General features: G+C 37.1%; 1 protein-coding gene across 4 annotated transcripts; it reads right to left on the bottom strand.

Moving 5' to 3' along the window:
- Nucleotides 1-2,048: 2,048 nt before the first annotated feature.
- UBE2D3 (ubiquitin conjugating enzyme E2 D3) lies at nt 2,049-31,876 on the bottom strand. 4 transcript variants are annotated; one of them, XM_037031880.1, is made up of 8 exons: nt 31,518-31,536; nt 30,338-30,492; nt 17,515-17,578; nt 17,396-17,427; nt 10,370-10,447; nt 8,680-8,785; nt 6,736-6,829; nt 2,049-4,902 (listed from the first exon to the last, which is right to left on the bottom strand). In XM_037031880.1, exons 2-8 carry the CDS (start codon nt 30,359-30,361, stop codon nt 4,857-4,859), a joined length of 444 nt encoding a protein of 147 aa, XP_036887775.1. In that variant the 5' UTR covers nt 30,362-30,492; nt 31,518-31,536; the 3' UTR covers nt 2,049-4,856. The 4 variants fall into 4 exon arrangements, with proteins under 4 accessions (XP_036887775.1, XP_036887774.1, XP_036887773.1 ...); XM_037031879.1 differs by lacking the exon at nt 31,518-31,536 and adding an exon at nt 31,789-31,876 and having other exon boundaries at nt 3,146-4,902; XM_037031878.1 differs by lacking the exon at nt 31,518-31,536 and adding an exon at nt 31,271-31,376 and having other exon boundaries at nt 3,146-4,902.
- Between the last annotated feature and the right edge of the window lie 30,720 nt (nt 31,877-62,596).

The raw sequence follows: 62,596 nt of genomic DNA, 5'->3' as shown, positions 1-62,596 counted from the left end.
ACTCCTGACATTTGAATAGAAATCTAACAATTAGGAAAGAGGTACCTACACAGTATCTGAGGTAAGATCATTTTAGTCAAGGCAAGAGCAACGGCAAACACCTTAAGTTTCACACCTTAAGTTTCAGCAGAGGCCTGTGTGAACCTAGCTTAGTTGGGGCAAGGATGTAAAATAAGAGTGATCAGATCAGAGTGATCGGATCAGAGGTGGAGACAAGTTAATACAGCCTGTGAATTGTTTAGCATTTTGGCTATTACTCTGAATGAGATGGGAAACCATTAGGTTTGGAGCCAAGGGATGACATGGTATGACATAGTTTAAAATAATTAGGCTGGGTGTTGTGTGGGACAAACTGCTGCCAAGTAAAAAGCTGAGAAATCACTCAGGAAGCTATTACCATAATCCAAGAGATGATGGAGACTTAGACCATTGTGGCAACAGTGTATATGGTAACCAGTAGCCTCTGAATCAAGTTTCAAAGAACCCATATTACTATTTAACTTGAAGGTGGAGTGAGAAATCAAGATTGATGCCTAGGTTTTGCAACAGTGCAACTGAATGCCTACATTTACTGAGGCCAAGGACGTGTGTGCATCATGTCTGTGTGTAGAAATCAAGACAATTTTAAGACATCTTAAAAGCTACCTTTAGGTAGCCTGGTGGATAATGAATAGGAAACTACACAGTTCAGGAGAGCTGGGAGGTCAGTAAATGACTGTTCAGCTGTGTTCATAAGTAACTAGGGAGCATAAAAGCTCTCAAATTGTTTGGCCTTATTTAAACTTAATATGTGAAATTGAAAATGTTAATTCATAAAACTATTTTCTACATTATGGAAAAAAATTAAAGAGGGCTCAAACAAAAAAATCCATCCAGAAAATGTACAAGTTGGAGATAGCATTATACTTAACTATAAAAAACTTCTTCAAAATGAGGGAAGAACAAAGCTGGTAGTATAGGGTAGCAGAAAAGAACGCAAATGGTAATTACTAGGGCCCTAAAGAAAATATTCAGCTAACTTCTATCTTCCCAGACTTCTAGAAAATTTTAGTTTTAATCTGTTTCTCCCTAAATTTTGGGGGGGAGGAATGTGTCATTGTTTTAAATCCTGTTTCCAAACATCTTTACCATTTACTTTCCCCATTATTCAGGTTGAAAAGGCTTTATTAGCTGCCTTTGGCTGTATTTAATATTAATTTCAGTAACACGGCAAACACTCCAACCATATGTAACATTTGTACAAAAAAATACAAGAATTGAAAAAGACCACAGAATGAGACCAGTGTTCAAATCCGTATTCAGCTAAACTACATTTAGCAGACTTTTGTACCTACTCTTTAAATAGTACCTGGACATTGGTTGAATTACACATAGGTGAAAATAAAATCAGACACAAATTTGAATGTCATGGTGCCTAGCTATTACTCAGTTAATTGTAGGATATTAATGTTATCTTAAATGTGTAAATCAACCTACACTATTCATCAAAGAACTACATACTTGTCAATTATACACAAATGTAGTACTTGAGCATACAATATAACTGAAGTTCTTATAGCCATGAAAGAGGAAGACTTGTAAAAATAACTCTAGGGTTCAAGGGTTACTGTGTTACCAAGGGGAGCTAGAATTTAGTTGACTTAAGACATGCTACTGGGTGCCACACTGTTTCTGAATCAGTAGTGGTCCTGCCGTGAAGCCTGATACTTTCCATTGAAACAAACTTCCCAAATGATACTGATATTGCCAGTCTTGAGACCACTTCTGAGAACCACTGTCCTGAATTCTTTATAGTTTTAACTCCTAAATTCAAAATAGCATTTACAAACATTAAAGTGTGGATTTCACATTAGCTGGAATTACTGAGTAAGACCAGTGTGTCTTTAAACAGGCTTTAATGGTAACAATTCCTTTAAGCTCAACCTTAGCTATTACAAGTGTTATGCAGATGTTACTAGACATTTAGTGACTTGCACTGGGTTCCTCATAAAATAGAAGACATTCACTTAAAAGTATAATCAACAATCATTAACAGTTTTGTTATGCCAATACAAAACATGGCTAATTTGAGTCACCCCCCAAATCACTAACACAGCATAATCAGTATCTGAAGCGTATTTCAACTAAGCCATTAAAAAAAAAGTGAGTGTTCACTACCCCTGAGACCACTAGTTAACTGTGGTTCATACTTTAAAAAAAAAAAAAAAGTGAGTACACCCACACAAGAAAGCTAGTTTGTGTGTTTTGTTTTTTTTTAAATCTGATTATCACATTGCAAACTTGCCCAGGAACAAAAATGAGTCACTTACATAATTTGCCATTAGTAAGTCAACTGGACTGTAACTCTCATAGGTTAATAGAAACTAAGTATTTGAGTTTGTGCATTAAGATACAGAAAATATTTACGAAGAACCAAAATCAATTTTTAATCTGCTAATATTCACTAAAGTCCTACACATGGCACTAGTAATGTAATGGGAAAAAGAGGGCAAATTCTTGGATTCTTTCGAAGGATTCATTGGAGATGAAGTCCAGTGTCCATACACTCTAAACTGTTGGTTTTCCAGGTACTTTTTACTATTCCCTTAAACCTGGAGAAGCCTTTATGGCTTATTCCCTTAGAACTGAAACGAAAATGTTGTAGAAAGCATTGTCAGATACAGAGAACTGGACACATCTTTAAACCACCAATATTTTAAATAAGTAATCTCTATAAATACTTAAGACCTATGGCTAAAGAGGTCAATTTGAAAGCTAATTAGCAACCCAGAAGCTATTTTATTGATACTTGATATGCCCACTAAAAAGCTGTTATTTTTATGATTCTCAGAATTATTTTGATTAGAGCCAAAGAACAGTATTTCTTAGTAGCTTGGAGAGCAGCATGTTACTAATTTATCACTTGTAATCTGAATCTGAAAGTTTCAATAGTTATGACATCTACTCAAGTATTTAAAAGCAAAAAAGTGGAAAAAAAACAAAACCCCTCACTCATTGAAAAATTGTATAGTTGAATTATTTCTCAATGCTTATTACAGAATTAACAAAGCCAGAACATTTTTGGAAGGCATGCATTTCACTTCCAGTTTAGAGAACCTTAGTCAATAAATCATGTCCAAACTACATATTAAAATGTTTATAAAAATCAAGCTTTAACATTTATTTTATATCTAGCTTTCCACATCTGTGCAGACAAGGAGTAAGATTGCACATAAGGTAAGCAGTGCAAAAATGTGGAAGTGGAGAAAAGTCACAGACGTGCTACAAATTGAATACAGGATTTTAAAGAAAGCAATGGACAAATCAAAATAACTAGGAAAAAAGTAAAACTATATGGTGAGAATTAGGAAGGGTGAAGAAATGATAATGCCCTTGTTACTACAGAAATTAGTGGCACACATAGCACTTGTCAAACAAAAAATTATCCAATAGCATTGACTTTTATTCATTCATGTTAAGTCACCTGAAATGATATCTGTTGCATTTAAATGCTCATTAATGTAAATGGCTGAACAAATCCATTTCAATGGATACTCAATATCCCACATAGTTAAAAGTTACTTAACACAGCCTCATGACAACTCCCACACCAAAACAGTACTTTATTTTGTAAATTTAAACCCATTATTACTCCCATGTTATGGTTTTTTAGCTGTCAAGTGTACAAGATAAAGAAAAAATTTAGTTCGATGGGGGTTGCACCTGGAAAATAAATTTCCTAAACTCCATATACATGTCCAAAACTGCTGGGTCCCAAGTCCATCTATGAACTCCAGGGTTGCCGGTATCATGTGCAGCATACTAAAGCTACACTATCCGAATAGCTTATTAATTCTGCAGAAATCAGGTCAATCAATGTGTCAACCTGTAACAGACTGTGCACTTTTAACTGAACATGGTAAAATATTCACTCTTTTGAACTTTACATCATCATTTGATGTCAAACAAGGAAGGAAATCCCAACAGTATATACAAAAACAGTTTTGCATTTACAAAAGATTGTTTCCCATACTGATTAATCCAGGCGGCTAACTCATTGGTTTATGCAACTTTATTGAAGAAAAATAAATCAATTACTAGCAGAGCTATTAGTTGATCACTCATCCATTGACAACTTGCATCATTTATTCAGTGCTATATTAAACAGTGTATTGGAAGATAGATTAACTAATAGCTCCAAGCCTCCTAACAATTTAAATGAAAATTACAAAATGTTTGAGACCCTATTTTGGAATACAAAGGGTGTTTGACTTCCAATTTCCATTCTCTGTAGAACAAGAACAGGTCATTCCTTTATTGACATGCATAAAATACATCACATTTTCTGTTCTGCTGATGCTATAAATTCAATACCAATTCTCCAGCCACATCAGTTATGAGCATAAAGTATATCATGTAACCTCAGATCTCTAACAGTGGAAGGCTTATACAAGAATGGATGCTGCTACAACAATGCTGCTTCCTTTGAGGCGACAACTGAGCATCCATCTCCCTCCCCCTCAGATGATTTCTTCAGCATGTTAGAGCAGTGAGGAATGGTTTAGTCTCATAACCAAGTTAGAGTGAAGACATTGGCCACATAATACACATGCTCCATTTTTTAAAAAATTCTGAATCTTGGGCAACTGTTCTCTTGTAACTACTTTACAGTTTCTAAAAGCAGTTATTGTCCAAAGCTGGAAGAACTTAAGTCTTCTCAGATGAGCATGTGAATGAATGGAGGGAGGTAAACAAAAAATAAAATTAAAAAAGATGAGGTCTGATAGGGGAGCAGCCGGATAAGAAAATCAAAAAAGGAACAGTAATTTAAAGTTTATTCCAGCTATAATGCAGGTTATTCTGACTTTAAGGTAGCATCACATGGCATACTTCTGAGTCCATTCCCGAGATATTCTGTTGTACCTGTAAATAAAGAATGTTATTTTAAAAGTTAAAATAAAAAATACTTAAAGGAGAAAAACTTCTATTTTACCTCCAGACTTGTCGTGGAGCCAATCTAATGGTTATAGTTGAAATAAAGCTAACTGGGAGAATTAATATTGGCACTCAAAGCATTGTGGGAAATGAGAACCTTATGCTCCCCGCCCCCGAAAATGCCCCCCCACTACAAGTATTTTACCAAACAAAATAAAGTGGCACTGACATTGGGAAGGCTAATAAAAATGAAAGACCTTTTATCTGAGCTAATGTTCTTAGAAAATCTATAATTAGTATCTATTCCAATAAATTTTAACATTTAAAAAATTATTTTCCAGTTCATCATGGAGTTATGCCAGAACAGTATACATTCTATACATGTATAGAAATTTCCATCAAAGCCAAGAACTGTTAACTAAACCATTTTACCTGAATCCTAGACTTTACTTGACCTTGGGTAATACCAGAAGAGAAAACGCCTTGGAGATTGGCACTGGCAGAAGATTAAGAAGACATTGGGGAGTACGGTAAAAAAACAGTTTTGAAGAGGAGGTGGGTATGTGAGGTATGATTCATTAGAAATGTGTCATTTTTAAATAGTCTGTTGATTGTGGAGATAACAAGCCCCACTCTTGAGATCTGATGAATGGGAATGTGTAGGAGTACTACTAGAAGCATCTTCGCTTAAAAAGATCAACAGGTAATTCACACACAAGCAAGGTTATTTATTCTTGAGGAGGATCACTAATATTGATCGATAAATATCATCATCTCTCCCCTTTTCACTCTCTCATGCCATAGTCTTACTTACCAATGAAAAAATGTAATGATAACTAAGAAATGAATATACATACAGGGGCACAAAATAACTTTTAGATATTTATGGTTTGAACTTTATAAAGTATTAACTTCATTTCAAACCAAGAACTAAACAGGGTTGAACCACTTTTCTCAACTTAAAATATAGTTCTCTCCACAATTCATGGTTACCTTTAAGGATACCCTCTCAAAATGCCAGCACTTTAAAATGATGGTTTCATTTAGCATACAGGGAGCCACAACGTAGAGCTGACACTAATGCATGCATGTCAGTAATGAAGATTTAGTTTAAATGCTTAGGCTTAATTAAAAGTTTTCCCCTCACATTATTATCTTGGCAAATTTGAGCTACATCACCACATTCCATACAGTATTGGTATAAAGTTTAAAATATAACAATTTGAAAATTAAAATTTAAACACCTTGGAGTTTTGAAAGATACTAAATTTCCACTTCTTACTAGTGCTATATAACTGCTGTGTCATGCAAAAATACTCTCAAGCAATAATAGCTACTGGGTATGCTTTCACGCTAAACAGATCAAGCAGTTAAAGGAACAGTTTTCAGAAAACTGCCACATTGGTTACCTTTTGTTAGTTAATACAATACAGTGCCTTAGAGCATGCAGCACTCAAGTGCTGGCAGTACCATAATAAGCGCACCATAGAGTGCAGATCCTCTTACCCTACAACATAGCGTATTTCTCTGTCCACTCTCTTGCTAACCTATTGTACCTAATTGAACAAGTATACTTTGCATTAATGATAAGACAAAAATTATAATGGCGAGGCTGTACACAAAAATAATTCAAATATTTGAGAAATTTAGATGAAATTTTTACAGTAGTACCAATATTTTTTTCAAAAACTTAATTGGGGTGAAGAATTGCTTTCTTCCCAAAGCTTAATAATTCAGGTGACAAAGTATAGAACAGGTTAGAAAAACAAAACATAAGAAAAAAAAGCTTTATATTATTTTCTTAAATTACTACATACTTACTTATCTCTGTCTGTTTTATAGATCCGTGCAATCTCTGGCACTAGGGGGTCATCTGGGTTTGGATCACATAGCAGTGAACAAATGGATAAAAGAACTGCAAGAAAACAAATGTCACTCATCATCAGGACAGTGGATAAAGAAGAGTGTATTTAAAAACACTATTAAAAAAAATAAATAAAAATAAAAACACTATTATACCCATTTAAATCAATGGACAGATCATCCAGATGAAAAAATCATTAAGAAAACAATGGCCTGAAATGTCAACAATTAGATAATTTAAGAACATTTTATCCAAAACAATAGAACATACATTTTAAGTGCACATAGAACATTCCTGATATATTTTAGGCCATAAAACAAGTCTCAATAAATTAAAGACTGAAATTTTATGAAGCATCTTTTCTGACCACAACAGTACGAAATTAAAAACTTATAATCCTCAAAATATTTTTATTAACTTGTATCTTAATCTCAATGAGATAAAGACTTACAGATATTTTACTTCACAGGAGATAAGCTCCTGCTAAATAAATGCTAAAAACATAGCTTTGTTGGGATCAAGTTTAGTACTAGCTATAAAAACTGCCAAACTCAATATAGTCAAATAACGGCATATTAGTTTGTTATCTTTAAAAATAATTAAGCAGAATTAGAATATAAGTCACCGGGGTTTCTTGGTACTCTGAGGGTGAAAAATAACTGGAGTAAGAATATTCGGAAAACATCCTTACCATTTTATTCTTAGCTAATCAGCATAAGAAGGTATCCAGTCTCTATCCTATCCTACTCCCAGGGAGGTTCCACAAAACTGTGTTTTGTTCCCTTGAATTTGTAAGGCGGAAGCCATATACCCAAGAGTATTGGCTAAGTCGAACAACGCCAAGATCTATTACTAACTGAGCTTTCAATATCCTATCTAATTCATTTTAAATGCCTGTTGGGTGAAAAATCATTAATGTAATATACTACAGAAAATGTAACTTCACATCCAAGTGCTGGAGCAAGGGACACATAAAAACTGGAAAACTAGTATTTAAGGTATTCACAATACCAGATATTGGTGGTAAGAGAACCTAATTTGAAAGAAAACGGCAATGTATCCAAGACAGTGAAAATAAGTCTAAAACTATGTCATACTTGAAAAAAATTATGGCAGCATTAACCGAAATTGTTTTTCTCTCCACTAAAAATGATTCTAGTTTTAAGTTTGAGAAATGCTATACCTACCACCCCTTAAAGAGAGTCAAACGCACTGTACAAACAAATGAACCTAAGTAATGCTAAGCCAATACCATAAACTGAAAATTACTGAAAGCAGACTTCCTTCCCATTAGTTTTGTGATATGTGTTTTTATCTGTGGGGTAAAAGTGACATAAAAGGCACCAGATTCATTCAAAAAGGTGAGAGAGATACTCTATTTCCATCTGGGATATTCACATGGAGACTGGGCAACTTGTTAAGATGACACACAATACAATAAATCCCTATTAAAAGTAAAAGAACAGAATTAATCTAGATAGACTTCCAAGAGGATTCTCTCATTTTCAGACTATTATTAAGTAGGAACAACCTACTATGTCCACATAATACTTTCCTAAAATTTTTTTTAAAGGCTTCAAAATGCCTTCTATTGGAAAAACAAGTAGACAAAACCAAAAATGTCCTGCAATGGAAATCTCAAGATATAAAGTGTCCTTTAAATTTAGGTACACCATTTTAGTTAAGACAATAAGTAATCAAGTGAGATGTGCAAGTAGCTTCAGATGGAAAAATACTACAGGAATCAATGAAAAATAAACTTTGCTTTTAATATTTGCTATTATTTGCAAATATTGCCCCAACACCCTAATTTGAATTTTAACTTAGCCCACAAAATCTCTTCAATCAATACCGCTAAAAGAGCAGAGCAATTCAAGACTATTCCTCTAAAAGTATTTTACCTTTAGAAATAGTTAAAGCAGGAGACCACTGTGATCTTAGAATATCGAGACAAATGCTGCCATTACTGTTAATATTTGGATGATAAATTCTTGTTGTAAATGCAACCTAAAATTAAACAAAAACATAAAACTTTAGGTTTTTCTTCCAAATAAAAATAAGCATCTTAAATTTAAGTAGAATATTTTTAGCAAGACTAAAAATATTGTCACAGAGAAAAATCAAATGTCTAAAACCTAACTTATATACATAAAAAGACCAGAAATTATAGAGACTGGTTTTTATATTCTGACCAAGATCCCTCAAGGGCTCCCTCTTATTAAAATTAAAATGAAAAATACAACTTTGGGGCAAAATTGTTATTCTCAATGACATGGTGGTATGCTTTGAAGGTTAACTTTGACCCTCTTTTTATTTTAACATTTATTAAAAAAGGAATTGCTGATTGTAACACAAAATTTACAGACCAGCTCATTTAAGATACCAAGTTGCAAAAGTATATTTGCTTGCGTTTCCACTGTACATAAAATATCATATTCTAAAGTAATGTCATACTGCACCCATAAGATGAAGATGATCATAATTAAGAGCCAATGTTCTACATCTACATTATCTCCTATAGTTTATTCATATAGGTTGAATTTGTGCCAAATGCTTTGAAAAGCCAAGGACCATGTTTTGATACCTGTAAACCAGTCCACTTCAGTCCATTTAGCAAATCAATGTTTTGATAGATTTATTCAGCATGTACACAAACTCAAATCCCAAAATGATTATAGTCTGTATCAACTCTAACACAACCACAGTTTAAATTGTAGCCAATATATTTAAATGTATAGCCCTGGCTGGTGTAGCTCAGTGGATTGAGCACAGGCCTGCTAACCTAAAGATCGTGATTCGATTCCCAGTCAGGGCACATGCCTGGGTTGCAGGCCAGTTCCCAGCTGGGAACGCATGAGGCAACCATACATTGATATTTCTCTCCCTCTCTCCTTCCCTTTTCCTCTAAAGACAAATCAATAGATAGATAGATAGAAAGAATGAATAAAATAAAATGTATAGTGAAGTTGAACACTAGAAATCTTTAACAAAATACCAGGGTTAGTAATACAAATTTTGTGTAAAAAAAAGGGAGGAGGGGATTCCACACAGCATATTAGAAACTTACAACATTGAAAATAAAGCAATTCTTATCTCCCTTTACAAAGTTCACATCCAGGTTTAGTTGTTTTAACTGAAGATTAACAATCAGAATTCTATTTCAGTGATTCAATTCAATATACACTCAACCTCATTTACTCTTATCCATTATATACACATATACCAATTTAGCCTTAATCATGCAGAAATTTAATTTCTCTTTTCCTTTTTATTGAAATATAGAATGACAGTAGTTAATAAAATTATATAGCTTTCAGGTGTACAATTCTATAACATATCATCTGTATATGGCATTGTGTGTTCACCCCAAGTCAAGTCTCCTTCTATCACCATTTACCCTCTTCTACCTCCCCCACTCCTCTTTCCCTCTGGTAATGTTCCCTTCCCCCAATCCTTTCATCACCTTTTCCACTCAGCCCCTCAACCCTTCTCTCTGACAGCTGTCTGTCGGTTCCCTATTTCTAAGAATGTTGTATTACTCTGAAATAAAGCATAAATCTATACTAACAGATTTGGGGGGGGGAAATTTACCTTAGGTGGTTTGAAGGGGTAGTCTGTAGGAAAATGAATTGTCAAAAAGAATACACCGCCTTGATATGGGCTGTCGTTCTGTGAAAAGAAAAATATGCTTAACTGATATTTAAAATATTGCTAAATAATCCATATATAAAAATTCCATTTTCTAAGCATCTCTCATACAAAAGAAATCACCTATTTACACAGCAATAAAAGGCTAAATTGTCTAAAATTCAGTTTACATTAATGGAAAAACAATCACAATTTACTACAGAACAATGAACCCTAATTTACTTAGATCCCATTTTACATAAATCACCAAAAGTATTTTAGAAATTATGCAGAATGCAAGTGTTCTAGGTCTTTATTCTCACAAAGGAAAAGTACACCAAGCAATAAAGTCTACATAATAATATATTTTAACAAACTATAATTTGAGAATAAATTCTTAGATCTGTAGAATGATAGTCAAATATTCACAGATGGCTTTGTACTATTCTGGCCACTGGCAAACCAAAATATTAGCTATCGTAGGTAACTATGACAGAACTACTACTACTTCATACAACTACTTCAATAGAAGCAGAAGAGAAACAAACTGCTTTTTAAATAGTTTAATTCTCAATTGGCCCTCAAACTCCTCATTTGAAACCATGGAAATTTTTTCTTCAAAAGTATACTGAATTCTCCACAGTAAATCAATACACAGGATTACTAGATTTGGAAAACAATGTGAAATGTTCATGTTTCCATTTTAACAGAAAACAAATTTCACGCTATAGCAGTATTCTTTCTCCTCTGCTGTTTTGATTATAACTTGATTATGAAAAACTCCCTTGGCAAATAAATATCACATACAATTTCAGTATGAAGCAACATTTGAGTGAAACTACTTGCTAGAACTTTGTATTAATTCAACCAATACCAAGAAAAAGATAACACTGTCCTTATTTTATGGATGAATAAAATGGGGCTTAAACAAGTAATTTAGTCATGTGTACGTGTATCACAGAACCAAGATTCATACCCAGGTCTTACAAAAACTGCTAATCAACACCAAGTAAATAGTGATGACAGAAGTTAGTGACCTAATCAATGATTTTAAGGTAAAAGAAAATACGAAATTGTTTTATTACCCCTGGACAGGCAAAGATGTATGTTAAAATGTAGAGTGACTGAATTATTACCAACATCCACCCCACTCCACTAGAGTATGCATAGCGCGCTAAGAGCACCTTTTCAGTATGCCACTTTCTGGGTGTTAGGTTAAGTAAAAACTTTTACAGTTCTGACACTTTAATGTACCTCAACCCCAAGAACGCTGTAAAATAGTTAAAATACTACTTGAATTAATCTCTCTTCTATATACAAGGGACACAAAGAGAAATTCCTTAATACTGATAGGCTTAGAGTCTGGTAAAGAGACATGAAATGAAATGTTAGATACAAAAAATGAACAGGATATACACCTACTTAAAGTAAGGTCAAGCTACTGATGAAGAATCATTCAAAGAAACATACAATTAGGAAATAAAAAACCTACAATTTAAAGTTAGTCCTTCCTACACCAAACTCCCTCCTTTTTGTATTGTTTATAAAAACAAACAAAAAAAGCCCTAAGACTGCAAAGCTGTATCTGAGAAGTATAGAAAAAAAAAATCAATGTAAAACATTAGAAACTAAAATGAATTTATTAGATTAACATCTTTGTTAATATGGCTATATTAACTAGGAGTAAATGCTTCAAGTAACATACTTTTGTAACATAAGGTAATACTGAAAAATGTGTCTCTACTGCATACAGTGAACAATTTTTTTAAATCCTTTTTTAAAAATAAATAAATAAAACCCAAGTCCAAAAGTTGTTTAAGCTTTCATTCCAAGTTTCATACAGTCAAGTGCTACATCTGCTTCTGAATAAAGGTTATCTAATGAGATTTAGGCAAAGCCAAAATTCACTTCATTTCAATTCAAAAAAAGAATTTATAAAATGAAAGTATTTCAAGGTTACAATTTAACACTAAAATTCCACAAAAGCAAAGAGGAATAACTGGTAAAACCACAAGATGCAGAAGTAATCAAACTATGCCACCTAAAAATCTGAAGCTATACATCAAATTTACCATAAACTGTCAGCAAACAGAAAATACAACAAAGAAAAACAAAGAGGAATAATTTTATTGGTAAATTGACTGAAATCTTAGAAATCCAAAGCTTATTATTGGATCTCTTCTTTCAAGACCTTCTACCCTAGTTTTGCTCCATCCATGCTGCTCCTTCTCAGTGTCAGTCATCTTGCACTATGGCAACCCTTACAATGTTAATATCCACACAGACTCATCATCTTTTCATCTCCTGACCCATACTTATTTTTGGTAACTCTTGAGTCTTTTTCTAATGTAGCTATTCATCGCAGGACATATATTCAAATGCCTACAAGTATTTCTACTTGGATATCTCATGTGTCCAAAACTCCAATCACAATCCTAAGGCCAGAAATCAGGATCTCATTACTGAGTGTCTTATCTCTTCAAAGTAGTTACTGAATTGTAATGAGCCTTAAAATCTCTTGAATTTATCTATCCTACTCTCCCCTTTATACCCCCTGCTACCGTTACTTAGCTCAAGATATTAACTACCATAGCTCCTCGCTTGTGATTTCAGTTCTGCAGTGTTACCCAGTCAGAAAATATTAAATAGAAAATTCAAGAAATAACCAATTTCATGAGTTTTAAATTACATGCTATTCTTAGTGTGCTGCCCCACTTGATCCCACCCCAAACATGACTCATCCCTCTGTCTAGCATACCTAGACTGTATATGTTCCAAGTCCACTAGTCCGTTGGTACAAGATCATAGTATCACAGCACTTATAATCAAATAAGCCTTACTTTACTTAGTAATGACTCCAAGAGTACGGATACTGAAATTTGGGTAGGCCAAAGAAAAGCCAAAAAAGCACTCACTTTTACATGAAAAGGTACACAGTACAGTAAAATATTTTAAGAAAGTCCACAATTCAAATAGCTTTTTAATGATATACTGTATAATTGCTCTATTTTGTTATTGTCCTAATCTTACCGTACCTAAATTATAAATTAAACTTTAGCATAGATATGTATGTATAGGAAAAAACCCATAGTGCATGCACGTGTGTGTGTGTACACACACACACACACACACACAGTCTGGCACTATCCATGACTCCAGGCATCCACTGGGGGTTTTGTCTTAGAAGATATCCCCCCACGAAAAAGGAAGGACTACTCTACTGTTTGTCTACCATTATGGCAATGACTTGCTACTGGTATTCCTGCCTTCACTCTGGCTTTTTCCTCTAATTTGTCCCACACCCTATTGTTTAAGTAAGTGGTCATCTTTAAGACACAAGTTATTCCCCTGGCTTGAAATCTAGCATAGTTTCTAAGATAAAGTTCAAACTCCTAAATGAATGTTTATGATCTGGTTCCCAGCAATCCAAGTCAGTTTTATTTTCCACCAAAATATTCTCTCATTGCTTCACATAAAATAATTGTTTCATATTTTCTTTTTTCCACTGGTTGAAATATTCCTTATCTGCAAGACCTACATAAATATAGCCTTTCCTTCAGTCCAATCTGCTGGCTACCCTTCTCATACCTCTGGTACGTACATTTTAACACACGTATCTTTTCTTACTTTTTAAACTTTTCCTTCCCTCTTCCACTCGACTACAAAGTTTCTTAAATAGTAAAGTACTGAAGGAGAAGAGTTTTTATGTATCATTACACTTTACAGGAAATAACATAATACACTTGACATAAATGGAAGAAATAATGCTTTGGGACCAATAAAATACCAACAAACCAATTTTTAAAATTTCAGGTGGGTTTTTTTTAAGCTGATTCTGCTCAGGCTGTCAAAGGTTACAATATTCAGTTATGGTACAGGCACACCTCATTTTAACAAAAACAAAACAAAAACAAGTTGAAGCCAAGCAGAAATGGTATTTCTTACCAGCAGAAAAAATACAACTCACTTTGTGATACCAGCATTATTGACGTGATGTGGAACTGAACCCACAGTATCTCTTTAGTATGCCTGTACTTTCTTCTGTGGCTATATCATAGATTAGAAGTCACAGTGTGGTTCTCCAAATAATTTTAAAATATTTCTTTCTGCCAGCTTCATTTCCAGTTATTAAAGGAAAATCAAGCATGTAACTATTAAGAATAGGTAAGGAATTTAATTTCTCTTCAATGCATCAATTCTTAGAAGAAATTGCCCGTAATATAGTACTGAAAAGCCGACCAAAGTTTAAAACCCACGTTAACCAGCAATATTCTCAATTATTTCAAAAGTTTAGCTTTTATGAATATTTGTGTTTCCACCTTTAAAAAGAATAAGTCAGCCTATAGTTGTTAGAACCAAGCATTTTTGCCTTTTAATAACCAAGAGCATTCCCTGACTATAATTCACTAAAATTCCATAGTTTTTATTAGAACTTAAATTAGATGCTCTATTCCTTAGAAAGTCAGGAATCTAGTTTTGTGGCAGTCATCACTCTCACTGGCCTGAAGACATACTATTCCAAAGCAAAAACAATGTATTCTTCCAGCAAATCCGCAATTACCAGTTATTACCCCACTGGCTGTTGTTTTGGGCCACATCTACATCCCACAAGGGATAGCATACTAACAAAATAAAGTAATATTTACCTAATCAAACTGTGATGTTTTGACATACAGGTGCAATTAAAAGCCAAAATAATAACACAAGATTTTTCACTGACTACATAGTAAGGGTCCTAATCTTACTGTAACTATTTACAAGTTACTATTTACAAGTCAGCATCTGATCTTAGATGCTCACTTATGAAGAGCACAAGACTGGTATTTTGTATGAGTTTTTATAACCTTTGAATCCTCCTTAAAATTACACAGTGAGAATTAACCTCTCTAGAAAATAAGTACATTTCAGGGAATAATGCAGCAACTGCAGTTGTGGTATAAATGTATTTCTTGTTTTTGTTAATCAGGAAATATTTAAATAGTTCTAAAAATCAAATTTTTTCTTTTTAAGAGAAAACCGTTAGTCATTAAAAAATATCAAAAGACATAATCGGAAAAGTATTTAAATAAACCTTTTGAAAAATAAAAGCTAATTAAGTAAACAACTAAAAAATTGTCCGGATAAGCAATTTTTATATTCTATTCTCTGAAAAATTACTAGTATAAACTACTCATTTATGCTTCACTTTCATTTCACTGTAGGTATACACTTTAACAACAGTTCAGTAAAGTGAAGCCTCAAAAGTCAAGCAGAAAAACTTCACACTGGTTTTAAGAGTTGGTTTGTTATGCACACCATCCAGCTGGAATTGATTACCAACTCTCTTTTGTATTAGTACTGACAACTAATTTTTATAATGAGACTATGTTAAAGCACCCACAAGATTAAAAAAAAGAGCTTTATTTGTACAAATATAATAAGGCATTTTATTGAATTCTTTGCTTTCAAAATTAGTGATAATGGAAAAATTCTAAAAGATGCAACTTTAAGTGCCTTGGGTAGGCAACATGGAGATCTGGTAGAAACCATGACAGACAAACTCCATCTAAAAGTGGGAAGCAGCTACTGCTCTACCCCAAGTTACTACTGCTTTTGAGAATGAGAGGGCCTAGTCGGAGGCTAGCTGGCTGGCTGGCTGGCTGATTTGTTTGTTTGAAATAAAAACATTGCCAAATTTTAAAACACTTCATGGACCAAAATGGGTAAAGCCACTTGTTAAGTAATGTGTTACTAAAAATAATCTGTTAGCAATTAGAAAAAGCAGCACTTTAAAAGCAAAATAAAGTAAGTGCTTGAGATGGAAAATGAATAATCCTGACTTTGTAGTTTTTATTGGAATCTACATATACTTCACATTATTAAATTAACTATACCACCTTCTCCTCTAAATCTGATTTAATGTTTCATAATCTTCCTACCTCTAGGTCATAATATTTCATAATCATTCTAAATCATCTCTGCTTGTTTCCCATAAATTTCTTCTATTAAGCATTTTATACATATTACTTAGTTCCCATATTTTAGTTGCCTGCCTCCCAGTAGATTTTAAGTTTCCTAAAGATTGAGAGGGATTACGTCTATTATGTTCATTAGCATCCTTCATGGCTGCACATAGCAGGGGCTCACATTAGTTGAGATAGAAAAAAGGATTAAAAATGTCAATCAGAACTGCTGAACAACAATTGCTGATCCAACTTTTCCAAGGGCTATTCTCCTTTTAAAATTATAAACATCTACTTAATGACCATTATCTCACCCTAACACATTATTGCCATTTATGCTGAGATTAAACCATTAAAAAAAGAAGAAAGCAGAACATTCAGTAAGACACACATATAACTTAGCATAGAAATCTGAAAGTGCCTTCTAAGTCAAAAAAATAAATAAATAAATAAAGTTAAGTATTGTGCAAGATACAGTCTTACCCCAGGATGTTTTACTGCGTTCTAATTCTGTGAAATTCTTAGATGGTATCCATAATTCTGAATATTCAATTATCCAGCATATACAGTTTCTTATCTACCCAGGATAGAAAGGAATTTTGCTGTATTCAAAATATCACTTTCTACCTAAAGATACTCAAATTTTGTATAAAACTAAAGTTCCAGAAAAAAAAGTCAAATATCAAAATAACACAATTAAAGCTAGATTTGGGGCAATTACCCAAAAAGAGTAGAATCTTTGAATAATACCATACTAGAGCCAGTAAATTAAATGGCTCCATAAATAATATGAAGCTCTGTGACAATGCTTTATATTGCTATGAAAGAAAAGTAGATTGATATGAAGAGATATATGATAAGAGATGCTGTTCTCTAGAAAACAGGGACAAACACATACAATATGTAAAACAAATGAACAATTCTATGGCATATCCAAAACAGAATTATGATGTAATAAAAGAAACCTAAAGACTAAATTAAAAATAGCACCTAGATAGATGCTAAATTTTTGATTAAAAGCAAAAAATTTTAAATTCTTAATACTTACAGGTCCCATAATTGTGGCTTGCCAATGAAACACTAAAAAAAGAAAAACTCTTATTATTATCTAAAAATATACAAGCTTTTATGAAATTAGTCATAAAAATCAACATGAAAGTTACTTACTATCATCCCCAACTGGACCTGCAGAACATTGTGCTGGAGGGTCACGGGCCAAATCACTAAGTTCCTACACCAAGGCAGAAAACAGTAAGTAAAGACAGTCTGCTTCCAGTTCATTTTCGTCTCATTCTTGTAAGGACACACAATCACTATTCACAAAAATAACATACTCTACTAGAAGAAAACATTTTAGTAAAACTAACCCAGATCCTGGGATATGGTAGGTATAGTTATTTACCCAAGACAGTCACCTTGGCTAGGGTTCACAAAAGTATATATACACACCAATATGAAAAATTTTATTACATGAACAAACAGCTGTCCTCTTACAAATAAAAAAAAGCATTGTAATCACATACTTTCATAGCTTAAAAATGTACAAAAGACAGTTCTCAATAGCTGTATCATTTGCTCAACTTGCAGACCATCTGAGAGGCCCTCATTTTTACTGTTTTAAATCCTCTCTTCTTTCCAAATCAAACTAACCACAGACCTCATTTTCCACTTGAAAAATTTCTCTGGGGGCTAGATAAGTACCCTTTTTATAGTTGGATCTCATTGCCTTGGCTCAACCTTGTCTTTTGCTCAATACTGAGTAAAATCACATCTCTAGAAGTACCTATCTCTTTAGGTAGAAGTCTTCTCTTTAGCAACTACCATACAATTTCCACAATGCCATCTGACCTTATATTTACAAAAAAGATGTACTTAGCCCTTCCATGACTTGTGCGTAACAAATACGTATTATCTAGTAAGAAAATAAACTTGTTTCTTTACCAGGTTTTTAGAAATACATTTAAGACAAGTAGCTACATATCTACATATAAATCCCTACAGAAGTTTATAGTCTCACAAGATATAATAGGCTTCTAAGAACATTCAAGGACTATACAACATTGCAGGAAAAGAACTACAGCAACTTTTGCCTTTATTGTATGATCAAAGTACACTTCAGAAAATGGCTAGTTGTTCTGGAGTGATCAGCCTGGATTCATTCCATTAAAATAAAATAAAAAAAAACAATAATCAGTGAAGAACCATTCTTACAGTAATCATTTCCAATACACACAGATCAAATTAGTTATGTTTACATCAAAAACTAATGTTATATGTCAACAGTACCTCAAGAAAACTGGAAAAAAATTGTTGATACACTCTGCCAACTTGCCTCTGAAACTCATACCACAACTACTTATAAAGGTTATCAAGACAGCCAGAGGTCCCAGGACTCAAAATGTGAGGATGACTGATGTAAGATCAGATCAGACCTTTATGCTTACTACATAAATATACCCTCTTATGTTTAACATAGTTATGAACAGGAGAAAATTTGTGCCGAACGTTTCTGATTCTGATCAGTAGGAACTACAAGAACTCTTATCCCAGAGTTAAATAGTGCATTAAAAGAAATCCTTATGTTTAAAATAAAAACCTTACAAAATATAAATTAATTCTGAAACATGTGAGCAAAAATGTACTGGTAACTTGATTTAATCAACTATCCATTACTGAGCAAACTACTGTTTCACAGGCTAGATCAAGTCTTATACAATGATTATTTGCATTCCACAATTAGCCACTTCTTTATAATGGCAATCTACTTTAATACCATCCCATAGTCTTACATGACCACCGAATTTTCCTATGCTCCAAAATGTATACAGCAAGTTCTATTGAATAGCCTACTGAAAAGAGAGAAACCAGAAGCTAGTTTATGCAGCTTAATTTCCTCCTTATGTTCCCTTATGGAATGTAAAAAGTTTACTTCAAGGTTAAAAACTTACCTGATACAAAACCATCCCTCTTTCTCACAAAAAATAAAGATGTGAATTTTCAAGAATGCTACTAAAAGCCAAATACAAACTTACATATATAATTCAAACGCCCAGTTGTATCATCCTGAAATAAGGACATTGAGTATGTATTCCTTGAACGGTGTATCACTCTGAAATCTGACTTTTAATCCAACTTAGACCCACTATTTCCTAAGTTTATATCATCACCTGTACAAATGTGTATGTGCACAGAGTTTTGAGAAAAATGAATGAAAGTTAAAGCTCTTTGGCACAAAACCTGGCACATGATATACTTAGGTAATACACAATCATACCACTTGCATACCACCCCCATTCCTAAAGCAAAATTTTCTGGGTAAAAACTCATATCATTTGTTTATTAAAAAGCAAAATTGATTCATAAATAGGCTACATATTACAGCCTTAGCCCATATGAATTTTCCGCCTACGTGATGAATCTTTATGCTTAGCTGTCTGTGATGCAGTCATCTAGCAATTACACTGCATTAGTAACACAAGGTCAGCAATTCAAGGAGTATCTGTTGATGGGGCTTTAAAGAAACCTTATTATTAGCTTGAGTTGTATAAAACTACTAATATTTGGCCATATTTGAACTACAAAAACTGCAATTTCATGTGGTTCAACCTAAAAATGTCCAGTAAAAACTTGAATTCAGTTATTACTAAAATGAGTTTCTTACACTGATCTACCCCAAATTATGTACTGAATACATTATGTTCTGAATAAATGGATTTACTAAAAATGCCTGAAGAAAATACCCAGCAGTTAATTTTATATAAAAACCAATTTAATGATGGCTGGTATAACAAAATACCTTACAGTGATATAAACACAACTTTATTATAAATGAAAGCTCAGTAATATGAAAGCTGACATAGAATACACTAATATCCTACTTGAAAGTTACATTTTAATTATGAATAACATTAAGAAAAATATTTAAGTTTTTCTGCACACTGATATTTATAAACCTTTATATGTTGACATTATCACTCTTTTAGAATTAAGGTATAATGTCAGTTACTTAAGCACTGAATTTCAACATTTTACTCATGTAACTGTAGGCTCTCACTGCTCATATAATTTCTAAATGCCTTATTTTGCATGACCAAGTCATCTCTGAAGTATTAAAAGATTTAAATAAAAATCAGGCCAGTTAATTTATGTACTAAAATCTACTTTAAATTCAACATTGAAAAATGACCTATGTAAAGTTTCAAAACAGGTTTTTTAAATCAGGTTATCAGCCAGCATTCAATTCTAAGATAACAAACAATAATCATATTATTATTATGTCCATAGCACAAGAAAATAAAATGTGATTTGTCAGCCATCAGAAGCCAATTTATTCAGGGCTAATCACAAAATTTTTCCCTTCTGCCTCAGTAATTAGCTCAAAGATTTGGAAAGTAACCAAAGCCAAGACTTGGTTTTATCAGCCTGTCCATTATACCTGCCCGATTCTTCAAATTAAAACTAGAAAAGGTCACTTCTTCCTTCTCTAATTAGGACCTATGAGGATGTGACCTAGAGCTGTTGGCAGGCACGTGCCCTGAATTTTAGTTTTAAAATACACACACACAGTGCCACACTGGGTGATTGAGAAAGCAAAACGCTGGTTTGACATATAGATAGGCAATTTCCGGCTCTGAGATTATAGCTTGCTCTGGTTCCCAGAGCTACTATTGGCTGTCTAGTAAAGAGTTAACTTTCAATCTATTCACAAAAACTACATGTTAATTTAAATCCATTCCTAAAATTTAAAGTGTTAATATTAGCTAAAGCTTCACCATCAAAACATTTATTCACTTATGAGACTACCTTTTTGGTGTCAAGCATGTGAGGCCTGAAAACAAAGAAAACAAAACAAACAAAAACAGACAAACACCTGCCCCAACATAATGAGCTAATAAAAAGCAGGCACAATGCAAAAACAAAAAAATTACATTTCCAAAAAGGGCTTCTGTTGTGAGTGGCACATGCAAAACAGCTTGATTGTTCTACATGCGGAATCGACATCAAAAATTACATTTCCACAACCTAAGTGCTTAAAATAAAGGCATTCAATTGCATCATGAATCCTGAAAAGCTATCACCAACCTTGCCTCTAAAACAGTGACATTTGAGCTGTGTCCTTGGTAGGAAAGGTAAGCATTCTCAGTAAAGAGACTCATTCAAAGTCAGGGGTGTGAAAACTTGCCAGTATTTTGGTATACCAGAGACACAAAGTACAGTATGGGAGTAGCAGTTGTGGCCAGAAAGTTAATCAGAACTGGATCATTTTCGGAACTTTGAATATCATGTCCAAGATGACCCCAGAGGGAATGGGAAGTCACTGATAATTTTTAAGCAAAAGACAAATAAGCTGTCTTTGTTTTTTTGTCTTTTGGTTTTTCAATGTACCTACTAGTACAGCACACCAGAAGTGATTCTTACAATTCGTAAAATTAAGTCATGGCCTAAAACTACCCATGTATCTGTGTATCCAGCTTGGTAGTTAAGTAAAAGCTTACCATTTTTACTGTACTTCCTTCAAATTTAAGAAATGCTCCAGATATAACTGAAGATCTCTCATATACTTCCCAGATTTTCTTTCCCAAGAGGTAACAGAGTATCCCAAATTTGGTTCCTGCCACTTCTCCACATTTTCACACACTAAGTATGCATCTCTTAAGAATATATAGCATTGTTTTGCAGGTTTTCAGATTTTGTAATATAAAACTATACATAGAATTTAGAACAGTGGTTCTTAACATTATCTATAACAAGGACTTCTAGGAATCTGATAAACTGTTGACCCACAAGCCCCTAAAATGCACATGTCCACAAAAAAACATTTAACTTGTGGGGTATCACAGACCTTCCTCACCATCATGTTTGTAGGTATTCCTATTATAATACATAATATATAATTATTACAGATGAACAGATAACCACATTAGGAAGCTCCAGCAGTAATTCAGTTGAGAGAACATCCACTAAATTCCCGGGCATGAAACATCATCTCAAATACAAAGCATTTTACCCATATACCACCTTACGAAAATAGGCCTTATTTCCACAAAGGGAAAGAAAAGATCGAGTCCAACTATATGGTATGCTAAGCTTCAGTACGGGGAGGAGAGCAAAATAGTCTACCTACTAGACAACTTGAAAAATAGGTCTAGAGATAGGTTACATAGAGGCTGTTTTCTCAAGAGTATCCTTGTTATCAAAAAATGTATTTAAAAGAAATTGATACAGCATTTGGCAAAATGACCTAACTCTTCATTCCACTGAACAAACAAATGCCTCAGAATGAACAAGATATGGAAAACTGACATTTTCTTAGGATCAGCTTCTCCATAACTACTCGGTTTGCACCTACTACCAGTCAATATGAATCTACTGTTTGAAGCTGCTCAAAGAATTTTCAAAAGTAATCTTTTCTTTGGTTTTCACTTTATGAAATGACTTCAGAGCCTGTTTCATGTACTTTAGGAACAAAAATCAATTTATAAAATGAACTCTTTACTTCCTAGTAGAGAACAGTGGCAAAGACCTGGAAGAACAGCACACAAATTTAAGATGTAAAATCTTCATACTCTGTTGCTTTCTTCTCCAGAGAGGACAGCGTTACTTGAGTGGGCTCCTAGACAATTATTAAGACCAAAGAAATATGAAAATGATGGCAGGGGAAGATTGACACACTAGTAATTAGTATAGGTTCCCCTTACCTTGAAGAGACACTAAGATGGATTGAAGGGCATACAATTAGGATACAATGCTAAAAAACTGTACTGCCATGAAAAAAATCTAAAGTTAGACATCTATGCCATGGTGTGCTTTTGAGAAATGTTCTCCTTTTGGGATCTTCCCCTGAATTGCATCTCCTGAACCCTCACACACACCTGGCTAGTGTGAGAACTCAGACCTTCCTCCACTGGGAAATACTCCCTTTCCCTTTAAAAGCCTTAAACAGACACGAAGGAAAAGGAGTCAATCAAATCTCTCTAAAAGGCAACCAACAGATAGAATTTAAGCCAGTGAATGTTGTCTCATTGGGAGGCACATGACCAAACAGTAAACTAAACAGAGTCTGACTGTTCCTTCTGGAATGGGGACTCACAAGAAAGAACCTAGCTTGAGGAAGACACTTGCTTTAACCACTATGGGACATAGGGTCTCTATGAGAGTTGATTGTTGGAGTTATAACATGAAGACTGTGACACTGACCTAGAAGTCTAAACACAGTGCTAAACACTTAATTTTTTTCCCTTTTCTATTTTTATTAAAGGCCTGAAGGAAATTGGGAAATATAAGCAGTGACCGCTGCCTCCAGAAAGGTATAAATTGGAAATAACAAGATTTGTGACTAATAAAGCTATTGGACAGCCAAGTTTTACATCAGCCTCTTGTAAGATTTAATGGCTCTCATAATATTTAAACATTCTGCTAAACTTTCAATGACAGCCATCAACATAACCAAAAGCAAACATTTTTAAAAACAAAGTTTCTAGTACCACTCTTGCTAATAGACTATAACTCTCTAAGTAACTTATATTCTAGTTTGTCCAAGTTCTATCATTCTTTCAAAGACTTGCAAAATTTTAACTCAGATGATTACTGTGGTTAAGTCTACGTTTATGGATTCCACCTTTATGTGCTGTAAACATCACTATCACATTTCACAACCATTTGTTATCCCAATGGGTCATCCACCTTGTACTTCATCACACAAAGGTCATAATAGCAGTAGTATAAATTATTTCCTACCACAGCTTTTGGGAAAATTTAAAGCTCATGACATTACTGAAAGGTAATTTCTTGAATTTTATTCAGAAGCCCATTTCTATCAAAACTTCCACTAGACTTAGAGAACCATATGACCATGCAAATCAGCACTATAAAGACAGCCCTTGCCTTTAACTTAAATCTGTTTGAGCAACATAAAATACTATCTTGAGGACTGAGAGAGATCAAAGCATGAAGTGGGAACAAACACAATAATGCCATTTATAAGAAATTCTGAGGTAGGAATCACCCTCAAGTACCATTACTACCTAGCAACATAAGGGTATGCATTAGACCAGTAAGAGGCCAGAAGTCAGTACAATTAATTGTCCACTCAGGCAGACAATAACTGCTCTAATTATTCTTATAAAGATCAGATTTACTATGTACTAAACAAAAATTTTAAACTAATGTCGTGGAATTTCCACATGCCACATGCACAAACAAACAGCAAGGAAGGAAAACATCTAAGAAACCTATAGTTATCAGATGTTATTTCAAAAGAATAAAACTTGGCAAAATTTTGGGATCTGAACAATTTCTTTAAACTCTAAACTTAATTAAGAATGAAAAAACAACTAGCTCCTTTAGCCCTGGCTGGTGTAGCTCAGTGGATTGAGTGCGGGCCTGTGAAGCAAAGGGTTGCTGGTTCGATTCTCAGTCAGGGCACATGCCTGGGTTGCAGGCCAAGCCCCCAGTTGGGAACACACGAGAGGCAAACACACAATGTTTCTCTCCCTCTCTCCTTCTTGTCCCCTCTCTCTAAAAATAAATAAATAAAATAGTTAAAAAAAAAACCAACAAAAACTAGCTCCTTTAAAATCTTTTTAGTTTGGAATGTAACTTCTTGTGAGAAATCCTGAAAATTGATCTTGAAGATTAAGGGGTAGGTGCTGCGTGCATACCATGTGGCATTTACATCACTGACAAGATACTAACTTCCTGTTTAGTTATAATTATAGATGAGACAAGCATGCTTGATCATTAGTCAAACTACAAAGAATGGCTTAAATGAGTTAACACCAACATTTTCTTTCTTTAGATCACCATTAAAGATGTTATTATTCAAAGCTCTTCTTTTGTAGTATTATCTAAATGGGCAAAGACAGAAGCAAGATTTAGGTTCTACGCTTTGATCCATGGCAACAAATAAGGCATTTTTAGATATGAAAAACAATAATAGTGGTGAAGTAACTGAAAATATTCAATTGTATATTAGCCATGAAATTTTAAAAAGGTTGGGTTTACACGAACAAGTACTCCATCCTGCAAATGAAAAAGTACCTAAGCAGTGTATTACAACTGAGGCCTAAAAGGTCAAAATTCAACTATGAAAAGTTGGTTGGAGATCACTGAATAATATGAGACTATGTCTGGGCAAAAATCAGATGTCTGGGCAAAATATAATATATTTTGAGAATAAATCTTATCTAACAGGATAAATTGGCTAATAAAATACTCACTAAATGTATCTAAATGAAATCTTTGCTCTAGTAGCAAAACCAACTCAAGAACACAAAATTCCCAGTTTAAAAATGAAAATTAATTTTGCTAATTTAAAAACACTGGTTTCTTTTGGCAAAGGGAAATAAAATTAGCAGAGAAAAACCTCACTGTAACAATGACAAAATGTAGTGCAATAAAGATATTTAGAATCTATCTTTATGGGTAAATCTGATATGTGAATGAAAACAACTATTATAATTTCTTTTAAATATGTTTTCCCTACTTGTTACATAATACTATAAAAGTTGTATGAAGTGCAAACATCCTGTGTTTGTTTATATGCTACTTCTGCCACTCAAAGCAAAGATTCTCACAGGTAATGACAGGCTTCCTTATTTTTTATCCCATGGAACTACACTACTGTGCCAAACCCAGAAAAACCTAAGTATTGATTAAATGATCATTCCCTATGTGTGTGGTTCTCAACCAGAGAGAAGCTCCAGAAATGTCCCTAAGGAGTACCCGAAAATTATGCCGTTCCCAGAAAACTCAGTTAAGTCTAATAAGACCTCACCTGTGTACCTACATTTTTCAAAAACTCTGCTATACATTGTAACATATAAATGTAATACACTACATATATGATAGAATGCAAAACCTGGTTTAAGACGTAATTTTAATCTGAGAACATTTTAATCTCAGTACTAGGAACCTACTCTCCTCTGTAAGTGAAATGCTTCGAGTAATTCTCTAGAATTAACTGTATCTTAGATAACCAGTGACACCTAAACTCATGAATTAACACAAACTAGCAATAGGTAACCTAATAAGTTTTCCCCCTAGTGCTAGCAAGAGTTTTCAACTGTCTTTATACAAACAACAAAACTCGAATTAACAATGTAAGTGAATATGATGAAACCAAAGCGCACAGTACTAGAAAGTCAGTCTTCATTATTCAAATTAAATAATTTTGTTGAAGTCATTATATGATCAGCACCCCTCATACAACTGTCCTACAAATTAAATTAGCTGGTAACAGACAAGTCTTGAGGATCTTGTAAGAAACGCATGTAAGATATAGTTTGCAATCTAGTTTAAGATAACCCTAAGTCATCAGGTAGTACATATAATAGTTCCCAGTTCCTGAAGAGACGAGACAAAAAGAAATGCACTAATTCTTTCAAAACTCATGTTAGCTAAAAACTAAATTCACAAAAGTTACAACCTAAGAGTAAAGTTAAATCCCATTTGAATGCTTAGAAGAGACAGCTTATTTCAAGTAGCAATAACTAATGACATTCACTCACCTAACTATAAATCAAGAAATGAAATGGTTCAACATAGCAGCATAGAGTTTGAGTTGAGAAAGACTGATCTGAATCTGTCACTAGCTGTGTGACTACAGACAAATAACTTAACCTCTCTGAGCATGTTTCCTCATGTATAAAATGGAATAACAGCATCTATCTCACAGGGTTGTTGTAAAGATGAAATGAGCTGATACTCATAAAGGGTTTAGAAACAGTGTTTAGTATGTAGCATATGCTAAGACCAAGTTATTATTGGAATGACACATACAAAACAAAACCTTTTTGAATACCAAGAACCTAAAGAATGACATGACAATGTAGTGATTAAGAGGACACCCTGTGGAGTCAGACTGCCTAGGTTCTAATCCCAGTTCTGATATGACCCTGGTTCTTTTTTTTTTTTAAACCTGTGTCTCAAGATTTCTAATCTCAAAATGGGGATAATAGTACCTGCTTCCTTGGATTGCTGTAAAATCAACTAAGTTAACACAAGTGTTTCAAACAGTTCTGACACATTGTGAATACTCAAAGCATGAGCTATGCTTTTAGGCTTGGTTCACACTCTATCTTATATAACATAAAATTCTCTAAATTTCCCCAAAACATGTAACTATAGTTATTTTGTTTAATCTGAGTAGTAAAATTACTATGGCTCCCAAATACCATCAACCAACTTGGAGTTCCCAGTCTTGATTATGTTGTTTAATAAATTGCCTCATTAGACTAAACTACAGCTGGTCTAAATAAATATAAGAAAAAGCACAAAAAGAGTAAACTGTCTGATAAGGCTGCTTGGTCTAAGAAATATTCAAACAAAAAATTGCAAGAACATAAGCTTTAGAACAAGACAAACTCAAAGGCTTGATCAAAGGAACTACCAATGGGTAGGTAGTGTGACAATAAGCACTTCATTAAAAATAATTACATCTTAATATTTGGAATTGGAGGGTTTTAGAAAGAATTCAAGATAAACAGGTACATGACACAAAAAGTACCACAAACACATCATGCTTATTTGACCTCATATTGGTAGAACAGGTGTACCCTCTCCCAACAGTTGTCTCCTTGCTAAAGTTCTTTTTTTGGATCTGGGATTTTTTAAAGTTTCATTGTGTGATTCTGACAGTAACTTCTGAAGATGAAACTACATACAAATCAAAAATTCTCTATAGGTTAAATTTAAAAACAAAAAATAAAAAAACCACAAAAACACCACTGATATTTTCCAATGTACAAAGTATCACATCAAGTTTCTGTAGTATACAAATCTTCAAAATATTTATAAGACAACCAAGTATTAACAAAGAGTAGTAGACTAGAAAAAGTTCTTTAATAAAACTTCTAAAGATTAAAGTGATATCAAAATAGTAATCTGAGTGTCACATGCCAGGGGCCTGTTCAAAGCCACACATTAATCTCAAAAAACTAGAATTCTAAAATTTGTTTTGCTCACTATTGCATCCCCAGTTCTTGCTACATACTAGGCACTCAACCATCTATTGTGAATATAAAACAAATATTCATTTTATATAAGCACACAGATAACTTCTCAGTCCTAGAATTCTAACTGGAGCATTTCTGCTCCAAAGTTCACATTCTTAACCATTATATTGCCTTTCTAGAGCTTTTAAATCATTACAAGTGGTGCCTCAGCAGCTGGTTATCACCTGCAAGAGAAAAAAAATCAATGAGACCTTCCTTTAAAGTGTACTGTTCCACATGTATAAAAAGCTATGGATTTGAAGTTATTCCACCACATTTCAGTGGCCTGAACTCCCAAGTTAAAAGTGGTTTTGATTTGCACTAGGTAAACAGTAAGTACTTTCTAATAACTATGTTGTAAAATATGTAACTATCCTTCTCCAATGTGTTGCTGGCCTTCAAAGGAGTCAAAGAAAAGAGTACTGAAATATTAAGTCTTAATTACTAATTTTTCTCTCTACTTTTCAATTTCCTCAAATACACAAAGACAAGTTTATATTTACATAAACAGACAATGACAATGCAAAGATGGCCCAAAACAAAAATCAACGACTTCAGGATCAATACACCGAGTATCTCTAAGTTAAGATAGTAAACCATCATCTTCAAGTAGGCCAGTTTTGCCAATTAAACACCAAAATCACACGTAAAGTTAAGCAGTATATCAGGTCTATCTTAGCAAAGCCAGGACCTCGCATTTCCTTCCATTTGAATTTAAAAAAAAAAATAACTCATCAAACCAAAGATTCTAACCTACAACCTTCCCTGTCTCCTAATTTTAGTAAGGCTGAATTTATTCCATTGCATTTTTTTTCTTCAAGTTAGCTGTAAATACTCCACCCTCTTCGATTGTGCAAGAACCAACACACTACACATACGCAAGTTACAAAAAAGGGAAATACAGTCTGAGTTTGAATATAGCAAAGTATTGAGGAGGAGGTCTTAGGGCAGTGTACAACATAACATAAAAGTTAACATTTAACAAAGAGTATTATTTCATATTATTACAAAAGGAGATGTCGGAAAGAGCCTGAACCAGTAAAAGCAGCCGCCATCTTAAAATGCGGGATAGAAGTTAGAGCAAGAAAATGAGACTAAACCACCGGAGGTGGAGGTTCCGCTCGCCCCGAGCCAAACAATATCCTATTTGTTTTTTCAACTGAGATGGACAGGTTAGTATCAAACCACGTTTTATGTAGCAAAACAATCTTCCCAAAGGGTGCTATTAAATGGGCTGAGGCTAAAATAGGCACACCTAACCTTAGCTTACTGCCTTCGCACCCCGTCCCCCCCCGCCAAGCCAAAACAGAAAGGGAGCTTCCAGAAGGCTTTTGCTTTTACATCAGTTCCCGGTGTGCTTCTGATAAACAGCCTCGCGTGAAAAACCTGAACCATAGGAAGTGGCAACACTGTGTCAGCCCATCTCCTCCCAATCCCACTTCTTCTTGTGTAACTTGCCGGAGTGATTAAGAGTTTTTGACTACACTCATTCACTACTCTCCGGTGGCAAGACACTTCTACCCCAACCCCTAGTCAAGTTCGGGGACCCGCTGGATTTCTGTGATCTTCTCCCTGCTGGAATTCCCACCCTTCTTCGCCCTACGAAGCCTAGAACCTTGATCTCACAACCGAAATAAGTTTTCAAGCACCGAGAATAGGACGCATCATGACATCCTCGTCTCTTCCCAATTCTGACCCTCAGACGGGACTGTTCCCTCAGAAACAGAACCGAGGAGCTTGAAACCATTCTTCTCATGCCCGAATTTGAACCGATTTCACGGAAACATACTCAAGGTACCCCAATCGCTTCACAAGTCTTGTTCACTAGCTTTAAACCTCCTTTCTTCATCAAGTATACCCGAGTTCCTCATCCCCAATGGAAGAATGACCCAAGGAAGGATAGTTTCACAATCATACTTCCCCCACCCCCATGCTTCCTCCAGGTCTGAGCCTTCCTTTCCTCTCACGACCCCATCCCCTAGGGCTGTAAGGGTTACCTTATTAATCCGTTTCAGCGCCATAGTCTGTGCTTTGCGTCTGGCTCCTCACTATCTCGGTCTGTGCTCCAAGGTCCGGACAAAACTCTTGATTATCCCGGCGGCAGGGAAGGATTGTCTCTTCGTCTCACACCGGCTCTGCCAGACACAGGCGCCTTTTGCAAAAACGGAGCAGATCAGCACTCCCACAGGCCCCGGAGAGACCCCGATGAGTCCAGGTCCCTCAAAACGGCCGGGATCCGGGGTGGGTGGGGTGCGTGGCAAGGCCACCAACAGCCTCTATGCCGTGTTTCGGCCCGAAGAGGGGGCGAGTGACGGGAAGAGCGGAGGGGTGGCTACAAGTCTGACTTCCCGGCCTCTCGAAAGGAAGAGACCCGGGTGGGAGAGGAAGAGGCGTAGGAGAAAGGGGTGGGTGCGGGGCACGGTCCAGAGCCCGGCAGAGGAGGAGCCCGGGCCTAGTCGGCGCTATGCTGGCGTCACTAGGGCAAAGAAAGGCTGGGGGGGGGAGGGGAAACAGGAGGCTCCGGACGCCGGGTTTCTTTCGGTTTCTATTCAAAGATGCGTCCGGGGAGGGGAAGGAAATAAAGAAGAGAGATTTGATGTGTGCAACTGCTCCTGCAGCTAAAGCTATTCTGTGTCGCCCCTGACGCCACCGTACACTCCGCCTTCCAGCGCGTCCCCGTGAGCGCGCGCGCCGGCCTAGCTACCGCACTACACGCCCGTGCGGCCCTAGAAGCTCCGGCTTAGGCGCGAGGACGCGCCCATTCCCCCTCCCCCTTAAACTGGAGAGGCCCCGGCTTCTCAGGCGTTCCCACCCTACTCCACCCAACAGGCTAGTTACTCAAGCCACTCAAGGCCTGTTTCCCCTCTTACCCGGCCGGCCAGTGAGCCAACCTCCCTTCCCTTCCCCTAGCCGTCCACACCCACGCGTACAGAGGGGCCGGGGCCTCCCTCGAGCTGCGGCCTCGGCCTCCTCCCCGCGCAGCAGCTGGTGCCTCCCCGGCCCTACGGGGCTCACGCGCACGACACAGCCACAAGATGTCCGCTCTGACGGAACTACTGCCAGCTGCCACGCTCCGCCCCTCCCCCCTCCTCCTGCCTCTTCACCGCCGCGTATCAGTCCGCCAACGCCGCCGTCGCGAGCACAGAACCACTCTAAGGGAGCAGGGGGACGGCGTACTTCCCACGTCCGGGACCGAGTGTCCGTGCTACCCACGTTTCCTTTTTTTCAGAACAGCACCTTCTTATTAAACAGATCGGAGGTTGGACTGGGAGGGCGGGGGCCGGAGGCGGGTCACAGGTTGGGGGAAGGGTAGACGGACAGCGGAAATCCTTAGACTCAGAGAAGCATCGAGAACCGGAAGGAAACCATGGGAGGAAGGTAATGGAAACGGCAGCTGCGCGGTACAGCCCCACGCCCCTCCCCGCAGCGTCTTCCCCAATTTCCTCACTTGGTATTGAGGCGCTCTCGCGATAACCTCGTGGCTGGTTTACAGGAGCAGTTGATCTGCAATGACTTAAGAGCAGTTTTGTGCGCTCTTCCCTATGGGGGCCCGCCCACAAACCCACAAACTCTCGCGAGGTGTAACGAGGTGCCGGCTGGAACTGGGGCGGGCCGTCTCCTTGAAGCCCCGCCCCTAAACGTTTATACGTGTTGGGAGGGAGAGGAAATGGAATTCCCCGGCTTGGTAAGAGCGCGCGCGGTCACGTCCCTCTTACGCGCCCAATCAAGAATTTGCAATGGGAGGTGCCTTGGACTAATTACTAGATACTTAAGTCAGGTTGACCCAGGCTTTTGAAGTTTCCGGTGGAGCAGGTGAGAGATATTTAATCTCCTGCCGGTAACCACCGGGCAGAGATGTCCCTCAAACTGGGAATCGGCATTTAAAATAGAATCTAGCGGGGCCACTGATCGGCGCCACTCCCCACCCTACCTTAATCTAGTGTATTTCTGATCATGGTGGATCAGTAATGACATCAGCAGGCCCATAGCGTAGACCTCTTCCCCAGTATTAGAGCAGCATAGAAATGAAGCTCACCTGTAAATCGATTAGCATGGAGGGTAGGGAGATAAAGGCGGCCTGTTTACTGGCCTCTAATCTATTGGCACCATCTGCCAAGGTTTAGGTCTGGGAATAGGTTTACTACTAGCTTTTCCCACTGGTATGTTTCCATTCCTAAAGCCACTGGCTTGCGAAACTCACGACGAGGTTTTGGGTCAGAAAACAATACTTAGTGAAACATCCAGGGGAAGAAATTTTAGGATAGGATTGGTTTGTTTTAATTTTCTGGATGTGAAGTGTAGAGGGAGAGTTTGCTCTCTAGTGTTTCCTTCAGCCAAAGGTTAGTAAAACATTTCTTTTTTAAAAGAATTTAAAGGTAAGTACTGATTTGTCTAAAGTTTTCTAACATTTTTTAACGATCCCACTTAATGAAGTGAAAATCTTTAATAGTGAAGTGGAAATATAAACTGGCTTTTAAAATACGCTTTAAAAAGGGAAGCAGCAACTTATTTCCTGTTACAAGAAAGTATTACCTAATAAAAACTTCATAGGCCTGTGATAAATGAGCTAATGTATACTGTTCAGGAGACCATAACATAATGTCATTAGAGCAATTCGTGAAACAGTGCTTCTTGGGCTACTGTATTTTGCTGTGTATGAAGCGCACCTACATTTTTGGCCCAAACTTTCAGGACAAAAATATTTAGTTTAATTTTTAATTTGATTATTTATTTATATTTAGATACTTGTTTTTGTATTATAAAGGAATTTTAGCATTTATTTTTGTACATATTATGGTACAAGAAATTTTATGTAACAAATAATTACAAAATGCAGGAACAGATACAAGGTATTTCAGGTACTACCCATGTATAATGCTCATACTTATTTTTCCCTCAAAAACCGGCAGAAAAGTGCATATTATACGTGCCAGAATACGTCTGTGCAAAATCATCTAGAGATTTTGATGAAAATGCAGGTTTTGACTTAAAGGCTGGGATGAAGCCAGAGATTTCTAATAAACTCCCAGGTGATAAAGATTATTTTAGTCAGAGCAACTCATGCGTACTGGACACCTGCCCCCTCCCTTTCCTCCTGGTAATCTTTTCTATGTTCTTTTAACCATTCTAACAAAGGAGAAACACATATAGGCCATTGGAGTGGAAGGAGAAATCCAGGTTTGATTTCTGGCCCTATCACTTCCAATTTTTTTGATATTGTGTGGTTTCTTAGTTTTTTCTACTCTAAGCTAGGCACAATAACAGCTGTCCTTTCTCACGGGATTATTGTGTCATTCAGATGTCATAATGTATGTGAAAGGACACTGGATTATAGTGCTGTATAAATGTAAATTACTAACTAGTGAGACATTAACTAGTTAATGTTTAGTGTGAAACAAATCTGTAAGAATATAATAATACAGGTAATATTTATGGAACACATCATGTACCAGATACTGTGTTTGTTAATCCCCTATACAAATAAAGAAACTGATGCATATAGAGATTAGTTACCATCCCAAGGGCAAACAGCTAATAAATGGCTACAGTAGTAGAATTTGAACCCATGCAGCTGACCTCAGAGTATTTATTGAATGGAGTTTTATATTGTCTTAGTTTAGAAAGTAGGAGAGTAGAATATGTTTCTACTTTCAATGCCATCTGCATCTTATTTTAATCATTTCTCCCTCTGTTTTGTTCTTTCAGAAACCAGGGTTCAAGGTTGGCAGGAAACATTCTTACCTTGAAGAAGCCAATTTGTGTTACTCCAATTTAAACAATTTTCAGTACAAAAGTATAATGAAACATGTTAAAGCTCCGAATTAACAGCACAGTGGACTGAGACTGATTTGAGGTCAGAGTTCTTAAAATTTTTTGGTGTCTCAAACTACTTTGATAGTCAGATAAACCATGGATCTCCTCAAAATATTATTTTTAAATTTATGAAATAAAATTTATAACACTATAAAAGAAAACATTTTGAAGTAGTCTCAAAATGTTAGAAAAACAAATTTTTGACATAGGAATATTTCTGCTTTATTAACTCAGATCAAGTGATGAGGCTAGAAAGAAAATATTTGAAATGATGAACATAAATATTTCCAGAGCTTGCAACAGTTGTGATATAAAGTATCTGTGATTCCTATTGGTGACACTGACAGTTACAGCTGTTTGTTGCTTACATTCAAAATGGAAGGAATTGCTAATTTTCAGTTAGACATTAGTAAAAAACAAAGATGTAATTTTTTTTCACATCCAAATTCACACACACCTTGATTTCTAACTACATGTTACAAAAATCAGGCAGAGGCAAGTAGGCTTATTCTTGTTATTCATCAAGAAAAAAGTTTAATTATCAGCAGTATGCTCTCCCTAAGAAGGCATGGAAGTTTGCGATAGGATTAGGAAATAGTTTTATTCTATTTGTTGATTTTTTAATATCTAATAAAGTTACCTTATGAAAAATTTAACCTGTTCAGAAGAATTCATTTCCCAAGCATTCTGGATAACTTAGATTTTACTATACCATTCTTATATATTATGTAACTTTGCAAATAAGATGTGGTGGAAAAATTCAAAAAGAAAAAATCAAGGATTAAAGAAATTAAAATACTGTATATTTAAAATTCTTTTTTTTTTTAAAGATTTTATTTATTTATCTTAGAGGGGAAGGGAAGGAGAGAGAGGGAGAGAGAGAAGTATCAATGTATGGTTGCCTCTCCTTCGTCCCCTGCCAGGAACCGGGAACTGGCCCAGTGTAGCTCAGTGGATTGAGCTCGGGCCTGCGAACCACATGATCGCGGTTCGATTCCCAGTCAGGGCACATGCCTGAGTTGCGGGCCAGTTCCCAGCAGGGAACTCACGAGAGGCAACCATACATTGATGTTTCTCTCCCTCTCTCCTTCCTTTCTAAAGATAAATAAATAAAATCTTTTAAAAAAAGAACTAAAAAGTAAGTGTTATATGCTGGATCCCTTAAATCTTTATGTCACAAATCCCCATTATACAGATGAAACACTCAAGTTTATATCATGAGGTAGTAGAGTCAGGGTTAAACCTAGGCAGCTTGACCTCAAAGCTCACATTCTTAACTACTAAGCTCCTTGATTATTTTTTAACACTTTCACTATTAGCCAGCATTAATTTACCTATTAGCATAAAAAATACACATTTGGTCATTGTTTGCATACCTTAGTATTCCGAGTTCAGTTCTGTCCAATGACTAAAAGGAATTTTCTAAATTTTCCTTATCCAGTAGTATTGCTTAAATCCTGCACTGCCTATAAGTGGGCTACCCTTGGGGCCGGAAGATAGTTTGTTTTTGTTGTAATGGAGTTTTGCCTAAAGGCTAAAGAAATCTACTTATGCCTTTCCCTGCCTTACAAACGTGCATCTGAAAGTTAAACCTTTTTTTTTATATTGACCACTATCAAGATTGTATATAAGAAATTACGACGTGAGTAAATCCTAGTGTACGTCACTTTATCCGTGCTTAATGGAGATAGGTGATTATCTAATCCCAAATACATTTTTTGGGGCATGAAGGTGAATGTATTGGTTGATTAGGTCTTTTATTTGTTTGTTTGTATTTACACCAGCAAACTTAACAATTCTACTAAGTTTTGCTAAGTTTAAAATTGAAAGGAACATGGCCATGATGCTTAAAGAGTAGCCTAGGATTAGCTCAACTTTAAAAGACTATTCATATGAAGTGTTATAGAGAGCCCACTTTGAAATTTCAAATAAATTAAAGCTGACTTTATTCACTTGATTGATTTGATTTACAGCGGTAGAAATGTCTCCATATGAAATAAAGAAAATAACTTTTATATCGCAGTTTGCAATGTGCTAAAAAGATAGTTTTTTATATTGAAAGAAATATTTACATTAAAAAATTAATTCAAGTACAAAAAGTAGAAAAGATGAGCTAAAAAGAATCCCATCCTTCTTAATGAATATTATATTGAAATCTCAGAAACTTTCTAATTATAGTAGATCAGATTTTCCTGCATGAATTGACATAAAACATGAAAAAACCATAAAGGATCAACAAAAGTATTGTTAAAGTGGAAATGAAATAATTCAAATAAGGTATGCCAAAGTCTTAATATTATGTGAATAAGTTAATGAAACCACAGTTGGAGTACAGGGGTTAATTAAAATGTGAATAAATGTAGTTAGCGTGTATTAGTAAATATACCTTTCTTTAAATTATATTTTCTTAATTATGCTATTACAGTTGTCCTGACTTTTCGCCCTCTGTCCCCCCTCCACCCAGCAGACCCCACTCTCTCAGGCAATCCCACCACCATTGTTCATGTCCAAGGGTCATGTATATAAGTTCTTTGGCTTCTCCATTTCCTACACTGTACATACCCATTGCTCTTCTGCAACTATCTATTTGTACTTTTATTTCCTCCACCTTTTCACCCATTTCCCTATACCACCCTCACATCTGGCAACCATGAAAACACTGTCCACATCCATGATTCTGTCTCTGTTCTTGTTTGCTTAGTTTTTTAGAGGCAGTTGTTGGTAGAGTTAGAGTTTTTGCCATTTTGTTGTTCATAGTTTGGATCTCTTTATAAATAACGGCACTTAACATTTCATATAATAATGATCTGGTGATGATGAACTCCTTTAGTTTTTTCTTGTCTGGGAATATCTGTCTGCCCTTCAATTTTCAATGATTTTTAAAATCTTTGCTGGGCAGAGCAATCTTGGCTATAGGTCCCTGCTTTTCGTGACTTTGAATACTTTTTGCCAATCCCTTATAGCCCGCAAAGTTTCTTTTAAGAAATCAGCTGATAGTCTTACGAAATTCCTTTGTAGGTCCCTTCTTTTCCCTTTCTGCTTTTAAGATTTTATCTTTATCTTTAACCTTTGGCATTTTAATTATGATGTATCTTGGAGTGGACCTCTTTGCATCCATCTTGTTTGGGACCCTCTGTGCTTCCTGGACTTGCATGTCTATTTCCTTCACCAAATTAGGAAAGTATTTATTCATTAGTTTTGAAAATAGATTTCCAATTTCTTGCTCTTTCTCTTCTCCTTCTGGCACCCCTATGGTGCTAGTGTTGGACCTCTTGAAGTTGTCCCAGAGGCTGCTTATATTGTCTTTTTTTAAATTCTTTTTTCTTGTTGTTGTTTTGATTGGTGGTTTTTTGGTTCCTTGTGTTCCAAATCATTGATTTCTTTCTTGGCTTCATCCATTCTACTGTTGTTTGCCTGAAATTGTTCTTTATTTCAATTAGTGTATTCTTTGTTTCTGACTGGATCTTTTTTCTGCTGCTGAGGTCCTCACCAAGTTCCTTGAGCATCCTTTTAACCAGTGTTTTGAACTCTGCATCTGATAGATTGCTTATTTCCATTTTGTTTAGCTTTTTTCTAGAGTTTTGAACTGTTCTTTCATTTGGACCATGATTCTTTGTCTTCTCACTTTGGCAGCCTCCCTGTGTTTCTCTATGTATTTGGTAGAGCTGCTTTCACTCCGTGCCTTGGCAGTGTGGCCTGATGTAGGAAGTGTCCTGTAGACTCCAGTGGCACAGCCTCCCCTATCACCTAAGCTGGGTACTCTAGGTATACCTACCTTGTGGGCTGAGTACACACCCCTTATATAGATGAGCCTTGGTTTTTGCTGACAGATCAGTGGGAGGGATTTACCCAGGCCAGTCAGTTGCAAGGATTGGCTATAACCACTGACCACTATCCTCCTGCCTCCATGGAGGATCAGCTGTGCAGGGGCAGGGTGATGGTGCTCCAACATGGCCTGTTACTGTCCACTGTGCTCTGGCCCTGGAGTTTCCCAAGTGTGTCATGAAAGGTCAGCTCCCACCTGTGTTTTACCTGAGGCGACCCTGCCTGAGCTGTAGAGCAATCTGAGTGGCTGCTACTTGTACTGGGCTTGGAGATACCCAGATGAAGCCAAGCTAGGAATCTAGGCTGGCTGCTGCTAGTGCTGGGATTTCAACTCACTGAGGCCAGCTGTTGCTTGTGAGATAGGATTTAGGAAGTTGTGAAGCGTGAGCCAAGATCAGCCATTCATATGGAAAAGCAGCTTGGGTGGGCCTGTAAGTTGGGTAATGGGGAGTCGCTGGGGTTCTCCAAAACTGGTCAAACAGTGTTGTACACGTTGATGGAGTCTCAGATAAAACACCATCTTGCTGACTCTGAGGGAGAGGGGGAAGTTTAGAAAAGGGACAGTGTCCTCTGCTCACCTTGATACTAGATACTTCAGTTTCTTCCTGTATACCACTGGTGCCTTTCAGGCTGCTACCTCTGTGCTGGATCTCAGATGGAGTGAGCCTGAGTAGGTGAATCCATGTGTGGGTTCTTTAAGAGGAACTGCTTGGGGCTCCAGAAGTTTCTTCCACTGACTCAATTCCCACTGGTTTTTGCCACCAGAAGTTATGGGGACTTATTAGCATTAGAATCCTGAGCTTAGTAGCCTAGTGTGGGGTTAGGATTCCTTGCTCTCAAGATATCCCTCCCGAATTTTTATATACCACATGCGGCTGAGGGACCAGCCCATTCCACATTGATGGATGTGATTTCTTTTATTCTGTAGTTGTCAGACTTCCATTCACCTCAATTTCTGACTGTTCTGAGTGATGGTTGTTCCATATTTTAGTTATAATTTTGGTGTCGTGCAAAGAGGCAAGACATGTCTACCCACGCTGCCATCTTAAACAGTACATATTTTATTTATTAATATTGCATCTGCGTTTTCAGATTTTTGTAATTTTCTCATAATTTGTTTAACTTGGTAATGACACTGAACAGTGTATTAGTTTAATTGAATTGTAAATGCTGTGGTCCAGATTTTATATTCAGAATGCACGTTTACATGTTCTACTTGGAATAGGTAATTTAGAACGCTAGTCAACCAAAGTTACATTGTTTGCGTGAAAATCAAATTAGTTTCTCTAGCTCACCTGTTCAGAATCTCATTTTTATGATTAAGACAAGTTATATGGTTTAGGAAACCACTTTATTTTATATTAAGCACATCATTTTGACCTTAACATGGTTTTTGGCACATAATGAACCATGCACGAATGTTTATGCTAAAAATAAATTGTAATATTTTCCATGTAAAAATTTCTATACATTAATGTTCAAGTAGCTTTATTCATAATAGCCAAAAAGTAGAAACAATTCAAATGTCCATCAGCTGATTCACGGATATATAGACTAGAGCATACCCATATGATGTAATAGTATTAGTTAATAAGGAACACAATAGTGATGCACATTTATCTTGAAGCTTGAAACTATTATAAGTGAAAAAAGTCAGATACAAAAGGCCACATATTGTGTGATGCTATTCACATGAAATAACTAGATTAGGCAAATCCATAGAAACAGTTTGGCAATGATGCCAACCAGTTGGCAAGGACCAGGGGCAGGTGAAATGGGGAATGACTGCTAATAACCATGGGGTCTTTGGGGGAGAGGTAATGAAATATCCTAAAACCAGGTCATCTTAATGGCTACGACAACTCTGAATTTACTAAAACCCAATGCACTGTACTCTTTTAAAAAGGTGAATTTATGGCATGTGAATAATCTCAATGTTAATTGGGATCTAATGAACAAACAACTAACAAGCAAAATAGAAACAGACTCATAGAGAGCAGGATGACAACTATAGGGTGGTTAGGTTTGGAGGGATCAAACAAAAAGGAAAAAGGACTCATGGACATGAATAACAGGGTGGTGATTGTAGGGTGGGGATGGGAAGGGGTGTATGAGGGGGATAAATGGTAATGGAAAAAATACAATAAAAATAAACATACAAAAAGAAAAGGAAAAAGTTTTACAAATTAATGAGAACTAATATGTGAAATTAGTTTGGAAACTTATAACTTGTTGAAAGTTATTGAAAACTCAATATTTTCAATATCATAATACTTCTTAGGTTACTGATAATGAATAAGATTAGCATCCTTGTAAATGTGAAACATTTACAGACAGCAAGGAGTTTTTCTTTCAGTACAAACAACAGTACAATTTAGATTTGGTTTTAATATAATAATGACTTTGCTGTCAATTAGTCTTAAGTTTGGAGGTGTTTTCATCAATATTTGCTTAATGAAACTGATTAAAATTTATTTTATTTTTAAAGATTTTATTTATTTTTAGGGAGGGAGAAAGAGGGAGAAAAAAAATCAATATGTAGTTGCCTCTCATGCACCCCCTACTGGAGACCTGGCCGGCAACCCAGGCACATGCCCTAACAGAGAATCGAACAGGCAACCCTTTGGTTTGCAGGCTGGCACTCAGTCCACTGAGCCATACCACCCAGGGCTAAAAATTAATTTTAAAAAGTATTGTATTTCACTGAAAATTAAAGCTCATAATTAGGGCCAGAAATAGGAGAATATACCAATTTTGGCCCACTCTATAGAAATTTTTTAAATTTAAAAATAAGTCAAGTAGGTTGAAAATTTAGGCTAAATCATCTAGATAAGGATTTTGAGTGAGATACTATCAAATAGCAAAATTAAAATATTTGAGTAATGAGTTTGATATCCTTTATTCAAGGGAAAACAATCCATGTATTATGTAGTACAGTGCCTCACAATCAGCGGGGGCACTGCTCTGGAAAGATTTGGGGCAGGAACGAGTTTTATAGAGCACTAGAAGCAGCGATATAGAAACAGGGCATGACTGGCCAGAAGGTTGGTAATTTCCTTGTCAGGCTAGCAGGTCCTATTTCCTAGAGAAAGTCAGCTCTCTGAATGGCTGAGTCGGGGGATCGTTTGTGATTGGTGAAGGGTAAGTTTCCTTGATAGGTGTTTCCTGAAGTGCAGGATTACAGGTTTAGATTTGTGATGTGGCCAGGCCCCTGGAGAGGTCACCTTTTTGTGGGTCCCAGTATATGAATTAACTTTATAAGTACTTAACTAAAAATAAAGAATCAAAATTAAAATTGCTTTCCAGCCTTAATTAATTATACTATTTTTCTTCAATTACTATTAATTTTCTTAAAAGTACAAAACTAAACAGGGTATGATTTAGACCAGAAATGATCATTTTACCAATATTGTATTTGATTCTTTGAATATTTCTATGCAAGATTTCTTCAGTAAGGTAGTGAAGATAAATTTATAATTCTTCTGTTAAAGAATTTTTTTTTAATTTTATTTATTTACTTTTTATTTATTTTTTAATTTTATTTATTTGTTTATCTTTAGAGGGGAAAGGAGAGAGGGAGAGAAACATCAATGTATGGTTGCCTTTGGTGTGTCCCCTGCTGGGAGTTGGCCTGCAGGGAACTGGCCTGCAACCCAGGCATGTGCCCTGACTGGGAATCGAACCTCGATCCTCTGGTTTGCAGGCCCGCACTCAATCCACTGAGCTACACCAGCCAGGGCTTGTTAAAGAATTTTAAGTTAGGAGTGATTGTGGGAATGTTGTATTTGGTGGTTCTAAACAATCAGATCTGTACAATATCCAAGTGACTTAATGAAGCCACTTATGTGAGGCCTGTTGTTTTTAATACATACTATCAAGTACCTGTTGATTTTTTTAATTACACATAACACAAGGCACTAAAAGAATGAACTTACTAAGAAACATTCCACTACATCTGGGAAAAAAAAACACAATTTGGCTCATCTGGTATCGAAGAATTGTGGCAATTTCAGAGATATCCCCTCATCAAAGCATAGTAAATCTCACAGTTAGTGATTACATAATAATGACATTGAGCTTCACCGTATATACACCGGGTAAGAGAACAGCCTGATCTCCATCTTATGAAAGACCCATTCATCTATATATATTTAAAAAAGGGGGAGACCTGGTTGTTACAGTGCTTGAAGTTCAACTCTCTGAGACTAATGTAGACAACCCCCCCAAAAAAGTGCAAGTTGGATATAATTAGATATTCATAGATTTGTGTGAATTTAGCTTTACTTGCTTTCCTTCCTTCTATTCTCACTAATGGAGAGAAGGGAAAGATTACCTTGGAGCATTTTAGTGGTAGGCCTAAATGCCTGCCCTTGGCTTGGGAAGGTCTGTGATTAAGGGACAAAAGGAGGCAGGGTAAGACATTGAAGACTCCATGGAGAGATGTACAGAAAGAAGAGCAAAGGAAAATGTCAAAGGCAGACTGTTCTGGGGGGAACTAGGAATTAGAAGGGAACCTTTTTTCCTTTGCTTTGCTTAAGCACTACAAGATTTCCTACCCTAGAAAACAGAATCCAGGCTACCACCATTGTGGTTTTTCCATATAACTTAATTGCCTTTTTGTGCTTGCCAGCTTGAAATCTAGTCACCATAACATTGTTCACATACAATAGTGCCTTCCGAAAAAGCCTCCCTTGCTTACAAATACAGTTTAAAAAAACATCCATTTATAATATGGAACTGCTTTTGTTACAAGTTGAGGCAAGACCAAGAGACTCATGCAGTATGTCAATAAATGATATTTAGGTCCGACTGGGCTGAGAGGAGGTCTTTTAGTGTTAGGCTGAAGAATGTTAATATAATAGAGATGTGTTGACAGAGTCACTCCCATTCTCCTAAATGCTCATTTAAAAATTTTTTTGAAGGCCTATTACATGCTTGACCATAAGCTAGATGCTGAAGATACATCAATAAAAGACCTAGATGTTACTTTTAAGAACGTCTTTTGGAGATCATTTGACATCTTGTTTCCTGAACAGTGTCAGTTTGGCTAAAAAAACTCATTTTAAAAAAAGAATGTCTTTTAATTGGGGAGATTATTAAGGATCAGTCAATTACCATAGTGTGCTAATGCATGCACAGAGCAAGCTGAGGGTGGTAAGAAAGTTTCTCTGTTGAAGAGAGTTATCTTTAAACAAATGAAAAAAAAGGAGGCGTAGGTGGAAAAAAGAAGAAGGGGGCTCCCTGGCAGAGGGAACAAAGTAAAGTCTCAGAGAACTGGACCTGATAGGTCAGTTTCCAAGTGTGTTGGCTGCAGTAGTGTGTGAAAGGTGGGAGGGGGCTTTAGTGGTGGAGACAGAGCGAAAAAGTGAGAGATTAAATGAAACAAAACAGTTGAAAGACAGGGCTGGATATATTGGGGACTTTAACATGCCATGTAATGAGCTCAGATTGTCTTTTGAAGGGTATGAGAGGGTGAGATTGAATTTTTAGCATAAAAAATTCTTGATCAGATTTTATTTTTTTAAAGATGTTATTTACTTACTTTTTAGAGAGAGGGGAAACAAGGGAGAAAGGGAAACAACAATGTGTGAGAGATTGATTGGTTGCCTCTCACACACCTCCAGCTGGGGACCTGGCCTGCAACCCAGGCATGCAGCCTGACTGGGAACCAAGCTGGTGACCTCTCCGTACAATCCGATGACCCACGGATTGTACGGCCAGGGTTTGATCAGATTTTAATCACAGAAAGATAACTTGATAGCAGTGTTAGGAACGATGTAATGAAAGTGTGTTGGTGTAGATACTAGAGGCAAAAAGACTGCTTAGAACATTATTGAGATAATGTAGATGAGATGTGATTGTGAGAAAGACCTAAAATAGTTGCAGTAATTAATTACTCGAAGGACTCACAGGAGAGGAGGTAAATTTAAACTGAAACTAAAGTACATATAAGGTCTGGCAGAAGTAACACCCTTGTTAAAGGGTGTTATAGTATAGTAATAGTATAGTATAGTAATAGTAATAGTCTAGTCTAGTATAAATGGATGAGGTGTCTTAGTAACTTTAATAACCTTTGTGTTCCAGGTTCCTTGAAGAAAAATGGCCCATCAACTGACTAGGGAACAGAGAGTGCGAGCAGTGAAGCTGTACTATCAAAGCCAGTGCAATGGAGCAGCAACCGCTCGTTTGTTACGTGAAGAATTTGGCATACGACTTATACAGAGGCATAACATCACAAGTCTCATCAGAGAGTTTGAGGCAAGTGGTAGTGTGCATGATGCCAAAAGATCAGGAAGACGAGTTTCAGCAACGACAGAAGAAAAGGCTGCTGAGTTATGGGCATCGTTGTTACGAAGCCCTCAAAAATCCAGTAAGCATCTGTCAGGAGAACTTGGTATTAGTGACAGAAGTGTTGAAAGGTTGCTGGAAAAAATGAAAATGAAGCCATACATACCACGTTTGCTACACTCCTTACATGATGGAGATTCGGACAGAAGGGTAGAATTTTGTGAAAGATTTTTGGCCAAATTACATGAGGATGAGAACTTTCCAACCAAGATATGGTGGTCAGATGAGGCTACATTCAAATTGAATGGCCATATCAATCGCCATAATTGTGTGTATTGGAGTGATGTGAATCCACACATTATCTTAGAGAAAGAGAAAAACTTACCAGGGGTAACAGTTTGGGCGGCGGTATCAGTCACAGGTATAATTGGGCCAGTGTTCTTTGATGGTACTGTGAATCAGAATAATTACCTACATATCCTACAAACAGAATTGTGGCCTAGAGTTGAACATGACTTTGGAGTTTATTTCCAGCAGGACGGTGCACCACCACATTATGCATTGTGTGTCAGAGAATGGTTGGACATACATTTCAAAGGAAGATGGATAGGGCGACGAGGGCCACTGGAGTGGCCGGCTCGATCCCCAGACCTAACTCCGCCCGATTTCTTTTTGTGGGGTGTCCTTAAAGATCTTGTGTATAAGACCAAACCCCAAAACACTGATGAACTGAAAGATAGAATTCGGGACAAATTTGCTAACATTACTGTTGAATTATGTCATAAGGCTTGCTTGAGCGTGGTTGGTAGGGTCCGTGAATGTCTCGCACAAGATGGACAGCAATTTGAATATCTTACCTAAAATGTCATGTGGTGTGCTTAAGTGTAATATTGTTATGTTACAGAATTATGTGCTTATTATTGTTTTGTAATACACATTTGGTACAGATTATCAGCACATAAGAAAAGAGCATTATTTGCATCGGAGCCTGTATTAAGTGTGGGAAAAACATAAAAAAAAATAAAAAAAGTAGTATCTGCTACTTGATTTTTATTTTTTACAAATTAAATCACCTCTTCAAACAACAACAAAAAAACTTCCACAATTTGTTTTTTAAATTTGGCATGTCTAAACTATACTCTTTTCCGTTTTTATTATAACCTGTTTACTAGAACCTTTAGGAGACCTTTGTTTATTCTTTCACTGGTGTCATTTGGCTTTCACATTGCCAGGAAGAAGAATTTATCATCTATTTCTGTTCTTATTTGCCCAAAACAAAGTGCTATCACATGTGCCAACAAGATCATAAACTTAAACACAACACAGGCTCTGGAATCACTTGCTAGTACTTAGTTATAAGTGGGAATCAAGGTGACCTGGACTATGCTTATATTAATTATCATAGGTTAATGAAATAATTCACAAAAAGGAAAAAAATCTGGTAGGGAGTGCAAAGGTTCTAGTTTGGGAGACACCTGATGTAAAGGTTATATAAATTCTTTTTGTCATATACCTAAAGTCAAATTTGTTGTCTGATATTGTGACTCCTCAGTAGACCCAACAAATGCTAGGCAGGTAGGACAAATAGATAAATGGGATTATAAGGTGAAAGTAAAGGGGGAAAGAAAAGGGCCTAGATACATTGTAAGGTTACATTCCTGTTACGGAACTCAGATCATAATTTCTAAAAGTAGTTATGTCTTCAGGTCAAGCCACAAAGGACTATTCTCTAAATCCAACCTCTCTCTATTTGGTATGTCCTACGAGAGACGCTCCACAGTTCCAAACTGATACAACATGAACAACCTACCACCCTGCCCATTGGAATGAGCAACCTGCCTTTCTGTTTCGTCAGCAAGAAATTCTCCTAGCTTCAAACGAGTAGTAAATTCCCATGCTTTAGGGCAAGGGTGTCAAACTCATTTTCAGCAGGGGCCACATCAGCCTCATGGTTGCCTTCAAAGGGCCGAATGTAATTTTAGGACTGTGTACATGTAACTGCTCCGTAACAGGTAAGTGAGAGCTCAGCGCTGCCCCAGGTAGAAACAAGATAGATGCCTGCCGGATAAAACAAGGTGGAGGGCTGGATTTGGCCCGTGAGCGTTTTGTTTGCCACCTGTGCTTCAGGGCAAGTACTCAAAAACAAAGCAGGGCGATTTGGATTCAGGGTAAAATCATACCGAGTTGTTGAATGAAAGCTTTAGAAATTAGAGATTGATGGGCAAGGAATCTGTACTTTTATATTTGGCTGTCACTGTGTGGTTTAGGTTGATTCTGAGAGCCTCTTTGGTGGTTAGATTGGTTCACGCACACTCCCCTGCACTGCCTCCGCTACTGCTTTCCAACAGGAGCCAGCAGGGTGTACAGTCTCACAGGATTCTTTCTTACTTATACTTTGTTCCCAAAGAAAGTATGTACCATAAGTTCTCATAAAGGTTTTTAGTTCTGGTGACGGGACTAGTTCTTATACATAATTATAAGCAAGCTGCTGAGAGGATGAAGGTCTGCAGAAAAGTAGCTAAAGGGATAACATATCAAAGGACTCATTTGATCCCAGTTTCCTTCCTGTCATCACCCAAAGCCCCAACTAAACAAATGTGACTTGATAGGAAAGGTCACAAGATTCCATTATATTTTAAAGGAAAATTAGAGATGCTTACTGCAGTAGTTTCTTTGATAAAACAAATTAATACAAACCTTAGTGACAGTTACAGATTTGGATCTTGAAAGCCTGAAGTGGGTCTCACTGGCTCTAAGGTATAATAAACAGGGTTGGTTCTTTTCTGGAGGTTGTGGGGCAGAATCTGTTTTCTTGCCCTGTCCAGCTTCCAGAGGCCACCAGTATTCCTAGGCTCATGACTCCTTCTGTTTTCAAAGCCAGCAATGACTGACTGAGTCTTCCTCACACTGATCCCTCTAACACACTCTTCTGCCTCCTCTTTCATAAAGACCTTTGTGATTATAGTGGGCTTGCATTGATATCCCAGGATAATCTTCCCACTTAAAGGCAAGATGATTAGCAAACTTAATTCCATCCACAACCTCTGTTCCCCTTGCTGTGTAACATACCATATTCACAGGCTGGGGCTTGGGATGTGGACATCTGTGGTGGGGACAGGAGAGGGAGGGTATATTATTCTGGCTACTCTAGCTATAATCCATTGGGTTCTTGAGTTTAAGAACAACTTCTTCCTATCCCTCCATTGATTCCCACTTTGTTCATCCCAAAACTATTTGACCACCCATTCCAAATATCAAGAGTCAAATGGTAGAGAAAATTCAAATGTACTGAGGATTAGAAATTTTTCAGATTTTGTCACTGATGACTCAATTTCAGTGAAGTAGTGTTGACATAATTAAAATTTATGTAGGTTGGGAAGTGAATGGAAAGTGAAAAAAAATGGAAAGCATGGCCATGATAGGAAAACTAGAAGATAGGATATTAGCTTACAGCAGTGATTTTCAACCTTCTTCATCTCATGGCACACATAAACTAATGACTAAAATTCTGCAGCACATCAAAAGATACATGTTTTGCCAGTCCGACAAAGAGTAATGTATAATTTTGATGCATTCAACACATTGATGTGTTGGCTGTTGTCATTTTTGTATTTGACAATCTAAGGGAAAAGAGGTCAGTGCCCCTGACTAAAATAGTCAGGTATTGGGAGTTTAAAAAGTTCTTGCAGTGCACTGGTTCGAAATTGCTGGCTTAGAGGAACTCAGGATCACAGGAAGCTCGCTTTTTAGAATGGGAAAAATTTGAGTAAACAGTCTAGAGGGAGTGGAGAGAGATTATATACAGAACAAAGGGACCAATGGACTGAGCCAGCTTCTTCATTAGATGTGAGTGTAAGTCAAAAACAGAGTACCAGTCCCCTCAATGCAGTTGAAAATCCATATGTAACTTGAAAAAAATATTTTTAGAGCGAGGGGAAGGGAAGGAGAGGAAGAGGGAGAGAAACATCAATTGGTTGCCTCTCTCATGCACCAGTCAGGGTACCACATGTAACTTTTGACTGCCCGCAAACTTAATTGTTCCTCAGTATCCTCATGAGGTTTGTTTCAGAACCCCGCAGATACCAAAATTTGCAGATGCTCAAGTCCCCTTTATAAAATGGCATAGATCAATGCCTACGATTGGCCCTCTGCATCTACAGATTCGTAACTGGATTAAAAAATGGTACAAGTATTTATTGTGTATAAGTGGACCTGTGCAGGTCAAACTCATGTTGTTCAAGGGTCAGCAGTATTTCATTTTGAACAAGGGGTAAACCTGTCTGATACTGGAGGGAAGAAGATTAGAACAGGTAACAGTGAAGATAAATTTTAGGTGGGAGGAGACAGGAAGTTGACCATTTTTAGTGTTCTCAACTTTCTTAGTAAAATAGGAAGAGCTATTTTACTAAGATGACATGATGACATCTTACACGATGTCAATGAGCCGTGTGACAGAAAAGTAGGTGCCGGTAAGTTTGGAATCACTGAAGAGGAAAACTAAATAACTAATCAAAGAAAAAGGAAAAAAGCCCTTATTAAGGGCCTAAGGTAGGAAATCATGAATTTGTAGGGACAATTTTCCATGTGGTAGTATAATTTTCACCCCCTCAGCCTTTAGAACCCCATATGGGTGTGTTTAGTACCCATAGGACTTGTTATTTTATTTTTTATTTATTTTTATTTTTTTTGTTTAATTCTTATTCAAGTACAGTTTTCTGTTTTATATTCCCTGCCCTGCCCCCCCCCCCGCCAGGATTTGTTAATACAGGCTTTCATTGCTAATGCATAAATAGGTACGCAAATTCAGTCCTTTAAAAAAATGATACACTTTAGTACATTATATCTGTTGTTGCTTTTGTGTGTATGTAAAATCAACAGCTCTCCCTCAAAAATTAATCTCCAGTTCCCATCTCAAGAAACTCAAATGACAGAATAAGAGTTTATGTGCCAAATAAGTGACAGAGTGCAAAAAGAAACGAGAGGTATTTTGATTTAATCAAGATCCACCCAGATCAGGCTCCCGAGCTTATCTTATGGGTAAGACTTAGATGATTTTCATACCTTGTTTTTTTTCCCCAAGAGTCCTTAGGCCTGTAAAACTAAGATGCTTCTTGGGTTAGAGACCAACGCCTTGCACACTCAGATTCATTTAACAGCTTCCCCCGACTTCCACCTCCAATCCTCACTTCAACTCAGGATGTATCGGAAGGTTCTGTGCATGCCCCTAGTGTTCAGAATACACATTCTAAGAAATAACAGCAACAACAATGGTTTAGTGCACATTAATACTGAAGCCTCATAAGAGTAACAGTCATGTGTAAAATAATCTGATATATTAAGGGCAAATGTAAAGAGCGGCACTCAGAGAATCTGGCATAACAGCAGCCATGTGAGAGAGACGTGAGAATTTCAGTTGCCTAAATCTCAGTACAAGCCAGCAATGTACTTAGGGCTGCCCAAGAAGCTCTATGTACTGTTTTACCCTGAAAGATGGAATGTGCTGTCCAGAACAAAGCAGTTGCCTTTTCCTTATCTCACTGGTCAGACCACAAATGATTATGTTTTTTCAACAGCTTTATTGGAATTGCACATACTTAAAGTATACAGTTTGGTAAGTTGACATATGTATACACCCATGAAGCTGTTACCAGTATTAAGATAATACGTACACCACCACAAATGTCCTTCTGTTCTGTTTTGTAAACCCTTTCTCTCATAACTCCCACCCATCTCTCCCGTCATCCACGGGAAACTGCTGATCTGTTTTGTCACTATAGATCAGTTTGCATTTTCCTGAATTTTATTTAAACATGCATACATTATGCTTTCTTATCCTGCCTGGCTTTTTTCACTCAGCATAATTATTTTGAGATTTCTCTATGTTGTACGTCTCAATAGTTAATTTTTTTTATTGCAGATGGTATTTCTTCTATGGCTATACCATAATTTATCCATTCACCTGTCAGTGGACATTTGGGTTGTTTCCAGGTTTTTTCTACAACAATTGCAGTTGCTGTGAATATTCTTATACAAGTGTTTGCATGGGCACGTGCGTTCATATGGGTAAATGGCTAAGAGTAGAGTGGTTGAACCTTATTGTAGGTATATGTTTATTTTTAAGAAAATGCCTAACTTTTTCTCATATGGTTGTGCCATTTTGACCAACTGTGTAAGAGAGTTTCAGTTCCTCTTGATTTGTTATGATTAATCTTTTCAATATTAGCCATTCTAATAGGTATGTATTGGTATCTTGTTGCCATTTCAATTTGCATTTTCCAAGTGTCTAATGATGTTTGGCATATTTTCATGTGCTGCTTTGCTATCTGTATGTCTTCTTTGAAAAAAATCTCTTTTTCCCCTGTTGTTTATTGGGTTCCTTTCATCAGTGTTTATTTACAGGTGACACAGATTAAACATGTTCAGCAGTGTTAAAAGATTTTTTAAAAGTAATAAAGTCATAACAAGGTAACATATACATGAAAGAGTGTGAAAAAGGCATGAAGGACTTTGTGAGATGGTAGAAGTTATGGGCTGACTATGTAAACACAAGTATTAAATTTGCTTTTTTTATACTTAGCTAGTAGAACCACCTCAACTCACATTTGCCATTCCCCAAGTCATTTTCAGAAGTAAGAGTGTAGGCGGTAGTGTGCTTGAGCTGGCTTATGCTGCCTTGTAAGTGCCGATTTTAAATTTTTTAGGAATTTTGTAGGCCGACTGTTAAACACAACCATTATTTAAAAATTAATTATATAATTTCACAATTATATTAAAATTCAGTATGTAAGACTCAATAATAAATAATAAAAACTTTCTAATCATTTTACTATTTGTGTTTTTGTGGTTTTGTCTATTGTATCCACATTATAGTTTGATAGTATATACCTTTTTCCAATTCTACTTTCAGTGATGTACTGTGGTAGCTTGAAATTGGGTACAGTGGCAATACTAGAAATTTGCAAACACCACAATCAGCTTTTTTTTTCTTTCCTAGACAGCTAGTTGTCAAACATATACCAACACACCAGTAATAACAGGGCCCTCAAACTGCACTGGCTTACTGTCCATGGTGAGTAACTGAAGCTTCAGTTACATAGCGAATTCACTTTTGTAAAGCACAATTCCTCAAGAAAAGATCCATATTTTTGCTACAAAATAGAGCTTTCCTTGCTGCTTAGTTTCTTGTTACTTACGGGTTCCCTAAGGTTGAGAATGCCAAAGACCAATGGATAACGGAAGATACGGATCCATTATTTCTGAGGTCCAAAGTAAAAATACATAAAATATTCAAGTAGAACTAGAAGGGCTGTTAAATGCAAACAGTGTAACACAAAAATATAGAAAAGTCAAACAGCTCAGTACAACCAAATCTCAATTTATGTAAGGATGGGGGAAATGAGACCACAATGAGAGGAAGCAAACGTTGATACAAGAGGACAGTTTGTTCTAAACCCCCAATCAGCTTTTTAAAAGAAAATAAAATACGTTTGAAGTCCAAATTTACCAAAAATGGTACTGGCAATTTGAAGTTACAGATTCAGTAACATACTCAGTAGTCCAGAGATAATCAAATAACAAATTCTTACTGCAAAAGATAGAGCTACTGCTATGGTTTAGTGTCCTTACAATTTAATTTTTAAAAGTACTGGGAGAACTTCCGCCAAGATGGAGGCATAGGTGGAAACACTGTGCCTTCTCCCACAACCAAGTTTGAATAAAACAAAGGTTTGGAGAAACAAAGACACAACCAACGGACAGAAAATTGAATTATACGGAAGTCCGACTACATCTAGCCGTTCAACGGGACGGTAAGAGGGGCGGAGCCAGCAGCGAGCAGGGTTGGGCAGGACAGGGCCCCCGACCCAGGCGCACAGGCAGATGGGAACCAGTTGGGGTGCTGGGCAGACCGCGGGCGCATATTCGCGCACAGTGAGACAGACCACCCAGGCCCAAGGGGGCGAGGGCTGACGGCGGTGGCACACTCGCGAGCAGTGGGACGAAATGCGTGGGCCAGGTGACAGCAGCAACTGCGGCACCAGTGAGGGTCGTGGAGGCAGGAGGCAGAGGGGACGCCAGAGTCCCTCTTTGACCCCGCCCCCACATACAGTGTCACAACCCAGCGACTTAGTTGCCCTGCAATACCGGTGAGAGCCATTGTCGCTCTTTGACCCCGCCCCCACATACAACGTCACAACCCAGCGACTTAGTTGCCCTGTTCTAGTGAACATTTTAGGGCTCTGATCCTGCTATGGAACAGGCACGAACCCGAAAGATGGCACAAGAAGAACTCAAAGTCCAAGAGCCAATAACTCTCAGCGACCGAGAAACTGCCAGCCTCTCAGAAGCACAATTCAGGACACTATTTATCAGGATGCTCACAGAACTGGTAGATTACAGTCACAAATTAGAGGAACAAAGTCACAAATTAGAGGAACAAAGTCACAAATTAGAGGAATATATGAAGGCTAAACTAATTGAAATGAAGGGAGATGCACAGGAAACCAATAGTGATGGAAAGGAAACTGGGACTCAAATCAATGGAATGGACCAGAAGGAAGAACAAAACATCCAACCAGAAAGGAATGAAGAAATGAGAATTCAACAAAATGAGGAGAGGCTTAGGAACCTCCAGGACATCTTTAAACGTTCCAACATCCGGATTATAGGGGTACCAGAAGGGGGAAAGAAACAGCCACGAGTGGAAAACTTATTTGAACAAATAATAAAGGAGAACTTCCCCAGTCTGGCAAAGGAAATAGACTTCCAGGAAATCCAGGAAGCTCAGAGAGTCCCAAAGAAGTTGGACCCAAGAAGGAACACACCAAGGCACATCATAATTACATTAGCCAAGACTAAAATGAAGGAGAGAATCCTAGAAGCAGCAAGGGATAAGGGGACAGTCACCTACAAAGGAGTACCCATCAGACTGTCAGCGGATTTCTCAAAAGAGACCTTACAGGCAAGAAGGGGCTGGAAAGAAGTATTCCAAGTCATGAAATCCAAAGACCTACAGCCAAGATTGCTTTATCCAGCAAAACTTTCATTTAGAATGGAAGGACAGATAAAGTGCTTCTCAGATAAGGTCAAGTTCAAGGAGTTCATCATCACCAAGCCCTTATTATATGAAATGCTAAAGGGACTTATATAAGAAAAAGAAGATGAAAAATATTAACAGTGAAAGGACAGCAAACACACAGCTATTAACAACCACACCTAAAACAAAAGCAAACCAAGAGGACAGCTAGATCAGGAGTGGAACCATAGAAATGAAGAACACATGGAGGGTTAGAAACAGGGGGGTGGGAGGGGGAGAAGGGGGGAGAAGACACAGAAAATAGCATAGATGGTAGGTAGAAAATAGATAGGGGGGAGGGCGAGAATAGTAGGGGAAATATAGAATCCAAAGAACTTGAGACACATGGTTATAAACTAAGGGGGGCAGAATGGTGGGGGAGGGAGGGTGTGGGTGGAAGGGATTGAAGGGGGGGAATAGAACAACTGTAATGGTATAATCAATAAAATATATTTTAAAAAAAAGTACTGGGAGAGCCCTGGCCAGGTAGATCACTTTTTTGGATCATCCTCCTGATATGCCAAGGTTGTGGGTTCAATGCATGGTGAGGACACATATAAGAACAACCAACGAATGCATAAATAAGTGGAACAACAAATTGATGTTCCTCTCTCTCCCTCTCTAAAATCAATTAAAATTTCTTTAAAAAGTAAAAGTACTAGGAGGAACTATGGATTTCAGAGAGAATAGAAATCATTTTAAATTGCAGGGTCTAAATGAAAGGGACATACATTTAAAACATAAAAATCGATGCACATGACTTTCAATAAGACATCTGTATCTAACATGGAATTCAAACAGAAGCTGAAGAAAATGTTTGCCTGGATTTTAGCAAGTTTCTAGTAGCTTAAAGTATTAGTAGTGGCAACTATTTAGACTGATGTCCATAAGGAATATCAGTTTGTATCACGGTGGGGGAACCAAACGCCTTAGACTAGTCAACACCCTATGTAATCACTTTCCCAACAAACTGCACAAAATAGATGGAACTTTTTCAAACTAATCAGGTCCAGGCTTTTATAAAAAATTGAAAATGAGGAAATACAAATTTCCAAAGAGATAACTTCTCTCTTTCACTAGGAATTTCACATGTTATGAAGAAGAATGAATAATGTCCTGTGAAAAATACCTAAATATATGAAACAATAAATGTAACAGAGAACTGCATGCTGAACATTTCCACAATGAACATTAAATAAATCACTATTTTCTCCCTAATCTTTGTCCTAATTTCCAAAATCTGTTTCTCTTCTGACTGACCTATTTACATAAATATATTTTCTAGTCACCAAGATTCAATACCTTGGAGTAATCTTGTTCACCCTTCTCTTACCAGTTTCCATTTTTGTTTCTTTGGGCCTTCAAATGTAGACCACGGCTTTCATTTTGTAATGTATTTAAAAAGGTAATTCATCATCATATCTGCATAGCCACTCTGTGAGTCAAACAAAAGTTATTAACATTTCCTCATTCTGTTGAAGGCCTACAAGGTGATTGGCATGTAAATAGGAAGCAGAATCAGACAGGTTGAATGACTCGTCCAAGTTGACAAGACCAGTAATTACAAGTCCTGTGATTCTAATGTCAACATTCTTTTCATTACACTGTGATGCCCATCCTTAACTCATATTTGGTCTATTAGCGTAGATGCCTAATGGATTTCTTTGCCTCTATTCTCCTCTGGTCTGTCTTGCATATCCCTATCAGACTAATCACAGCTTTATTAAAAGGTGCCACAATAAAGTTTTCAGTGGTTTCCTATTGTATAGAGAATAAACATCAAAACTGTGTCTGCTTTTATATATAAAATCTCTAATGTAACTAGGCTCCTTATATTCCTTCGAACACACTTTTAACTTGCCTAAGACAATGCCTTTGTTTTCAACTGTACTTCCCTTTTGGGAATTACTAATGCCTAAGTAAAAGTTACTGCAGAGGACTTGGATATTTATTACATATTTTATGTAAATAATGTATATATAACATACACAAATACATTATGTTTGTTTATATTCACTTATAGTTTATCTACACTAAACATAAGTACTACTACTACCTTGTGTGTGATGGAGAGGAGAGGGGGCAGGGAGCATCCAGTACAGTTTCTGACACTGAAAATGAATCCTCTGCAGTTCCCCTTCTGGTAGGAAGAATGAGGTGGTTTTGATCATGCTTCCACTGAGAAAAACTAGAAAAGCTGTGCCAAAGCTAGAAACATCTGTTAAAAGGCATTGGAAAGCTACCTAATTGGTGAGGATTGTAGGGCCGAGGTTAGAAGAGAGAGAGAGGTGGTTTGGAGAGATGCTTGCACATGGTGCCTGCTTTCTGCTGAAGGTATTCATCTCTTTCAAAAGTAACTGAGAAGGTGAACACAGCTATCTACAAGCCAACAGGCCTGGATGTGGATGGGAAGGGAGACAAACTGGAGTGTAGGGTACACCAGGGAACAAATAAATAACTCAGTCATTCAGTTAAGATTCTACAGGGCTGCACCCTAGAAGACAGAGTGAACTGAAAATAGATGAAAAGTGGAAGGGACTGAATCACCTCAGGCCTTAACTACATTGTAGTTTAGCTGCATAATAGAAGGGAAAAAATCCTCTCAAGAGAAATGCTATTCAGAATCTCAAAATACCTCTACAATGTTCTATAAACAATACCCATCACATGTGAAAAATAAGCAAATATATGAAAAGATACAACACAGAAACAGAAGCAACAGACCATAGAAACAGAACCCTCAAGGATTATGAAATGAATATTTTAAAATACTATGATTAATATGATCAGGAATATAAAATATAGGAGTAAGAATGTAGAGTATGGAAATACAAAGAACCAAATGGAAATTCTATGAATAAAAGACATAAGTTAAAAACCCAATGAACAGATATAATAGACATACAGAGCTTAAGACAAAATTAGGATATTGGAAGAAGTTCAGAAGAAATTATGCAGATTTACAGAAACACAAAAAGATGAAAAAATGTTTTTTTAAAAAGTGAGAGCTTTTGGTCAAGGTGGCAAAACAGATAAATGCTGTGCTTGCTTCCTCCCGTGATTACATCAAAATTACAACCAAATTATAGAACAAATAATCAGGAGAACCATCTGAAAACTAGCTGAACAGAGCTCCAAAAATTAAGGATATAAAGAAGAAGCCACCTCAAGATTGGCAGGAGGAGAGAAGAAATAAAACGGGCTGGTCCTACACCCAGGTGCAGCGGGTTGAGAACTGCAACACTACCTTGGCTGAAGACAACCCCCCTGAGTAGTGAGGGGCCTAGGCCCACAGCACAGAGTGCCAGTGCTGGGAAGATGAGTCCCCACATCATCTGACTGTGAAAATCAGTGAAGATTCCATCCAGGTGAGACTGGGGGCTACTGGAATTCCAGGCATCCTCTTAGAGACTCAGAACTCACTCAAGCATTCACCCTAAACTCCAGTGAAGGAACCGCAGCTTGAGAGGAACCAGAGACATAAGGGAGAAACTGCATTGTGTGGCTTCAGGGTAAGGGCTAGAGTGACAGCACCATTATTCCCTGAGCCAGAACCATTCCATCCCCAAGGCCTACAGGTGCCAGTCCAAATCTGCATTAACCTGGTGAACATGGATAGACCCACCATGGTGACTCCCTGAGTCACTATCCCACCCAACTCATGTACTTCTAGAGGTTCCTTCAACAGCTCTACCTAACAGGCAGTGGGCCTTGGCCAATGCTATAGACTTTCGTAATAACTCTCAAGGGTCTGCAGGACCCAGGCAGGTGATGACTGGCCTTGGTGTGCCCTGTGCTCTTTTTGAGTGGTCCCAGGCCCCCTACTGGTGGCAACCATCGTTGTTTCTTACTGTGGCCTCTCCCATACCACTTAGGACCCAGCACAGGCAGCTACTAAGATCAGATCACTTTGTAGCTCCTACCAGGTGGACTCGGGCAGGAAACAGGCAGCTGATCTGCACCTGCACTGGAGCCCCTCACAAGAGGCCCCACAACTAACACTCCTAGTGTCCAGCTTCAGATACAAAGAAAGCACCACCCAATTAGCTCCATAAACAGTACACTCACAAAGTGGTCTTGGCAGCCACCAAAGCTCTGCTGAGGCAAATCCCACCAATGGGGTCAGCCCCACAGAGCATCTTGTATGCTGTGGTTGTGGCAAATCTTCAAAGCCAGTCAGCCTGAGGGTCAGCCGAACCCTCTTATATGACAACAGCAATCAAGACTCAACTACAATAGTAGATCACACAAAGCCAGTAAAATGGACACAACCAAAGCACCCAGCTCCAGTGATCAGGGAGACTGAGCCACTTAGCCCACAGGAAATCCAAATAAAGCCATCTTGACAAGACTGAGACATGCAGCAGCTCTACCCAAGACAGAGAAACAGAGAGGTTGCCAAAATGAGGAGACAACCATGTTCCAAATAAACAGGAGAAATCTCCAGTAAATTAACTAAACAAAATGAAAGGAAACAATCCACCAGACACTGAGCTCAAAACACTGTTATAAGGATACTCCAAGAACTTAGGGGAAGATTAGATCAACTCAGTGAGGATGTGAAAAAACAGTAAATATAAAAAAGGACCATAAAAAGAACCAATCAGAAATGAAAAATACAAAAATGTAATGAAAAATACATGAGAAGGAATCAATAGCAGATTAGGTGATGCAGAGGATCAAATCAATGGTTTGGAAGATAGTAAACATACAAAAAGAATCATAAAAAAGAACCAGTCAGACCTCAGATCTAGATGGTGGCATAGGTAGAAACAATTTGCCTCCTCACACAACCACATCAAAATTACAACTAAATTATAGAATAACCCTCACTCAGAATGGGCAGAAATTGAGTTGAATAGAAGTCTGACAACTGTGGGACTAAAGAAACCACATATATCCAGACTGGTTCGAGGGGCAGAGATATGAAATGGGCTCGTCCCACATTCACATGTGCTGGATAAAGTTTTGGGAGGGATATCTTAGGAATGAGGAATCCCAGGCCCCCCAGCTTGAGGTACCAGTGCCATAAAGATAACTTCCCATAACCTCTGTCTGCAAAAACCAGTGGGGACTGAGCCAGTGAAAGAAACTCCTGGAATCTCAAGCAATTCCTCTTTTTTTTTTTTTAAGAATCCAAACATGAAAATACTCAAAGTAACTCCCTTTGAGCTCCAGCACCAGGGTAGCAGCTTGAAAGGTACCAGTGTCATACAAGGTAGAACTGAAGCATCTGGCATCAAGTCAGTAGCTGGAGCACAGCTTTCTCCCAGACAGACAGGTGGCCAGAGCCACAGAGCTGGCAGGTGGGTGCCATAACTAAAACTGCATCAATCTGGCTAACACTGTTTGACATGCCCTGGAGATAGCCTGAGGCTCCATCCCACCCAACTTACAGCTTTTAACAGTAACTTTTCTATATGAATTGGCTTTCACTTCACAACTTCCTAAATCCTTTCATACAAGCAACAGCTGGCCTCAGTGAGCCCCCAGCCCCCATATGTCTTGCTAAGTGGCCCTAGGTATGGCTCTAGGAGCAACAAGCCTAGATTCACAGCTTTGCTTCATCTGGGTGCCTCCAAGTCCAGCACAAATATCAGTCATCTTAGATTGCTCTACAGCTCAGGCAGGGTGGCCCCAGGCAAAACACAGGTGGGGGCTGACCTTGGCCTGCACCACCAGGGGGCTAACCTTGACCTGCACACCCAGTGGATAGCTACAGAACATGTCAGAGGACCACCACCCTGCCCCTGTTCAGCTGATCCTCCATGGAGGAAGGAGGTTTGTGGTTAGTGGTCACAGCCAATCCTTGCAAATGATTGGCCTGGGTAAATCCCTCCAACTGACCTACCAACAGCAACCAAGGCTCAACTACAAGAGGTGAGTGTATTCAGGCCAAATGAGGGGCAAACCTTGAGTACCCAGCTTGGGTGACAGGGGAGGCTGTGCCTCTGGACCCTATAGGATACCTACTATATTAGGCCATGCTACCAAGACACTGAGTGAAAGCAGCTCTACCTAATACATAGAAACAAACATGGGGAGGCTGCCAAAATGAGGAGAAAAAGAAGTATGACCCAGATGAAAGGGCAAAACAAAACTCCAGAAAAAGAACTAAATAAAATAGATATAAGCAATTTATCAGGTGCAGAGTTCAAAACACTGGTTATAATGATGCTCAAGAAACTTAGTAAGCATCCTTATAAAAAAGATCCAGTCAGAAACAAAGGATAAACTAATTGAAATGAAGAAGAATTTTCAGGCAAACAATGGTAGAGTGGATGAAGCCTCAAATCAAGTCTATGATTTGGAACATAAGGAAGCAAAAATCAACCAATTGGAATAATGAGAAGGAACAAGAATCCAAAAAAATGAGGACAGTATAAGCAGCCTCTGGAACAACTTCAGGATGTTCAACATTTGCATCATAGGGATAGCAGAAGGAGAAGAGAAAGAACAAGAAATTGGAAATCTATTTTAAAAATTAATGCATGAAAACTTCCCTAATTTGGTGAAGGAAATAGACATGCAAGTCTAGGAAGCACAGAGAATCCCAAACAAGATGGATGCAAAGAGGCCCACTCCAAGACACATCATAATTAAAATGCTGGAGGTTAAAGATAAAAAGAAAATCTTTTTTTAAACATTTTTAAAGGTTTTATTTATTTATTTTTAGAGAGAGGGGAAGGGAATGAGAAAGAGAGGGGGAGAAACACTAATGTATGTTTGCCTCTCACATGGCCCCCACTGGAGACATGGCCTCCAACCCAGGCATGTGCCCTGACTGGGAATCGAACCGGCAACCCTTTGGTTGGCAGGTGGGCATTCAATCCACTGAGCTAACACCAGACGGGGCAAAAGAAAATCTTAAAAGCAATAAGAGAAAAGAAGTTAGTTACCTACAGGGGAGTTCCTATAAGACTGACAGCTGATTTCTCAAAAGAAATTTTGCAGGCTAGAAGAGACTGGCAAGAAATATTCAAAGTCATGAAAAGCAGGGACCTACAGCCATGATTGTTCTATCCAGGAAAGCTATTAATTAGAATTGAAGGGCAGATAAAGAGCTTCCCAGACAAGAAAAGTCTAAAGGAGTTCATCATCATCAAACCATGATTATATGAAATATTAAAGGGACTTATTTAAGAAAAAGAAGAACATCAAGTGTGTGAACGATAAAATGGCAATAAATACATATCTATCAACAATTGAATCTAAAAAACAAACTAAGCAAACAAGAACAGAGACAGAATCATGTATAGGGAGAGTGTTTTGATGGTGCCAGATAGGAGGGTGGTATGGGGAAATGGGTGAAGAGGTGAGGGTAATAAGAAATACAAATGAGTAGTTACAGAATAGTCATAGGGATGTATATTATAGGAATTGGTGTAGCCAAAGAACTTATATGCATGACCTATGGACATGAACAATGGTGTGGGGGTGCCTCAGGAAGTGGGAATGCTGGGCCAAGGGGTTCAAAGGGGGGAAATTGGGACAACCGTAGTAACATAATAAAATATAAATAAAAAGGAACCAGTCAGAAATGAAGAGTATAAAAGACTAAAATGAAAACTACATGAGAAGGAATCAATAGCAGATTAGGCTATGCAGGTGATCAAATCAGTGGTTCGGATGATAGTAAACATAAAAAGAATCATAAAAAAGGACTGGTCAGAAATGAGGAACACAAAAGACTGAAATTAAAAATACATAAGAGGGCTCAACAGCAGATGCAAAAGATGTATCAACATCTTGTGGTTGTTGATACAACAGATACAACAGATGTTGTACAACAGTGTTGTATCAACAGTGTTGATACAACAGATGATGCAAAAGGTGAAATCAGTGGTTTGGAAGAAATAGTAACAGAAAATACCCGATTGGAACAGCAAAAAGAAAATATCTTAATTGAGAGAGTTTATGGTACCTCTGGGACAACATCAAGGGTAACAATATTTGCATGATAGAGGTACCAAAAGGAGGACAGTGAGCAAGGAATTGAAAACTATTTGAAGAAATAATTACTGAAAAATTCTCTAACCTGGTGAAAGAAATACACATAGAAGTTCAACGAGCACAGAGAGTCCCCAAAAAGACCAATCCAAAGAGGCTCACACTGGGACACACCATAATTAAAATGCCAAAGGTTAAAGACAGAGAGAATCTTGAAAGTAGAAAGAGAAAAGCAGTTAAATACATGCAAGGGAACTCCCATAGATTGTTCGCTGTTTTCTAAGCAGAAACTTTGCAGAACAGAAAGGAATGGTGCAAAATATTCAAAGTGCTGAGAAGCAAGATTTACAACCAGGACTAAACTATCCTGAAGGACAGAAAAACAGCTTACCAGACAAGAAAAAAACTGAAGGAGTTCATCACAACCAAAGCAGTATTGCAAGAAATGTTAAAGGAACTTCTTTAAGAAGAAGGGGTAAATACACATAAATATGTGTAATAAAATGTCAATAACTATATTACTATCCATAATCACTCTAAATGTAAGTGGATTAAATACTCCAATCAAAAGACATAGGGTAGCGAATGGGTAAGAAAACAAGACCCATATTTATGTTGCTTACAAGATACCAATTTCAGATTGAAAATAGATAGAAAAAAGATATTTTATACAAAAGGAATGAAAAATAGCTGAGGTAGCAACATTTGTATCAGACAAAATAAATTTTAAAACAAAGGCTGTAACAAGAGACAAATATGGACATTTCATAATGATAAAGAGTTCAAACAGAATAAGAGGATATAACATTTGCAAACATTTATGCACCCAACATAGGAGCACCTAAATACTATATAAAGAAAATCTTAATGGACATAAAGGGAGGGATCAACCGTAATTGTAGAAGACCTTACCTTCTTATCAGAAGACCACTGATTGACATCAATGGATAGAACATTCAGAAAGAAAATCAACAAGGAAACAGTGGCCTTAAGTGATACTTTAAATAATATGGACTTAATATTTTTAGAGTACCTCAACCCAAAACAGCAGAATATACATTCTTTTATTTTTTTAAATTTTCTGTATTTTAATTGTTGACAAGTACAGTTTTCTGTCTTTTACTCCCATCCCAGCCCACCCACCCAGCCCTCCCTGTTCCCTCCCATTTCTACCCCTGCTAGTTTTTGTCCATGTGTCTTTTATACTCATTCCTGTAAACCCTCCCCTTTTCCCCTGAAATTCCCTCCCCTCTTCCCTCTAAACACTGTCAGCCTGTTCTCTATTTCAGTGTCTTTGGTTATATTT

This window comes from Sturnira hondurensis, unplaced genomic scaffold, assembly GCF_014824575.4.
Source record: "Sturnira hondurensis isolate 20B ecotype Veracruz unplaced genomic scaffold, ASM1482457v3 Scaffold0021214, whole genome shotgun sequence".
NCBI classification, from domain to species: Eukaryota; Metazoa; Chordata; class Mammalia; order Chiroptera; family Phyllostomidae; genus Sturnira; species Sturnira hondurensis.
This window is presented reverse-complemented; position numbering and strand designations above follow the sequence as displayed.

Coding starts and splice junctions, on each gene's coding strand:
- UBE2D3 (XM_037031879.1), bottom strand. CDS start 30,361: ATGGCGCTGAAACGGATTAATAAG. Junction 17,579..30,337: donor CGCTGAAACGGATTAATAAG/GTAACCCTTACA, acceptor GCCTTGGTGTAG/GAACTTAGTGATTTGGCCCG. Junction 4,903..6,735: donor TATAAAACAGACAGAGATAA/GTAAGTATGTAG, acceptor CTTTATTTACAG/GTACAACAGAATATCTCGGG.